At 40.9% G+C, this 72,089-nt stretch overlaps 1 protein-coding gene across 3 annotated transcripts; it reads right to left on the bottom strand.

Moving 5' to 3' along the window:
• Window positions 1-31,522: 31,522 nt before the first annotated feature.
• On the bottom strand, window positions 31,523-34,371 carry LOC131995171 (uncharacterized). Of its 3 annotated transcripts, none has more exons than XM_059363330.1 (3): window positions 33,533-34,371; window positions 31,824-33,433; window positions 31,523-31,747 (listed from the first exon to the last, which is right to left on the bottom strand). In XM_059363330.1, exons 2-3 carry the CDS (start codon window positions 33,385-33,387, stop codon window positions 31,527-31,529), a joined length of 1,785 nt encoding a protein of 594 aa, XP_059219313.1. In that variant the 5' UTR covers window positions 33,388-33,433; window positions 33,533-34,371; the 3' UTR covers window positions 31,523-31,526. The 3 variants fall into 3 exon arrangements, with proteins under 3 accessions (XP_059219313.1, XP_059219314.1, XP_059219312.1); XM_059363331.1 differs by having other exon boundaries at window positions 34,314-34,371; XM_059363329.1 differs by having other exon boundaries at window positions 31,824-34,371.
• Between the last annotated feature and the right edge of the window lie 37,718 nt (window positions 34,372-72,089).

Below are 72,089 nucleotides of genomic sequence, written 5' to 3'. Positions count from 1 at the left end.
TAGAGCACTCTTTTAGTACTTTCTTATGGTTTGAGCTAAAGCTCTGAAATTTGGCATACTGGTTTGGTTTAAGTCCCGGCCGATACGGGATGACTATGAGCACCACACAGGCTGGAACTTTGAGCTCCGACTTGTGTGGTGCCCATCGTTATCACAAGAAGCTTAGCTGAAAGCTACCGGGCGCGTCCACAGGTTGCGGATGGTGGAAAGCTCCGTTTTTATGCGGAGTAGCTGTAAATACGGCCGCGGGCACTCAGCGATTTTCGAGAGGAGAATCTCAGTGAGGAGTCAGGTGGCACTGGCTCTTAATTAAATACTGAGTGCCAATGATACTCGAGATGACAAGGAGAGTTATTGGCGCCTTCAAATAACCAATGGCCAACATCAGCGTCTGTTCCCAGGTTAGGGGCGGCTGGCGGCGAGCGTCGAATCTTGAAGCAATCGGCTTGTCACAACTTTGAGACAGTCAGTAACTTTATCTACCTCGGCACCGCCGTAACCGAAACGAATGACACCAGTTTAGAGATTAAGCGAAGAATAATACTGGTAAACAGATGCTACCAGTATTATTCTTGGCACGATAGTTTCTCTTATGTCTTTTAATATTACTGGTGAATTACATAGAAATTGGTTCAGATTTAGATAGCTCCCATATATATTTTCGTTCCATTTGGATTAATACTGCAATAATGTGGTGATTTGTGAACCGATCTTTAAGAAATTTGGCAAGAAGTTTTCTCTTACGACTTTTCGGATCACTGGTGAATTTCATGTCAATCGATTTAAGATATAGCTCCCATGAATATATATATCTCCATGACCATTTTATTGCATTATTGCTCCAAATTGGACGAATATATATATCGGAGCTATATCCAAATCTGAACCGATTTTTATGAAATTCACATGTAATGTCGGGAGTCATTAGAAAATCGTTCCTGCCAAAAGAAAATCGGTTTACAAATTATTGCAGTATTACTGAAAATCGGACGAATATATATATGGGAGCTATATCTAAATCTGAACCGATTTTTTCCAATTTCAATAGGCTTCGTTTCTAGGCCGAGGACATGCCCATACCAAATTTGAAGACGATCGGATGAAAATTGCGACTTGTAGTTTGTACACAAATTAACATGGACAGACAGACGGACATAGCTAAATCGAATCAGGAAGTGATTCCGAGTCGATCGGTATACTTATCAATGGGTCTATCTCTTTTCCTTTTGGGTGTTACAAACTAATTCACTAAGTTATAATACCCTGTACCACAGTAGTGGTCTAGGGTATAATTATCCCAAAATTCTTAGGAGTGAGATTTTTGGAGACCTTTTTAGAGTCTTGTTGCATTTGGTGGTTTCTATATAAACAAAAATAGTCATTAAAGTTCACTTTCTTCGGTAAATGGTCATAAAACATAAGTAAAAATATTGTTTTTTTTTTATAAAAACATATTGGCTTAGGGAATAAAAAGCCCTCGTTTATCCACTCCTAATGCTGCCGACATTTGTAAGGTACTATGCAAAGTAAAAAACTTATCCCCAAAGAGGTGTCGCACTGCGGCACGCCATTCGAACTCGGCTAGAAAAAGGAGGCTCCTTATCATTGAGCGTAAACTCGAATCGGAGAGCTCTCATTGATATGTGAGAAGTTTGTCCCTGTTCCTTAGTGGAATGTTCAGGGGCAAATTTGCAATTTGCATTACTTCTTATTGATGTAGTTCGTTGGGCATTGCATGCATGTAGTGTTATGTTTTGACTTCTAACTATCGTGACAATTATAGCAAAAATCGGTATATAATCTGATATAGCTCTCGTATAAAGCGATCTCCTGTCGCAATTGATCGTCATGGCATTTTAAGTCGATCTTGCCATGTCCGTCCGTCCGTCTGTCCGTCTGTCCATCCGTCTATCCGTCCGTCCGTCCGTCTGTACGTCCGCCTGTCCGTCATTCTGTCTGTCCGTCCGTCCGTCAGTCTGTCCATCCATCTGTCCGTCCGTCTGTCCGTGCGTCTGTCCGTCCGTCTGTCCGTGCGTTTGTCCGTGCGTTTGTCCGTGCGTCTGTCCGTGCGTCTGTCCGTCCATCTGTGCATCCGTCCGTCTGTCCGTCCATCGGTCCGTCTGTCCGTCCGTCTGTCGAAAGCACGCAAACTCCGAAGGAGTAAAACTAGCCGCTTGAAATACTTTTTATTAGTGTAGCGTATTAGTGATGTAGCTCGTTGGGGATTGCATGCATGTACTGTTCTGTTATGATTTCCAACTATCGTGACAATTATGGTACAAATCGGTGTATAATCTGATATAGCTCCCGTATACACCGATTTCCTAACCTATCGTCCGTCCGTCTGTTTAAATCTCGCTAACTTTCGAAACAGGTAAGCTAGGCGCTAGAAATTTTGCACAAATAATTCTGATTAGTGTAGGTCGGTTGGGATTGTAAACGGGCCATATCGGTCCATTAGCTAATATAGCTGCTATGTAAACCGATCTGGGGTCTTGACTTCTTGAGCCTCTAGAGGGCGCAATTCCCATCCGATTCGGTTGAAATTCGGCATGACGTATATCGTTATGACTTTTACCAACTGTACTGTGTTTGGTTCAAATTGATCTATAACCTGATATAGCTGCCACATAAACCGATTTTAGATCTTGACTTTTTGAGCCTCTTTTTTTTGTACATTTACTGTGCCTAAAGTCATGTTGGCCAATAAAGCTTTTGTCCTTGATTCGAATGGAATTTTCACTGAACTTTCAAGAACCGAAGCTTTGAGCCTTATGGCGGACATGGTATTATACTATGCTTCCCAGAATCTTTCATATACGAGTCATAGCATATTCTTTCAGTCGTTGTTGCTCGAATGTAAATTGTCAGTTGCAATGGTACCTGTTTGTCTGTTTTGGAATTTCAGTCAAATTTGCGGCCATGCCGAACCTATCACTTATAGAATTGTCCACATTTAAATGCATTTGTGTTGACTTCACTCCAAAATGTGAAAACACATTTGAGCGTTTGTGCCACAAATGAATTTGTCGCTAGTTCTTCATTGCACGAGCAAGGCACCGACCCCACACAGAAAAGTGGGCAGGCAGGCAGCAAAGCAGAAGGAGTTGATAGTTAGGCTTATGGCTTTTTGCATGGAAAATATTACCAATATTACTAATAATTTGGCTTAAAATTGATGTCATTTAAGTTTGGCTTGTACATTTACTATATCGGTCGCATAAACTCGTCTTGCATTTTGTTGCTCGATTGCTGTCTGTCCGTTGATATGATTGTCCGTCCACATCTTCGTCGATTCATACAACTGAACAATTTTGGAAGAATATGAGCGTGGAGTATTTTAACCAGTTACCATATTTTTGGATATCAGCTTTTTTTGGGGCTTTTCGCTGTCTCATGACATGTGATTAGTCAAGTTAAATTTAAAATCCAGTAACATTAACAAGTGGGTTATGGCGATGGTGGTGTCGGCGATGGATTCCCATATACACTGGGAAAATTCGTTGTTAAAAAGATTTCGACGAGGATTATGAAAAGGCCATTGGATGTTATGACTATTTTCTAGATTTGCCCTTCACCACCGGAGGCTACCGTAGCCCAGAGGTTAGCATGTCCGCCTATGGCGCTGAACGCCTGGGTTCGAATCCTGGCGGGACCATCAGAAAAGAATTTTCATTGGTGGTTTTCCCCTCCTAATGCTGGCAACATTTGTGAGGTACTATGCCATGTAAAACTTCTTCCTAAAGAGGTGTCGCACTGTGGCACGCAGTTCGGACTCGGCTATAAAAAGGAGGCCCCTTATCATTGAGCTTAAACTTGAATCGGACTGCACTCATTTATATGTGAGAAGTTTGAACCTGTTCCTTAGGGGAATGTTCATGGGCAATATTTGCATATTTTCCCTTCACCATAAAATGAGCATAAAGTATGCTGTACAGCATGGGCAGATCACCCTTGATGGCATTTTAAGTTGATCTACCGGTGTCCGACCTTCTGTAGAAATCACTTTAGTTTTTAAAAACTTAAAAGTTCGCACAGATACATGATATAGGGCATAAACGATTGCAAATGGAACAAGTCGAGATTTGGTTATAGCTACCATGTAAAGTGGACACTTTGTTTAACTTCTTGCGCTCCTGATGGTTTACATTATTTAATGATTGAACTGCCAATTGGAATTCTCGAGCACATGACGATGTTTACCCGATGTGCATGAAAATTCATACGTGAAGTACACTTATGCCCTCTTTTTCGATCCGATGTTGTCTACAGGCAATGACCCACTATACAGGAACCCCAGAAAGCCAACTGAAACTGTTGTGCGAACAGCGTTGAAATAAAGCTCCGGACCATAAGCACCTGGCTTACTGATAGAAAGGAGCTTGAATTGGCAGCGAAACTGTTGACAGGAACCATAAACTGTTGACAGGAACCTCTGACATACCCAGGTAAAAGATCGCAACCCGTTTGGTGAAACGAGGACTTGAAACTTAGGCAGACGTGCGAGGAGGCTTTATAATAGGTCAAACAAAACCAAGCAGCGTGCGGACTGGGACCTACACAGGAAGTACCTAAACAATTACAAGAGCGAGATAAAATCGTCTAAAAGGGCCTGCGAATTCGTCCAAATGGGTCTTTTTGCGAGTCGATGGAGGGAGTGAATGAGTCCTTTAGATTTAGCATATTGTGCTCCAAGGATTCCAAAACAATTGGAAGCATTTTAAGAAAAGAATGGGCGGAATCTAACTCTGAGACGCTCGAACTGCTGCCTGCTACACACTTCCATGGATGCTATGATGTGGCTGGTGGGTCAACTAATGCGGATGGTATTTATGTCCCTCTGACACAACGCAGTGCCAAGTCACTGTTCGTGGTTGAGGACATGACAACGGAGAGGGAAAATAGTCTGGACGGTGAATTATTTTGAAACCTACGAGTCAACGGGACCGGATGGTGTACCGCCTGCTATGTTAGAAAGATCAGGAATTAGATCATATGGCAAATATGACTCCTTGAGATGGTTTTTAGGAGCTGCGATTTGCTGGACTGGGTGGCGGAAAGTTAGAGTACTTTTTATCCTAAAATCTGGAAAAGCGAGTCATTCTCTAGCCAAGGATTGTAGGCCAATAAGCCTTTCATCTTCATTTTGAAAACTTTGGAGAGACTAATTAACATTCACTAAGGGTCGTTCGGTTGATAGTGCCCTTCATGAAATTTCCCTCAAAGCAGCCAAGCACTGCTTTAAGTGGAATTTAGGTGAAGACGATTTCACTTTGGCGGCCTTCTCGGACATAGAAAGCTTTTTAAGAACGGTATGTTGGAGTCCATGAAGGCCACCGTAGCGCAGTGGTTAGCATGTCCGCCTATGACGCTGAAAGCCTGGGTCCGAATCCTGGCGCGAACATCAGAAAAAAATTATCAGCTGTGGTTTTCCCTTCCCAATGCTGGCAACATTAGTGGGGTACTGTACCATTTGATATGGCAGCCATGTAAAAACTTTTCTCCAAACGAGGTTCGCACTGCGGCATGCCGTTCGGAATAAATTTTTGTTTATGTAAACAATATGGTTTTTTTTTTTTAATTAGGGTACTAAAATAGAATATGATCTTAAAGAGGACATAACTGAAAGCCCATTTGGCAACGACAAGTGTCACAGACATGAACATAAGAGGCAAAAATAAAGCAATAACTGTCAAAAAATTAATTTTCAGCAGAGCGACTCCAAAAACGGCCCACTTGGTCCGCTCTAATCTCCTCTCTAAATTATAGCTGCACAAACTTGCACCAATTCAATATTTTAGATTATGTAGTAAAAAAATGATTTTCCGAGCCTTTTTGGAAACAATGTTAAAAACCCCTTTAAATTGGGATTTGAGCATACACCTAAGCCAGAAATCGGCTTGTTGTGCTCTCTAAAAACTAAAAAGTAACCTAGAAAAAGAAAATTTTAAGTTAGGAATTCCGTGCTACTTAAAAAAAATCCTTAATTGTTTTCCAAACCACTCCCCTAAGTTGGTTGGTGTCTATTCTAGCCAAAGACCTGTCTTTCTTTGCACTTAAACGCTTCGTCATTGAAACCTAGCTTACATTTCGCCAGAGCTATACCCACAGATTCCAGTTCCCCTGGAATGTGTATGGTAGTTCCTAGTCTCGCGAGCTCGTCTGCTCTACCATTCCCTTGGATATCACTGTGGCCCGGAAGCCACCATTGCACAGAAGTAAGCATGTCGCCTATGACACTGAAAGCCTGGGTTCGAATCCTGGTGAGAATATCAGAACAAATTTACAGCGGTGGTTATGCCCTGCTAATGCTGGGGACATTTGAGAAACTATGCCATCTGAAAAAATGGTTTGGCAGCCATGTATTTTTGCCAATCGTCGTAACGACAATATATCTTAACCATTTCATTTCTTTAATTGCTAGGATCTTCGCTTGATACACACTTACGTGGTCCGGTAACCGGTCTCAGTTCCTCAGAGTACACCTCAAAGCCTACCTGCTCGTCTAGATCGGAACCATCCTCATAGAAATCTATGTAAATGCTATTACAGGGATATTGTAGTTCCAATTGATTCTACAGTACTTTTTTTTTATCAAAAAGCAGCTTAGACAATGTGTAATTCAGACTGCATTGGTAATTGTTTCAAAGATAGCACAGTGAGAAGTGAAAGCTCCCTTAGCCTCAGCAGTAGTCTCAGCAATTTATCTAAATAAAATAAAGCTAGTCGCTTGAAATTTTGCACAAACACTTTTTATTAGCGTTGATATTGTAAATGGGCCAAATCGGTCCATGTTTTGATATAGCTGCCATATAAACCGATCTTGGGTCTTGACTTCCTGAGCCTCTAGAGGGCGCAATTCTCGTCCGATTTTATTGAAATTTTGAACGTAGTGTTTTGGTAGCACTTCCAACAACTACGCTAAGTATGGTTTTATTCGGTTCATGTTTTGATATAGCTGCCATATAAACCGATCTTGGGTCTTGACTTCCTGAACCTCTAGAGGGCGCAATTCTCATCCGATTTTATTGAAATTTTGCACGTAGTGTTTTGGTATCACTTTCAACAACTACGCTAAGTATGGTATACGTCGGTCCATGTTTTGATACAGCTGCCATATAAACCGATCTTGGGTCTTGATTTCCGGAGCCTCTATAGGGAGCAATTCTCATCCGATTTAACTGAAATTTTGCACGTAGTGTTTTGGTAGCACTTCCAACAACTACGCTAGGTATGGTTTACATCGATCCATGTTTTGATATAGCTGCCATATAAACCGATCTTGGGTCTTGACTTCTTGAGCCTCTAGAGGGCGCAATTCTCATCCGATTTGGTTGAAATGTTGCATGAGGTGTTTTGTTATGACTTCCAATAACTGTGCTGAGTATGGCGTAAATCGGTATAGAAATTGATATAGCTGCCATATAAACCGATCTGGGATCTTGATTCTTGAACCTCTAGAGGGCGCAATTCTCATCCGATTTGGCTGCAATTTTGTACAACGGCTTCTCTCATGACCTTTAACATACGTGTCTAATATGGTCTGCATCGATCAATAGCTAAATACAGCTCCCATATAAACCGATCTCCCGATTTTGCTTCTTGCGCCCCTACAAGGCGCAATTCTTATCCGAATGACCTGAAATATTACACAATGACTTCTACAATGTTCAGCATTCATTTATGGTCCGAATCGGACTATAACTTGAATAGCTCCAATAGCATAATAGCTCTAATTCAATATTCTATGTTTGTCTAAAAAGAGATACCGCGCATAGAACTTGACAAATGCGATCAATGGTGGAGGGTATATAATATTTGGCCCGGCCGAACTTAGCACGCTCTTACTTTTTAATATTTAGAGTATATGAATGTCGTGCGTCATACAATTGTATTCAACCTTTCTATGAATCTCTTCATAATATCCTTACAGTTCAAATAATTTAAAGAAGTTTCTATTTTCTCATTTCTCTAAGTGTGCTTATTTTTCTTTGCTACTTGTTTATATCTCTCGTGCGCGCATGGAAATCATTAATTATGGTTTTTCATTGCAACAGCGACCAAATACGGAATCGATGGTTTTAATCCTGATTTACGACCATCACACATATGTCCAAAAAACTTCATAATTTTTGGATAATTACCAGAAAATACAAAGAGGTCTGGGAATATTCAATTTTTTTTTTCAAACTTCCTATCCTGATGAAGAAATATCATGGCTACATTCCTTCTTATTATACAATTCCAACACTTTCCACCTCTTCAGCTAGCCTTATTTCCATATGACCGACATTTGTGGCTTCAAGTTGCAAAAGGGATGTTTTTGGCCCCTCTGCCCAGCCAAAAAAGGGGGCCAACGGTATTCCATGTAGGTGATGTCAGCAAATATGGAAATGCCACAAAGACAATGGACCATCATCAGGCTTGTTCAGGCGGACAGCATTTCTTTCCATTTAGAATCCACGGCTCAAAATCATGGGCCACCATCGAACATCATGACCAGCCAAAGTACAAGACATCAAGCCCAAAAACAGCAACAACTGCAGTTGTGACCATCCAGGCAACTAATAGAGTCAACAACATATATTTTTGGCCAGCACTCTATGTGCTGGCTCAAAACAATCAATATTTGCTGGGATGTGTTTGCCTGTGTGTGAGTGTGTGTATTGAAGAGTTCCTAGTTTTCCATGCACCACTCATGATCGCCGAAGATCGCCAGCATCAACAACCTAAACATGTCCATGATGGCCAGTTCCAATTTGTGGGGCCGTGTGTGTCCTCCATGTTTTTTTTGTTCTTCATCGTTTCTTTTTTGCAGTTGTTGTTGTTCTCTTTGGTCTATTGTTGTTTGGCTGTTTTGGTCATTCCAGCACGACAATAATGTTGATGCTGCTGGCATGGAAGTGGTGGCGGTGTTGGAGGTAGTGGCTCAGCAGTAAACTACAAATTGAGTGATTGGATAGGTAAGATCCGAAAAATCGATAAAATGAATATGGCAGTGCTTCCACCAACACCACAGTCACTTTTTGCAATACATCGTTGGGTATTGCTTGGTTAGGTGGACCGATGTACGAGGAGCGCAGAGGGAGGTTCCAATATTAATAAAGTAATTTGAAGCCTAAATAAATTGGTGAAACAATTACCGGGATTCCAGCAAGGATTGAAACAAAATTTGTTTCATTAAATAACAGTGGGGTTTAGAACTTACCCGACGAACTATCGACCACATCGCTAAAGTTTGGCGGACTGAAAATCCCCCTGCTACGATCATAACAGGATGGGGAGGCATCGCAATGGGACCCTACAAGCACTGTGTGGGTGAGTCATCCAGTTGGACTGGGCTCAAGCTGTACTCCAGCGGGGAAGGAGGGAACTCAAAAAGTACTTCGACAGCAGCAGCTAGAGAAGCATCTTAGGAGGAATTGTCCACACCGCAAGTGTCCAGTGTCCTGGGGAAGAGTGTTTTCACTGCTTTCTTACCTGCCCCTGGATGCGTATGGAAGCTCATCATGACAAGATCTATCAAATCTTGTGAGGAAGAACTCCTGGCGGAATCAGAAAACGAGGCTGACATAATAGAGGTGGAAGTTCTGAATCCTGACTATAGGCCTAGGCCGCTTGGACGGCACTCCTGTTGGCAGTTGGATTTGACGTGGTTCTTATCCAGGAATCATGGGTGTGTAGAGGCATGGTTCATGGACTAAAAATTCCGGGATTTAAACTACTCAAGGCTACGGAAAATGGGTGACAAAGAGCGTGTATTCTTGCAAAGAGCAGTCTAAATGTTTTTCTACTTCCGTCGCTAAGCACTGAAGATTCAGTAGTAGCCACCCTTAAAATAAACAAGTAAAAGCGTGCTAAATTCGGCCGGGCCGAATCTTATATACCCTCCACCATGGAGTGCATTTGTCAGTTCTTTTCCCGGCATCTCTTCTTAGGCAAAAAATGATATAAGAAAAGAAAGAAAGAAAAATCTGCTATTAGAGCTCAAGATATGATCCGGTTTAGACCACAATTAAATTATATGTTGGAAAGTAAAATAGAGAGATCGATTTATATGGGAGCTGTATCGGGCTATAAACCGATTCAGACCATAATAAACACGTATGTTGATGGTCATGAGAGGATCCGTCGTACAAAATTTCAGGCAAATCGGATAAGAATTGCGCTCTCTAGAGGCCCAAGAAGTCAAGACCCAAGATCGGTTTATATGGCAGATACATCAGGTTATGAACCGATTTGACTCATACTTGGCACAGTTATTGGATATCATAACAATACACGTGGTGCAAAACTTCATTTTAATCGGATAAGAATTGCGCACTCTAGAGCCTCAAGAAGTCAAGACCCAAGATCGGTTTATATGACAGCTATACCAGGTAATGGCTTGAATTAAACCATACTTAGCACAGTTGTTAGAAGTGATACTAAAACACTATGTGCAAAATTTCAGTCTAGTCGGATGAGAATTGCGCCCTCTAGAGGCTCAAGAAGTCAGGACCCAATATCGGTTTATATGGCAGCTATATCAGGTTATAGACCGATTTGAACCACACTTGGCACAGTTATTGGATATCATAACAAAACACGTAGTGCAAAATTTCATTCCAATCGGATAAGAATTGCGCACTCTAGAGGCTCAAGAAGTCAAGACCCAAGATCGGTTTATATTGAAGCTATATCAGGCTATGGACCGATGTAAACCATACTTAGCACAGTTATTGGATATCGCAGCAAAACACGTCGTGCAAAATTTCATTCAAATCGGATAAGAATTGCGCACTCTAGAGGCTCAAGAAGTCAAGACCCAAGATCGGTTTATATGGCAGGTATATCAGGTTATGGACCGATGTGAACCATACTTAGCACAGTCGTTGGATATCATAACAAAACACATCGTGCAAAATTTCATTCCAATCGGATAAGAATTGCGCACTCTAGAGGCTCAGGAAGTCAAGACCCAAGATCGGTTTATATGGCAGCTATATCAGGTTATGGACCGATTTGAACCATACTTGGCACAGTTGTTGAATATAACAACAAAACACGTCGTGCAAAATTTCGTCCCAATCGGATAAGAATTGCGCACTCTAGAGGCTCAAGAAGTCAAGACCCAAGATCGGTTTATATGGCAGCTATATCAAAACATGGACCGATATGGCCCATTTACAATACCAACCGACCTACACTAATAAGAAGTATTTGTGCAAAATTTCAAGCGGCTAGCTTTACTCCTTCGGAAGTTAGCGTGCTTTCGACAGACAGACGGACGGACGGACGGACGGACGGACGGACAGACGGACGGACATGGCTAGATCGACATAAAATGTCACGACGATCAAGACTATATATACTTTATGGGGTCTCAGACGAATATTTCGAGTAGTTACAAACAGAATGACGAAATTAGTATACCCCCCATCTTATGGTGGAGGGTATAATAAAAATGGTTGAAGGCTCTTCTGCAGGGAAGAAGAGCCTCATCGTAAGAAGTGATGCTAATGCACATCACCAGATATGAGGAAGTTCGGATGTCAACGAAAGGGGTGAACTGCTTATCGAATATATGCCATATAAACCGATCTTGGGTCTTGACTTCTTGAGCCTCTTGAAGGCGCAATTCTCGTCTGATTTGACTGAAATTTTGCCCGTGGTGCTCTGGTAACACTTCCAGCAACTGCGCTGACTGTGGTTTAAATCCGTCCATGTTTTGATATAGTTGCCATATAAACCGATCTTGGGTCTTGACTTCTTGAGCCTCTAGAGGGCGCATTTCTCATCCGAATTTGCTGAAATTTCGCATAGGGTGTTTTTGTTATGTTTTCTGGGATCGTGACTTCTTGAGCCTCTAGAGGGCGCAATTCTCATCCGATTTTTGCTGAAATAAGGCATGAGGTGTTTTGTTACGACTCCCAAAAACTGGCGCAAATCGGTACATAACCGGATATAACTGCCATATAAACATATCTGGGATCTTGACTTATTGAGCCTCTAGAGGGCTTCTTGAGCCTCTAGAGGGCTTTTTGAGCCTCTAAAGGGCTTCTTGAGCCTCTAGAGGGCTTTTTGAGCCTCTAGGGGGCTTCTTGAGCCTCTCGAGGGCGCAATTCTCATCCGATTTGGCTGAAATTTTGCATAAGATGTTTTGTTATGACTTCGAATAATTGTGCAAATCGGTACATAGCCTGATATAGCTGCTATATAAACCGATCTTGGGTGTTGACTTCTTGAGTCTCAAGAGGGCCCAATTCTCATCCGATTTTGCAGAAATTTTGTACAACGACTTCTCTCATGACCTTCAACATGCGTGTCTAATATGGTCTGAATCGATCAATAACGTGATTCAGCTCCCATATAAATCTATCTCCCGATTTTGCTGCTTGAGCGCAATTCTTATCCGACCAAGTTGGGTGCCAGATAGTCGGCTTTCCTCTGTAGTAACGCCGGAAATATTCCATCATGTCTGGGTGACATAAATAGTTCGATGTGCCTCAAAGCTTCCTTCACCATAAATTCTGTAATGATAAATCTTCGATCAACCACATTATTCAAAGAAACCGTTGTCTCCGTTTTCCCGTCGTATCCTGTGGAAAATGCGTTTTCATCAAAGTCCTCTATTGTATCTGCGATTACTGCCATGATGTCTACTAAAGTTCAGTTTGGACATAAGTTTTTGAGAGAAACATTTTAATTTTTTTCGTCCTTGACGCCTGTTGGCAGAAAGCGTCTAGGAAGCACGTTTTGCCGCTCTGCTAATCTTCATTTAGGATTTTTCTTGGGCGGATTTCCTTTATCGAAGTGAACAATTATCTTGAAAAGTCTCTACTATTGCAGTCGCAATTCTGTTGGCACAGCCTTCAATGACTTCTATGCTTGGACAATCTAAATTATCTTGCCCAAGTATTCTTATGAGTAGTCTTTTGAATTTTGTCCAGTTATTGGACTCGGCGCTGGCCGTGCTATTCTAAACCTATTGAAGGGATGGTCAGAGAAGGAGTGCTCCATGGAGACCCTTCGACCCTGAACTTCATCGATCAGATTTTCCGAACATATTGTCACATCTAAAACCTCCCTGGAGGTTAGCATATCCGCCTTTGACGCTAAACACCTGGATTCGAATCTTGGCGAGACCATCAGAAAAAATTTACATTGGTGGTTTTCCCCTCCTACTACTATGCCTCGTAGAAACTTCTCTACAAAGAGGTGTCGCATTGCGGCACGCAGTTCAGATTCGGCTATAAAAAGGAGGCCCCTTACCATTGAGCTTTGACTTAAATCGGACTGCAGTGATTGATATATGAGAAGTTTGCCCCTGTTCCTTAGTGGAATGTTCATGGACAAAGCATGTAAAACCTCCACACTAATCCTATTAACAATATTGGTATTATCAATATTAAATGTTATTAGGTCATTAGTATTCAAGAATTATGCCGGGCTTGGCCCCAGCGTTGACCATTTCCTTGACGAACTTTTATAACCACCCTCGTATAGCTTGACGGCTGATCATCATATCAATCATACAATTCAAAACAAACAAAAGTGATATACATCCCGAAAGCTAGACATACACTGTGGACCATTTTTCAACAGCGGAAAAGAATTTAGTTGAAGGGCATAATTTTATTCTACATACCAAACTTCTGTCAAACCAACAAAATTTAAAGCTTCCAGGAACCGAACAAGGATGATCGAGAGACTGATTTGGATCGTATTTGGCAGAGTTGTTAGAAGTCATAATAAAACACTACATATGCTCAATTTCTGCCAATCGGACAAAAATTCCGGTTTGTAAGGTCACAAGAAGTCAAATCGGGGGATCGGTTTATAAGGGAGCTATATCAGGTTATAGACCGACTCGGATCGTACTTGGCACAGTTGTTCGAATTTGCGGCTTGTAAGGTCACAAGAAGTCAAATCGGAAGATCGGTTTATATGGGAGCTATATCAGGTTATCACCGATTTGGACCGTACTTGGCACAGTTGTTGGACGTCATAGCAGAACACCACACGCATAATTTCAGCCAAATCGGGCATAAGTTGCGGCTTGTCTGGTCTCAAGAAGTCAACTCGGGAGATCGGTTTATATTGAGGCTATATCAGGTTCAGAATCGATTTGGACCGTACTTGGCACAGTGGTTGGAAGTCATAATAAAACAATATGTGCAAACTTTCAGCCAAATCGGACTTAATCGACTTGTAAGAGCTCAAGAAGTCAAATCGGGAGATCGGTTTATATAAGGGGCAATATCAGGTTATTGACAGACTTGGACTGTACTTGCAACAGTTGTTGGACGTCATAGCAGAACACCACGCGCAAAATTTCAGCAAAATCGGACAAAAATTGCCGCTTCCAGGGGCTCAAGAAATCATATCAGGAGATCGTTTTATATGGGAGCTATATCTAACTCTGAACCGATAGATCTACATCAATATTAAGTATCTATGCAAATTCAAGCGGGTAGCAAAATTTCAAGCGGTAGACAGACGGACGGACATGGCTAGATCGACTCAGAGCGTCGAGACGATCAAGAATGTATATATTTTATGGGGTCTTAGACGAATATTTCGAGGTGTTACTAACGGAATGACTAGATTAGTATACCACATCCTATAGTGTTGGGTACAAAAAATACTAAACTGACTATTAGGTTTCAAACATCCCAAAATTAACACGAAAAAAGGCGTTAAGTTCGGCCGAACTTTGGATACCCACCACCTCGGTTATATATGTAAACCAACTTTCCTCATTATCCGGAGAAATAGCAAAATTTATGCCCCATAGCAGCTATATCGAAATATGGTCAGATTTGCACCAAATTCGACACGGACATTGAGTGGTTTAATAAGTGCAAGTCATTCTTCATATTTTGTAGAACAAATATTAGGTCTTTTTGGTAGCTATATGCAAATATAGACCGATCTGAAGCATATACAACACGGATGTTGAAAAGCCTAACGTAAGTCACTGTGTCAAATTTCAGAGAGACCGGATTATAAATGGGCCTTTAATGGGGCCAAGACTTTAAATCGAGAAATCAGTCTATATGGCAGCTATATCCAAATCTGGACCAATCTGGGCTAAATTGTGGAAAGATGTAGAAGAGCCTTACACAACTCACTGTCATTAATTTCGGCAAAATCGGACAATAAATGCTCCTTTTATGAGCCCAAAACCGTAATTCGAGATATCGGTCTATATGGCAGCTATATCCAAATCTGGCCCAAATTGAAGAAGGATGTCGAAGGACCTTACACTCACTGTCCTAAAATTCAGCGAAATTGGACAAAAAATGGGTCAAAGACCTTAAACCGAGAGATCGGTCTATATGGCAGCTATATCAACATCTGAACCTATCTGGTCCAAATTGAAGAAAGATGTCGAAGGGCCTAGCACAACTCACTGTCCTAAAATTCAGCGAAATTGGGCAAAAAATGCGCCTTTTATGGGTCCCTGACCTCAAATCGGCAAATCAGTCTATATAGGAGCTATATCTAAATCTAGACCGACCTGGTCCAAGTTGCAGAAAGATGTCGGAAAGCCTAACACAACTCACTGTGCCAAATTTCGTCGAATCGGACAATAAAAGCGCCTTTTATGGGCTCAAAATCTTAATTCGAGATATCGGTTTATATGGCAGCTGTATCCAAATCTGGACCGATCGGGGCCAATATATCAGCTATATGGGGGCTATATCAAGATATAGGCCGATATTGCCCATCCTCAAACCTATAGACAAAAAAAGAATCTGTGGAAAGTTTTAGTTCAATTTCTCTATTTTCAAAGACTGTAGCGTGATTTCAACAGACAGACGGACATATTTAGATCGTCTTAGATTTTTACGACTATCAAGAATATATACACTATATAGGGATGGAAGAGGATATTTTGATGTGTTGTAAACGGAATGACAAAATGAATATGACCCCATCTTTCGGTGGTGGGTATAAAAACGGTGACCTCGCCAACAACTTTGTATTTATTTCTAGACTGGAGAATTTTATCTTTCCTTTAATATACACATAAAAACGTATTAATCGCAATGGTAACCGTAATACTCCAAGATGATCTAAATTCGTCGAGTTGCATGCTACTGACAACCCAGCCGCACTCGTCTTGAAATAACCCCTATATAAACTAAACATCCGATTTAATTTCCTGGGGTCTCAGAAGTCTCCTCTTTGATTCAATTTAAATGGAATCTAAAATGAGGAGTTATGTCTACTACCACCATTGCGCAAAGGATTTTGTGTTCCCCTATGAAACTGAATACCTGGGTTCAAATCCTGATAGAGCCAAAAAAAAATATTTCAGCAGTGGTAATTTTCTCACTTGTGTGGTAAATTCGATCTATTTTTATGCCCACCACCGTAGAAAAGGGGGTATATTCATTTAGTCATTCCGTTTACAATACATCGAAATATAAATTTCCGACCCTACTTAAGTATATATATTTCGGATCGTCGTAAAATTCTAAGACGATTTAACGATGTCCGTGTGTCTGTCCGTCCATCTATTGTATTCACTCTAGAGTCTTCAAAAATTGAGATATTGAGCTGAAATTTGGCACAGATACGTCTTTTTGATGCACGCTGGTTAAGTTCTTGAGCGGGCCAAATCGGACCATATTTGGATATTGCTGCTATATAGACCAATTTTCCGACAAAGGGTCCAATGCTCATAAAAACTTTATTTTTCATCCGATTTTGCTGAAATTTGAAACAGTGAGTAGTTTAAGGCTTCCCGACTGACGTAAATATGGTTCAGATTGGACTATATTTAGATACACCCACCATATAGACCGATCTCCCGATAAAGGGTCTGAAGACCATAAAAGCTTTATTTATTACCCGATTACGCTGAAATTTGCAACAGTGGGTTATTTTCAGCCGCCTGACACCCGACCTAAATATGGTCCAGATCGGTCTATATTTAGATATAGCTACCATATAGACCGATCTGCCGATAAGGGGACTAAAGCACATAAAAGCTTTATTTATAACTCGATTTCACTCAAATTAGAAACAGTGAGTATTTCTGAGCCTCACGGTATTCGACCTTAATATGGCTCAAATCGGTTTATAATTGGATATATCTGCCAAAAAGACCAATATTTTGATCTACAAAATTGAATAGCAACATATATATTAGGCCACCCAATATCTGTGCCGAATTTGGGTGCTTGAGTTATCCAATTTTCACGGGATTGTGACAAAATGGGGTATACATATATACCCAAGGTGGTGAGAATCCAAAGTTCGGCTCGGCCGTACTTAATGCCTTTTTACATATTAACGTTGTTTTTTGATTTTTTTGATACCCTTTATACCCTCCATTATAGTTACAAACGGAATGACTAGATTAGTATACCATCTAGTCATTCCGTTTGTAACACCTCGAAATATTCGTCTAAGACCGCATAAAGTATACATATTTTTGATCGTCTTGACTCTCCGAGTCGATTAAGCCATGTCCGTTCGTTCGTCTGTCGAAATCACGATAGCGATCGAACGCGTGAAGCTAGCGTAAAATTTCGTACAGAGACTTGATGTTGGTCGTTGGGGATTACAAATAGACCATATTGGTTCAGATTTAGTTATAGCTCCCATATAAACCGATCTCCTAATTAGACTTCTTGAGCCCCTGGAAGTCTCTATTTTCATTCGATGGAGCTGAAATTTTGCACGTAGTGTTCTGTTATGACTTCGAACAACTGTGCTAAGTACGGTCCAAATCGGTCTATAACCTGATATAGCTCCCATACTTCCTGATCTCCAGATTTGACTTTTTGAACCCCTGGAAGCCGTAATTTTTTCCGATTTGGCTGAAATTTTGCGTGTGGTGTTCTGCTATGACGTCCAACAACTGTTGCAAGTACGGTTCAAATCGGCCAATAACCTGATATAGCTCCCATATAAACCGATCTCCCGATTTTACTTCTTGAGCCCTTACAAGTCTTAATTTTTGCCCACTTTGGCTGAAATTGTGCATGCGGTGTTCTGTTACGACTTCCAACAACTGTTGCAAGTACGGCCTTAATCGGTCTACACCATGATATAGCTCCCATATAAACCGATCTCCCGACTTGACTTCTTGAGCCACTGGAAGCCTCAATTTTTGTCCGATTTGGGTGAAATTTTACATGTGGTGTTCTGTTACGACTTCCAATGACAAATATGGTCTAACTCAGTCTATAACCTGATATATAGTTGTCCAAAAAGTAATTGCGGATTTTTTTAAAAGAAGAAAGTAAATGCATTTTAAATAAAACTTAGAATGAACTTTAATCAAATATACTTTTTTTACATTTTTTTTCTAAAGCAAGCCAAAAGTAACAGCTGATAACTGACAGAAGAAAGAATGCAATTACAGAGTCACAAGCTGTGAAAAAATTTGTCAACGCCGACTTTATGAAAAATCCGCAATTACTTTTTGGGCAACCCAATAGCTCCCATGCAAAGCGGTCTCTCGATCATCCTTGTTCGGTTCCTAGAAGTTTTAATTTTTGCTGGTTTGACAGATGTTTGGTATATACAATAGAATAAAATGTTGCCCTTTAACTAAATTAATTTTGTATAAATTTTTGCAGAATCCATAGTGGTGGGTTCCCAAGATCCGGCTCGGCCGAACTTAGCACGCTTTTACTTGTTAACTTTTTTGAAATTGTTTCCGCTGTCATATCATTTGACATGATGCAATTTAAAAATGTTCTACTGTGTTCAGATGGCTGCTGCTCCCCGCTGGTGATCTTTCTTTTGGTTTTATGGAACAATTATTGTTAACTATGACTGCTTTTGTCGTCACATGTTGATGGGGCTCCTTTTTTCCAAGTCAGCGCAAAACAAACAGAAATAAATCTCTCCAAGACCAGGATAGAGACAAAAAGCGCGAAACAAACGAAATCAATTTTATATTTCTTTTGTTATTGTTGTTGTTGGTGGTGGCGATATTTTGCTTTAGAAAGAAACTATGGCATTTCATAAGCTGTGAATGTACAAATTCCATTTGACCATAATGGCCATAAACCGAACCGAAGAAGTTGCGCTTTGTGTTCCATCCGGCATGAAGATGTATGAGATGTGTTAGCCTACAACGACTATTTTCATTTGAACTGATTTCGAATGGTGGCGAGAGGGAGATGCAGTGCACCACAATAGATGGTATGGATGCATGAATCGATCATTGAATGTGGCTGCATGGTGCATGTGGTACCAAAAGTGCTGCTGGTGGCGCCTTTAGTTGGTCGTTCGTCATTCCAATGGCCACTAAGAGTTGGAGTAGGACAGCTTTGCAGTGTGGTTTGTAAAAAGATGGATTTTCAACGCTGTTGCTGAATTTTTTGAATACATTTTCTATGGACGAGTGAATAATATTTTTTTTTTTTTTGCAATGAAAAACTAAAAACTGCTGCATCTCTGTGGTTTTGGTAGTTTTTCTTCTAAAAATCGTCCGTTTTTATATTTATTAGTGGTGAGGATTTTCTTATTCGTCTTCTTCGTTTGCTGGGTTTTGTTTTGATTTAACAGATGATTGTGTGACAGCGATGGCGACAACATAATGTTGGCGCTGGGTGATGCGACACGACGCTGAGGAAGATGATGTCGATGTGATGGTCATGTCATTGTTACCATTGTTCGCTTTCGAATATTTGCTCCTGTTGCAATTGCCTGCTGCCGCTGATGCTGCTATTGGCTGGTCCATAATAAATGCAGTTGTTTCATATGTTTTGACACTGTTATCTATTGCACTGACATGCTAACCTCATTTTTCCTTCCTCGAATCAATGGTGAATTTTTAATTCGTTACTGATTTGAAAAACATTGACAATTTTTAAATAGAAATTTCCCAAGAATTTCCTATTTTCACAACCCAATTGATTGCATAATGCAATTGCCAAGAGTTTCGCATACATTACCGGTACAACCGGGTCAATGGAAACAAGTAAGAGCGGCCGGACCGAAGCTTATATACCCCCACCAAGGATCGCATCTATCGAGTTCTTTTTGGGCAAACAAAGCATATTGAATAAGAACTGTTATGCTATTGGGGCTATATCAAGTTATAGTCCGATTCGGACTATAAATGAATGCTGAACATTGTAGAAGTCATTGTGTAATATTTCAGTTCATTCGGATAAGAACTGTGCCTTGTAGGGGCCCAAGAAGAAAAATCGGGAGATAGGTTTATATGGGAGCTGTATCAAGCTATTGATCGATTCAGACCATATTAGATACGTATGTTGAAGGTCATGCTAGAAGCCGTTGTACAAAATTTCTTCCAAATCAGATGCGAATTGCGCCCTCTAGAGGCTCAAGAAGTCAATACCCTAGATCGGTTTATATGGCAGCTATACCAGGTTATGAACCGATTTGCGCCATACGAAGCGCAGTTATTGGAAGTTATAACAAAACACCTCATGCAAAATTTCAGTCAAATCGGATGAGAATTGCGCGCTCTATTGGCTCAAGAAATCAAGATCCAAGATCGGTTTATATGACAGCTATACCAGTTTATGAACTGATTTGTATCATACGCAGCACAGTTATTGGAAGTCATAACAAACCACCTCATGCAAGATTTCAGCCAAATCGGATGAGAATTGCGCGCTCTATTGGCTCAAGAAATCATGATCCAAGATCGGTTTATATGACAGCTATACCAGATTATGAACTGATTTGAAACATACTTAGCGCAGTTGTTGCAAGTTTGGCCCATTTACAATCCCAACCGACCTACACCAATAAGAAGTATTTGTGCAAAATTTCAAGCGGCTAGCTATACTCCTTCGAAAGTTAGTGTGCTTTCGACAGATAGACGGACGGAAGACCAAACGGATGGACATGGCTAGATCGACATAAAATGTCACGACGATCAAGAATATATTGGGTTGCCCAAAAAGTCGGTAATATAGTAGTAATATAGTCGGCGTTGACAAATTTTTTCAACGGCTTGTGACTCTGTAATTGCATTCTTTCTTCTGTCAGTTATCAGCTGTTACTTTTAGCTTGCTTTAGAAAAAAAGTGCGCGTAATTTTGTTTACATTTGTTTGTTTGGCGTCAATTTTAATATGGGTACCACATGTATTGAAAGAAATTCATTTAACAAACCGAATCAACGCTTGTGATATGCACCTTGAACGCAATGAATTCGATCCGTTTTTAAAACGAATCTTAACTGGAGATGAAAAATGGATTGTTTACAACAACGTTAGTCGAAAACGATCATGGTCCAAGCATGGTGAACCAGCTCAAACCACTTCAAAGGCTGATATCCACCAAAAGAAGGTTATGCTGTCTGCATGGTGGGATTGGAAGGGTGTGGTATATTTTGAGCTACTTCCAAGGAAGGAAGGAACAATTGGACAAATTGAATACAGCCATCAAGGAGAAGCGACCAGAATTGGTCAATCGTAAAGGTGTCATATTCCACCAGGACAACGCTAGACCGCACACATCTTTGGTCACTCGCCAAAAACTGAGTGAGCTTGGCTGGGAACTTTTGATGCATCCACCATATAGCCCTGACCTTGCACTATCAGACTACCATTTATTTCGATCTTTGCAGAACTCCTTAAATGGTAAAACTTTCGGCAATGATGAGGCTATAAAATCGCACTTGGTTCAGTTTTTTGCAGATAAAGGCCAGAAGTTCTATGAGCGTGGAATACTAAATTTGCCAGGAAGATGGCAAAAGGTTATCGAACAAAATGACAATTATATATTTGATTAAAGTTCATTCTAAGTTTTATTAAAAATGCATTTACTTTCTTTTAAAAAATCCGCAATTACTTTTTAGGCAACCCAATATATACTTTATGGGGTCTCAGACAAATATTTCGAGTAGTTACAAACAGAATGACGAAATAAGTATACCCCCATCCTATGATGGAGGGTATAAAAATCTAGATAGACCCCAGGCGACATACACTATTAAAAAGTACATTTTAAACGGTTAGGTTAGGTTAGGTTTAAGTGGCAGTATGCCATCAGACTCACTAAGACGTTTTCGTTCATTGTTATACCACAGGAACAAAATAAGGAAGATGCCTTCTAGTTCCTACCGTTGAACCATCCAGATCGCTTTAAAAAGCCCAATAAATTGCGAATGTTCACATCCGCTAAATCAGACAGTTTCTCAATGAAATGAGAACCTAAAGTGGAACTCCTTCTGGCTGCTAGTGCGGGACACACACTCACAGAAGGTGTTCTATAGTCTCTTCTTTTTCGATGTCCTCACAGCTTCTGCAATAGTCGTTGCTGGCAACCTTCAGTCTGTCACCATGTTTTCCGATTAGACAGTCTGTTCTAGCCAATGACAGCTAAGCAGTAGACCTCTTCAAGTCTAGATTAGGCAACATAGTTTTGGACTACTTACAGCCCCCTCTTTGTGACCATTTTTCATTCGGTGTCGTTCGGGCCTTTTCCTGAAAACTTAGCTTACATGTCGCTAGAGGCATACCCACAGATTCCTCACTGCTTTCTTTTCCGATTAGACAGTCTATTCTAGCCAATGACAGCAAGACAGTAGACCTCTTCAAGTCTAGATTAGGCCACATAGTTTTGAAATACTCACAGCCTCTTCTTTGTGACCATCTATCATTCGTTGTCCTTCGGATCTGGTCCTGAAAATTTAGCTTACATGTCGCTAGAGGCATACCCACAGATTCCAGTATCCTTGGAATGTATAGGGTAGTTCCTAGTTTCTCAAGCTCGTCCGCTTTACAATTCCGTGGAATATTACTGTGGCCCGGCAGCCAATACAGGTGAATTTTGAACTGTTCAGCCATCTCGTTGAGAGATCTGCGACAGTCGAGGGCGGTTTTTGTGTTCAGAAATACGTTCTCTAGGGATTTAATGGCTGCCTGACTCTCTGCGAAGATATTTATGCAAATCGTCGTAATGACATCATATCTAAGCCATTCCACCACTTCCTTAATTGCAAGGATCTCCGCTTGGTACACACTGCAGTGGTCGGGTAACCTTTTCGATATGACCAGTTCTAGATCTTTAGAGTACACCCCAAGGCCTACCTAGTCATTTAGTTTAGAACCAGCCGTAAAGAAGTCTATATAACTTCTGTTACCAGGGATATCGTAGTTCCAATCGGTTCTATCATGAATAGTGGTACAGTACTTTTTTATCAAAAAGCGGCTCAGGTAGGGTGTAATCCACACTGCCTGGAACTTCGAATAGTGTATCAAGGATAACACAGTGTCCGTAGCTGCCACATGACCAATGAGAAAGCTCTCTTAACCTCACGGCAGTGGTCGCAGCAAATTGTTTAGCCACAATGTCCAGAGGCATAAGATGTAGCATTAAATTCAGTGCATCATATGGTGTCCTCCTCAGTGCGGCTGTGATGCACAAACAAGTCATCCTTTGGATCCGGTTATATATAGAACAGTAGGTGGACTTTTGAAGCTGTGTCCTTCGATGGTGGGGGTTTTTGAAAACATTTTTTTATTCGTTACTCTTCATGGCCACCCATTCCGTTTCAAGAGCACCAAAATTAAATTGATGTAGAGTTTATTACATTTAGTGTAACTTCAGGATTATTTACAAGAATTATTTATTCCTAATTGCATATTCCTTTGATATTAGAAGATTTCCATCATCTCCCACTACTTACTAATTTCTTGGGAATGTCGTCTGGCACTTCCGCAAATTCTTGATTGGGAAGAGCCGTATTTTCCCAAGCTACTTCCACATACACATGTACACCGATATATTCGTGGGATACTAAACTAAAGTCTGACTCACCCGCCAACCAACCGTCTTGTCATTCATTCTACCATTCGTTTTTTTTTTGTTTGTTTATGCGGATATTTAAAATATTGTTTAAGATCTCCTTAAGCCTTGTTTAGTTTTATGTGTTTGTCTGGCGCTGATATTTTTGTTGTGTTTTAAGGTTTCTCAATCTAATCATGCGTTAAATTGGCAATTGTATTCTTTCAGCCTGTTGGGTGATTTTTTATTGCTGTTAAAAACTCTCTGACAAGCTATCCCCATGCGTTTGTGCCTCCTCCATGCGAATGCTACGCAGTCTGTTCACATATATGACTGAATAGTAGGGAACCGCCTGTCGGTCTGTCTGTCTGTCTGAGAGTTCGAACATCTATCCATCGGTAGAAACACATGCCACATTTGTCGTCGGGCTTTGGGAATTGTATGATTTATACGCTGTGATTTTGGAACGTTGATTATTGCCGTACGTATGTTTCTCTAAACAAATCTGGCTTGTAATAATTAATAATGGCTGAGCTGCGATGATGTTGATGGTTGGCCATTGCTGTCGCCATCGCCATGGCCGGGATGATAGCAAAGTGCATTTTCTTGTTTTCTCTACAAAAAAAAATAACACTTCTGTCTACATCATTTGACCATAATTCAAAATTAAATATTAAAACTGACTACAAATGCCGGAACGACTGAGTGAGTAAGTGAGAACATTGTTAGATTTGTAAAATTGTAAATCTGTTATGAATTTTTCATATATTATACAGCTTAGGATGAAAAATAATTTTTTTGTCGGTGATAAGCGGTAGAGTGAAGCGTGCTCTTTTTTATACAAACCAGCATTGGATGGAGAAATAGTATTCTCCTCATTATTGTAACTGGAGGCCATCGCAGCGCAGAGGTTAGCATTTGACCCTGAACACCCGGGTTCTTATCCTTGAAAATGTTTAGCGTTGGTTATATCCACCTAATGCTGGGGACTTTTGTGAGGCACTATACCATGTTAAAACTATTCTCTAAAGAGGGCACGCCATTCTGACTAGAGCTGGCAAAATATCGATGGCACTATCGATACCATCGATATTTTAGTTTTTGGCTTAATAAGTAGGGGCTTAAGAAGCAAAATCGGGAGATCGGTTTATATAGGGCTGTATCACGGTACGGATCATTAGGACCATTGCGGGTCAGGGGAGAAGTCGTTGTACAAAATTTCTGCCAAATCTGATGAGAATTGCGCCCTCTAGCGACTCAAGATCCCAGATCGGTTTACATGGCAGCTATATAAGGTTATGTACCGATTTGCGCCATAATAAGCACAGTTGTTGGAAGGCATAACAAAACACTTTATGCAAAATTTCTGCCCGATCTGATGAGAATCGCGCCCTCTAGCGGCTCAAGAAGTCAAAATCCCAGAACGGTTTACATGGCAGCTATATCAGGTTATATGCCGATTTGCGCCATACTAAGCAAAGTTGTAAAAAGACATAACAAAACACCTCATGCAAAATCTCAGCCAAATCGGATGAGAATTGCGCCCTCTAGCGGCTCAAGAAGTCAAGATCCAAGATCGGTTTATATGGCTGCTATACTAGTTTATGAACCGATTTAAATCATACCAAGCACAGTTGTTGAACGTGATATCAAAACACCACGTGGAATATTTCAGTAAAATCGGATGAGAATTACGCCCTCTCGATGTTCTGACACGATCTAGCCATGTCCGTCCGTCTGTCGAAATCATGATAGCGGTCGAACGCGTAAAGCTAGCCGCGTGAAATTTTGCACAGATACTTAATATCGATGTAGGTCGTTAGGGATTGCAAATAGGCAATATCGGTGTCCGTCCGTCTGTCGAAATCATGATTGCCTAAGAGGCTTAAGGGGCTCAAAAAGTCAAATCGGGAGATCGGTTTATATGGGAGCTGTATCAAGCTATGGATCGATTCAGACCAATGCAGTTATGGGAGAAGTTGTTGTACAATTTCTGCCCGATCTGATGAGAATTGCGCCCTCTAGTGACTCAAGAAGTCAAGATCCAAGATCGGTTTATATGACTGCTATATCAGGTTATGTACAAATTTGCGCCATACTAAGCACAGTTGTTGGAAGACATAACAAAACACTTCATGCAAAATTTCAGCCAAATCGGATTAGAATTGCGCCCTCTAGCGACTTAAGAAGTCAAGATCCCAGAACGGTTTACATGGCAGCTATATCAGGTTATATGCCGATTTGCGCCATACTAAGCAAAGTTGTTAAAAGACATAACAAAACATTTCATGCAAAATATAAGCCAAATCGGATGAGAATTGCGACCTCTAGCGGCTCATGAAGTCAAGATCCCAGATAGGTTTACATGGCAGCTATATCAGGTTATATGCCGATTTGCGCCATACTAAGCACAGTTTTGGAAGACATAACAAAACACTTCATGCTAAATTTCAGCCAAATCGGATGAGTATTGCGCCCTCTAGCGGCTCAAGATCGGTTTATATGGCTGCTATACTAGTTTATGAACCGATTTAAATCATACTAAGCACAGTTGTTGAAAGTGATATCAAAACATCACGTGGAAAATTTCAGTCAAATCGGATGAGAATTACGCCCTCTCGATGTTCTGACACGATCTAGCCATGTCCGTCCGTCTGTCGAAATCATGATAGCGGTCGAACGCGTAAAGCTAGCCGCGTGAAATTTTGCACAGATACTTAATATCGATGTAGGTCATTAGGGATTGCAAATGGGCAGACGATTCGGCGGGGAAGGCCAGAGGACTGCCGTCAATAAACTTGGTTAACCCGAAGCCTTTCGGTCGACGCAGTCCGAGTAAAGCGAGTGGGCGAAGAATGCGCATGCAACATTGTGGAACAGCGAAACGGTCGTTAGCACAGCGAATCCTATCCTATGGGGGATCCAGATCGTAAGAAGACGTGGCTATTACTGAAAGGAAGTAAGAAGGAGGTCAGTATAGCTATTGATATGATAACGGGACACATAGGACTACGAGCTTACTTATGTAAAATCGTTGCGACAAGTGATATCATGTGTAAGGCATGCGGGGAAGATAATGAGACGTTGGAGCATTTCCTTTGTCATTGCCCGGCTTTCGCGTCTAACAGATACCGGCACTTAGGTGGACACTCAATACCAGAATGAACCAACTTAGAAGAGTGGTATTGAAAGCAATTAAGGATTTTGTAAGTAGCATGGAATTTCTAACTTAAAATTCCCTTTTTAGAGGTTACTTTATAGTTTTTAGAGCGCACAACAAGCCGATTACTGGCTTAGGTGTATGTCCATAGTGCCATGGGGCGGATTAATATCTGCACCCATTTTTCAACCTAACTTAACCCTAAACTTATGGGGTCTTGGACAAATACTTCGAGGTGTTAGAAACGGAATGACTAGATTAGTATATCCCTATCCTATGGTGGTGGGTTTTATTATGACTTCCAACAACTGTGCTGAGTATGGTTCAAATCGGTCCACAACCTGATATAGCTGACATAAAAACCGATCTGGGGTCTTGACTTCTTGAGCCTCTACAGGGAGCAATTCCTTTCCGATTTTGCATGAGGTATTTTGTTATGACTTTCAACAACTGTGCCAGGAAAAGTTCAAATCTGTCCATAATCTGATATAGCTGCCATATAAACCGATCTGGGGTCTTGACTTCTTGAGCCTCTAGAGGACGCAATTTTTATCCGATTTGGCTGAAATTTTGCATTAGGTGTTTTTTTATGACTTTCAACAACTGTGCTGAGTATGGTTCAAGTCGGTCCATAACCTGATATAGCTGCCATATAAACCGATCTGGGGTCTTGACTTCTTGAGCCGCTAGAGGGCGCAATTTAGCTGAAATTTTGTATAACGGCTTCTCTTGTGACCTTTAACATACGTGTTTATTATGGTCTGAATCGGTCTATAGCCCGATACAGCTCCCATATAAATCGATCTCTCTATTTTCTTGAGCCCCCAAAGGGCGCAATTCTTATTCGAATTGGCTGACATTTTACACAGGTCTCCAACATATAATTTAATTGTGGTCCAAACCGGACCATATCTTGATATCGCACTAAAAGCAGAGCAAATATTTTCTTATATCCTGTTTTGCCTAAGAAGAGATGCCGGGAAAAGAACTCGACAAATGCGATCCATAATGGAAGGTATATAAGATTCGGCCCGGCCGAACTTTTACTTGTTGTCTATTACCTTCGATGTACCTTCGGCTTGATGTTTGGTATGGCTTTCATTAAAACCGATTAAAAATTGTCTCGTACTTAGTTTTTGGTGTCTTTTGAGAAGAAAATCCTACGCGCTCATTACTGTTTCTAGCTTTTAAACGCAGTATTGAATTTTCTTATACTCCCACTTTCAAAGAGATTTCACACGGTGTACGCATGGAAATCATTATCTAATTTGACAACTAAAATTTACTGAATTGACTCAACAAAAAAGCGATTAATAACGAAAATAAAATGCAAAAAAACTAATAATAATTTTTTTTTGTTTTGGTCATAAATACAAAAAACTCCATTATAAGCCGTGGAGAAGCAATAACGGCAGCAGAAGCCTCGATCGATGATGGAGAAACATCATCGAATTGCAATGAGCAACACCCGAGACAAACACCTCCATTTTGAGGGAGCTCCTCTACATGGTTGAAAAAAAAAATCAATACCTGAAGATTCAGACGATTGTGATGATCGGTCGTTGGATGCTAGCAAAACGGCAGCAAAACAACATCTGTTTGCTAGTTGTTGCTGGGCATGAAGGCAATCAGGCAGCAGTTGCAGCCTTTGAAGATCGAATGCCAATAGTTTGACTAACTTGGTTGACTTGGCAGCCTCATCATCATGGGTTTGGATTAGTTACCCAGCACCGACACCGACACCGACAACGACATCCAGACAAACCATTTCAAGCCATTAGCAACACCATAGAACGAAGGCGTTGAAAATTGTCAAAGGCAAAAAGGCGTAACATGGCAATCTATGAAACAAAAAACATAATATTCAGTCATTCAACAACACTTTTAACTTAAGTCATAAAAATATTTCTTCTTCTTCTCAATCTTCCCATTGCATCTTTTAATTTTTCGGTGAGTTGGTGTGTTGCGATAGGCATGCGCATGCGCATGGGTTCAACTGCAACCAACTGCATTGGCATCACCATCAGCTATAGTAGCAGCGCCCAACATTACTATGAATTCCAAACCATACCAAAACTAAAAAAATAAAACACCAACCTCGCTCATGAGGTTTGTTTCTTGGATACCAGACTCATGAAATGAATCCCTCTTTGGCCGACCAAATCTTTAAACTCTGTAGAGGAAGAATTGAGCATACAGAATAAATAACACACCCAGAAAGTTTCCAACACGGAAACTTTTTTCTGGCATTCAATTTTAGAAATTCGCCAGAAAAGTTAAACTGAAGTTGGAAAAACCATACACAGTTTTATTTATTTTTGTAATACATATAATCTCTACAATAACACCCTATGAAATATTTACATATATTCTTAATTACCTTGAAATTCTATTCGATTGGGCGATGATCAAGGAATTCATAACAAAATTCAATTCCAGCTAAGTCGGCGAGGAAAAAGATCCTCTTGAAGCTTAAGTAGTCAAATCAAAAAATCGCTTTACCTATATATGGACCGATTTGGCTCAATTTGCAACCCCAAACGACCTATATTAACAAAAACAAGTAAAAAGGAGTTAAGTTCGGCCGGGCCGAATTTTTGATATCTACCACCTTGGGTCCACTGTCTCAATTGTCCAAAATTTCGGTGACATCGGATAATAAATGTGCCTTTTATGGGCTCAAAACCTTCAATCGAGAGATCAGTCTATATGGCAGCTATATCCAAATTTGGACCGATCTGAGCCAAATTGAAGAAGGATGTCAAAGGGTCTAACTTAACTCACTGTCCCATATTTCAGCAAAATCGAACAATAAATGAACCTCTTATGGACCCAAAAAAACGAGAGATCGGTCTATATGACAAATATATCCAAATCTGGACCGATCAGGGCCAAATTGAAGAGGGATGTCGAAGGCCCTAGCACACCTCACTGTCCTAAATTTTAGCGACATCGGACAGTAAATGCGCCTTTGATGGACCCAAAACCTTAAATCAAGAGATCGGTCAATATGGCAGCTATATCCAAATCTAGGCCGTTCTGAGCCAAATTGAAGAAGGATGTCGAAGGGCCTAACACAACTCGCTGTCCCCTATTTCGGCAACATGGAACAATAAATGAACCTCTTGTGGGCCCAAAACTTTGAACCGAGAAATCGGTCTATATGACAAATATAGATCGGTCTATATGGCAGCTATCTAAGTAAGGCCTGTTATTGACCATACTCGGTTCGGATATCGGGTGGCCCAATCCAACTAACTGTTCCAAATTTCAGCGAAATCGGATGTTAAATGTATCTTTTACGGGTTTAAGACCCGCCCAATGCCATTATGGACTTACCCCTAAGCCAGAAATTGGAGTGAAATAAGTTAATAACTGAAAAAGTTATGGGCTTAATACCCTTAAACGGTATATCGGTCTATATGGCAGCTATATATAGGTTAAGTTAGGTTGAATATGTTGCCCACCATAGAAGAGTTCACACGGAGGCCAGTTTGGCCCAATGTGATACCCTAGTATGGAAGAGAAGAGAAACAATGACCATAACACCATATATAGAGGTTATGCACGAATAACAGAAACAGAATGAATGGAAAAACAGAGCGAGTGGTGGAAAAGCCTATTCCTCACGCAAGTAGGTATGTACCTTCGCCGGATTTTATTGCACCCTCCCTAGGAACCATCCCTTTTTGTTTACAAATCTCAGGAGACATCCCAGAGGTACGTTCGCAAGATCACCCTGATCGAAGAAGAACCGCCTCCCCAAAAAAGATAGCTTGCGTCCCTATAGACCCGGTCATGAGCTGAGCAAGAGCTCGATAGTCTCATCCTCATCAAGACAACTCTTTAAGAAATGATTGTGCGGTATGTTCATGAGCGGCGCAATACTGTTATGACCCCTATCAATGAGCTCAGCGTCCTATTATCGAAAGTCAGTAACTCCTTCGTCTTTCTCCTGTTGATAACAGGCCAGAGCGCGTTAGCGGTCCGGCAGAACACCCTACCTTGGGGCGTTCCTCTTGTCACCTTCGCCTTCGTTTCACATTATCTTCTAGGTTCGAATTGATAATCCTGCCACAAAGCATATTATTAGCCCACTGGGAGATAATAGGGTAGATCCCCGTGCGGTCCAGTGCGGCGACTATTAATTCCATGTCCTTGTTATTGAAAGGCCCCTTAATATCCAAAAAGGCTGCCATAGTGTAATCCTTCTGCCGGAGGGACGTCTTGACATCCCGTACCACTTCGTGTAGGGCCGCACATTGGTTCAAGTTCATTGAACGAGCGGCTAAAAATAGAAGAAGTTGTCGAAGGACAATGAAACTTGGCACATAGGCATTTTTTGTTTGAATCAAGAAAAAATGGAAAAATCAAAATGATCCGCCCACTTTTACGCCCACCTCCCATACAAAGTAAAAATTAAATTTTGACCTACGGCATTGTTTTTTGGCACATAGCATTTTTAAACACTCAGAATCATTTGTGTGAAATTTGAAAAATATCCGCCCACTTTTAATTTTTAATGCATCAATTCAATTTTCACAAAAAGTAATTATTATAATTGTAGAATGGGCTCCTGAAAATATATACCTGATCCGCCCACTTTTACGGCCACCTCCCATAGAAAAAACATGAATAAATAAATTAAGCATAGTCTTTTAATAATTTTTTAACATCATTATCGTACTCCAATTTTTTGATTTGCAGCTTTGAGCGAAATCTATTTATAAATGGGTCTGAAGACAATAAAAGGTTATGCATTACATCTTCATTAGTGGCTACACGTCCAATTCTTCGCGAATGATGTAATCTATAGGCTCTATAATCTTTATTCCTCGCTTCCTGAGCTTCTTCGGACAGCATACCTGATACAAACAATCAATTAAAATGTAAAAAATGAAAATTAAATCATTGAATAAGGGCCTTTAAATAGAGACATACCTATTGGCAGAATAGCTTCTGCTATAATTTTGCTACCATGCACCAGAATCTTATGCACAGTTACAGGCATGTAGTACCAGCCATAGAGATCAACAAACAACTTGGCAGTATCCATGCAATATATATGAAATTTGCTAGTGTCGACTGCTGCATTACAATTTATTGCGGCCAAAATAATTTTAAATCTATGTATTAACTCTTCTTTTATTCCAATTACGTCTGCAGTTTTGGCTGGATTTTCGAAAAACCTTCTTGCCGTATTGCCATCGTTTGTTGTGCCCATACCTTGCTTCACCGCGTCCACATTTATGCCCAGTGTCAACTTTAATCTCTTCCCAATTTCAGCTTTATTTGCCGCCATTTCAATTTTTGTGTAACTATCTGTTCTCCATTTTTTGAAACTTAGACGGTAAGAAATGTGCAGAATGCACTCCATAAATTTGATTCTCGCATGCAAGGGAGAAATACCAAACGCAACTGCTTCTTCCGAACATTTCCTCAAAATCACCGCATCTAAATTATTCATTTCTGTGGGCTTTGCTCCACATATGAAGCAAACCGCCATAGATGAACTTCCAGAAATCGTAGTAGCTACTTTCCCATCAATCATTGTTAATTTCAGTGTGTGAGAAATATTGAAGTTTCTGCTATGCAATTCAACGACAGTATTTCTTAAATTTTTTATTTCGTCATTAACACGACTGACCTCTGAATTTATAACTTCAGCTGTTTCTTGTATAAATTCAAATTTTAACGGTCGGCAAAATCTAGTTGATGATGGCTCTGTATTTCTCCAGCACATTGTTGACATATTATTACGCTCTGTGAGGGTCAATGGAACAAGTGACGTTAAGAACATATATTTATCGGAGTCATTTGGATCTGTGAATTTTTGATGGTATTCACTGTGTCCCGAACTTCCGTCACAGCCCCATTTTGAGAACATTTGCAGTTCGTTGGGGAGTTCTGTCACCTCATTCTCGGTTTTTGTCATCAAAATCCTGGTTACTGTATGATCTAATAACTGTTGTAGAGAAACTTTGCTACAACTTTCTTGCACCTGAACATTTGCAGGATAGCATTTTTTTTTTGCTTCCAGTACCTGATGGTAGGATGGGTAAATGTCGAATCCAATTTCTCTAGCTGAACTGCGCAAAACCTCATATTGATGCTTTGACAACGAAGCATCAAGTATCAGCCCAAGTGCCTTCTCCGGGGTGAACGCCTTAATGGATTTGTCTAAACACTCACTTTTTTTTGCGGCAGACGATATCAACACCATTGAGGTGTTTTCACAAAAATCTTGTACCTTTGTCCTCTTTGTTCGCGGTTGGCAATCCTCGAAGGCTTTTGCTGGACGTCCACGTTTAACCATATTTGAACAGCTTGGTGCTTCATTGTTTGCGGTATATTTGCACACTTTGTAGACATTTTTCAGCCAATTTTCATTAAGATCAAGAAATCTGGTTTTTATGCGTCTTGCTTTTTGCCATCTATCTTTGAACTTTGTAAAAAAGTTTTTTTTCAAAAATCCAGTAAAGACTTCAACATCCTCAGCAGTCATTCCTTCATTGCTATTTGCAATGACTTCGACAGTAACATCAATATCACTGTTGTTATCAATTAATATTTCGCAAATATTTAAATAAGAAATTGTTACATTTTCCATAATTAATAAAATTAAATCTTGATATCACTTAAAAACACACCTCTTATCACTGCACTTGCCAATGTAATGTCAATTAGCATATCAATAATATTAGAAATGTATACCCAAAAGCAGAAATTTAAATCAGAAACTGTATATTGTTGTTGGTACTTAATGTATTACTTATTAAGCTCTAACGGAAAAGATTTTGTGCAATAAAGAGAGCAAGACATAATGTGTAGTTGTTATTGCATGCAACAACATAATAAATGAATGATAACACAGCACCTAATAGTCTATCGCTTGATCTTCTATTGTTGTTAACAGTAAAGAATTATGGCAACAACAACAACAAGCATGAACGAAAATTCACGTTTTCTTACTTTATCACTTTATAGTTTTTACTGTTTCTTTTGGAAAGGAGCAGGTATGAGCAGCTGAATTTTTTTTTAGCTTTTAGCTGAGACTTCAAGCTGTAATTTGACGTCTTTCGTTAAACAGCGCTCCACAGCGCTAAAAACATGCAGTCCACTGAAGTTGATGAACATTGAAATTTTGATGTTGTTTATATTTTGTTCTACGAAATTTTTTATGTGGCACTTTTTCCAACTTTTTTTAATGCAAATCTCATCTATGACAATTGCCATTTACGAAAATATACAACAAAGTCAAATGATAAGTTTACTGTGATTGTACCAAAAGATTGAATATACAGTAAATTTGCATGCCATTTTAAACAAGCGAACATATATGAACTTGGAGCGTGTCTGTCCAAAGAAATACTAAATATATCAGCCTAATATTACGGAATCATAATATTCAACTATCTGACAACAAAATACCAAAAAATTATCCAAATCGGCGAACATGAAAAAAATGAATTTCGGCCACTCTTGAACCAATGTGGGCCGTCTCCACCGACCTGCCTTGGAGGTATAGGTGTTGTTCCCCACTTTAGTTCTCCGACGTCAGTTCCCTTACCTTCAGGTCTATCGGAGGGACGTCTCGTACTACTTCGTGAAGGGCAGTCTCCACCGACCTCCCTTGGAGGTATACGTGTTGTGCCCCACTTTAGTTCTCCGACGTCAGTTCTCTCACCTTCGGTTCCATCAGTCTTTCCAGTGTTTTGCAGTAAAAACGATGACAGACTAATGGGCCTGTAATCCCTCGGCGTGCTGTGGTTTATTTTTCCCGCATTGGGGATAAAGACATCCCTGTCCTTCCTCCATGCCCTTGGTATGTAGGACCATGCCTGCCACACTGAGTCCCATCTCGCCAACGATCCTGCTCTGACCATTAGAGCTGGCAAACTATCGATAATCGCAACATTCGATATTTTCGATAGTCTTGTAATAAATATCGATAGTATCGATATTATCGTTATTTTCCCATCACCTATATTTCAAACGGGAATGAGAAATAAAAATTAGGAGGTCGATTCATATAGAGGCAATATCAATGCACAGACCAAATAAAACTAAGGTTAATTAAGTCAGTTGGAATTTATGAGAGAAATCATTGTACAAAATGTTAGCTTAATCGGATGAAAATTGCGTCTTCTATAGGCGCAACGTATACATACATGGATACATTCAGTGTCGGATGCTTATTTTTGTTTAGTTTTGTAAAAAAAATATATCCATCGGAAAAATATCATTTGATATTCTGTCAAAATATTAAATATCGATAGTGCCATCGATATTTTGCCAGCACTAATGATCATCACCTCTACTATGTTCAGTATTACGACAAATGACAAGTAGCCAAGACCGGTGGCTAGTTCGCCCGGCTCCGACGAACACCTCCTGGCGCATTCGCGCGTCCCTTCATTCCCCGGAAACCCTTCATGTCCGAGGACTTATATCATGAACCTGCACATCATGAACCTGCAGCTTATCAGGGACTCCGCACAATCCGCCATACACCTCGACCTCACCGTTCTCAAACCCAACGCCTTGAGCACCACCATACTGTCCACATATGTCCTGAGTCTTGAGGTCGGTAAATTGATCGGCGGCACATCAGGAACCGGCAGCCTATCCAGGGACTCCGCACAATCCGCCGCACACCTCGATCTCACCGTTCTTAAACCCAACGCCATGAGCGCCACCATACTGTCCACATAAGTTCTTAGACTTGAAGGCGGTGAGTTGATCGGCGGCACATCATGAACCTGCAGCCTATTCAGGGGCCCCGCACAATCCGCTACACACCTCGCCTCACCGTTCTCGGACCCAAGGGCTTGAGCGCCACCATACTGTTCACATAAATCCTGAGTTTGAGGGTGGTAAATCCTGAGTTTACTAGCATTTCTCTTGCGGCTACTGTAATGGCACAGAGGTCTGTAAGTGAAAGACCGTACACTCGTCCGGTAGTCTCAGGGACATAACGATGTCGGAGTTGAACCCCAACCCTGCATGACTCCTTTTGGGAGCCATCACTGAAGATGTAGGTCTCATCACCCTCAAACACAGCATTCGCTCTCCATTCATCCATCCTATACCCCTTGCCTCTCCGTTCTCGTCCACATAAATCCTGAGTTTGAGAGCGGTGGATCCCTTACCAGAATTTCTCTTGCGGCTACTGTAATGACACAGACCTCTAACTGAAAGACCGTACACTCGTCCGGTAGTCTCAGGGACATACAGATGTGGAGTGTCAGAGTGGACCCCCAACCCAGTCCATGGCACCATTTGTGAGCAATCAGCGAAGATATTGGTCTCGTAACCCTTAAACACAGCATTCGCCCTCCATTCACCCCTCCCGGGAAAAAAAATCCTAAATGTCCTAATCCCAATTGGTACTGACACCGGTACCAATTGGTCGGAGATCCTCCTCAGTCTACTCATCAAAAACATCCTGAATGGAACCGTGGCCGCAACGTATCCTGAATGTCCTACTACCAACTGGTACCCGTGCCAGGTAGTCAGAGATCCTCCTCAGTCTACTCTTCTCATCAATAACATCCTGAATGGAACTGTGGCCGCATCTTTCTTCCATCTACATGGCATGCTCCCTCAGTCTAAGCGCGATCTTGACGTCGCAGTTCCGATTATAGGCCATAATGAGCTGCATATCGCCTCCAGAGCTGCCTGCGGTGCGGATCTCAGTGTCACTGTAACTCCCACACAGTCCAATTTCTAGACCTTCTCCAACTCCCTCGTACGAGCCCTCTTATCCACGGCCCTCCACCATACAAGTGCTCCATAGGTCAATTACTGGTCTCACAAGGGCCGTAAACATCCAATAAATCATCTTGGGGTTTACCCCCCACTTCCTACCGAACTGCAGTTGCAAAAAGCGCACAGTGCCTTACGGCTCCTTTCCTCCGTATTCCTCTTCTAGATAGCTTCGAATCGAAGACTATGCCCACGTACTTCGCCTCCTTCGAGAGCAGCATGGTGATTCCGTCCAAGAACGGAATTCTAAACTCCTGTATCTTGTATGTGCGAGTGAAGAGCACCAGCTCTGTCTTACTAGGGTTGGTCCTCAACCCATTTCTGGTAGCCCATCCCGACAACCTTCTCAGGGACCCTTTCATAATTCGCTAATCGTTGACAGAAACTTACCTCGGAACAGCAGCACGGCGTCGCTCGCATAATCGATTATCTTCACGCCATCTCCGCCGAGATCCAACAGGATTTCATTCATCACGAGGTTCCACAGCATCGAAGAGAACCCTCACCCTTGGTCGTCCCTCTTGTCATCTTCTCCTTCGCTTGAATTTGAAACTGCATTGTTCCGATACTTAACTTCTCTTCCGTCACTTCTTTAGTTGCCTGGACTTAAGCTTGATACCTAAAGCAGTAATCGGTTAATATTGAGATATTAATAATGAGCATTTACCCAAACATTCCATTAAAGAACGGCGAGGAGACTTCTGGAATATTAAAGAGTGGTGTTCGGTTCAAGTTATCGCTCATTGTATTGGGTTGCCCAAAAAGTAATTGCGGAGTATATTTGATTAAAGTTCATTCTAAGTTTTATTAAAAATGCATTTACTTTCTTTTAAAAAATCCGCAATTACTTTTTGGACAACCCAATATTTTACCCTTACAATGTTGCAAATATGTTATTTTCTCCGTGTACTCACTCACTCAGTCATACATTAATGTTGACATTTGGAAAATTAGACAAAATTGTTTTCAAGCTATTGTTGCTGCTGCTGCTGCATTTGGGCCGTGCTGCTGTCTGCTGTTGGCGTTGTTGTCGAAGCTGTTTGCCGTTTGAGACACAAACTCACACAGCGATTGGTAGGCGATCGATTTTTGTGGCATAGGGCTTTTTGGAAAAGTTGATTGGGACAAGTGTTTTTCACTTTTTAGCCTTGCTCATAAAAACCTGCAGGGGGAGTGATGTTGGCTCACTGGCCTGGCTAAGACAATCTTTGAAATCTTGCATCTTGGGGTGTATTACCAACTTTTTTTTCTGTATTTACTTTGTGGCCTTATTAATGAGTTTTTCACGTAATGGTTATTTATTTTGGTGATGGTTTTAACAAATTTTGCGCTTTACAAATTATTTTGCCACCTTAATTTGATCTCTCCATTAAATGAGATAAATAGTTAACCTTTTTTGTCGACTTGTCTTTGCCAAGTAATTCATCGTCTGAGATTCATTCATTGTGGCTTTATGGTGTTGGTATCATGGCAAATGAATCCAAATCCAAATGAAGCCAAATTGAAACGTGATTGCCGTCAATGTGATTGGGGTGTTAATGATTTGCTTGATTTTGTTGACATGAACAGACTAATTGTCATGGAATTTTTCGCATATGGCATTAACCAGCTGGTGGAAAGGCGAGCAAATAAATTTATTTAAACATATGTCTACTTTGATTTATTTTTTCTTTTAAGGGAAAATTTCATATCATTGGGAAATGAACAAATAAAAAGGCTCTAAGTTCGGCCGTGCCCACAACCATGGATGTATTTGATATCCCATTATATCGGTATTAATATCCCAAAAGGTGGATCATATTAAATTCTGTTACCGATAAACCTTGTGCAAGTCACAGTTTGAAATTTCCAGAAAATCGGTTAATAAATGAGGCTTATATGGGCTTAACATCCTAAAACGGCAGATGGGACTATGTGGCAGCCATATCGAAATAAGGTCTGATGTAGACCGTACTCGGTTCGCATATTGGGTGGCCTATATGGCACCGGCCACCATAGCGCAGAGGTTAGCATGTCCGCCTATGACGCTGAACGCCTCGATTCGAGTCCTGGCGAGACCAACAGAAAAAATATTCAGCGGTGGTTTTCTAGCAGCATTTGTGAGGTACTATGCCATGTAAAACTTCTCTCCAAAGAGGTCGCACTGCGGCACGCCGTTCGGACTCGGCTATAAAAATGAGGTATGAACAACGGTAACGGACGATAAACTTACCAATAACAACCAGAGCGGTAAGGTCATGTGGAGGCCACCGCAGCGCAGAGGTTAGCATGTCCGCCTATGACGCTGAACGCCTGGATTCGAGTCCTGGCGAGACCAACAGAAAAAATATTCAGCGGTGGTTTTCTAGCAGCATTTGTGAGGTACTATGTTATGTAAAACTTATCTTCAAAGAGGTCGCTCGCGGCACGCCGTTCGGACTCGGCTATAAAAAGGAGGTATGAACAACGGCAACGGACGGTAAACTTACTAATAACAACCAGAACGGTAAGGTCATGTGGAGGCCACCGTAGCGCAGAGGTTAGCATGTCCGCCTATGACGCTGTACGCCTTGATTCGAATCCTGGCGAGACCATCAGAACAAAATTTTCAGCAGTGGTTTTCCCCTCCTAATCCTGGCAACATTTGTGAGGTACTATGCCATGTAAAACTTCTTTTCAAGGAGGTGTCGAACTGCAGCACGCCGTTTGAACTCGGATATAAAAAGGAAGCCCCTTATCATTGGGCTTAAACTTGAATCGGACTGCACTTATTGATATGTGAGAAGTTTGCTCCCGTTCCTTAGTGGAATGTTCATGGGCAAAATCTGCATTTCCATATGGCAACTATTTTGGAGGTTGACCGAGGGCTTAGGTTTGGTTAGGTAAGAGTGGTAGTCCTTTACAGACTCACTTAGACTATTTTAAGTCCATTGTGATACCACAGTAGCGACAGAACAAGGCTTCTCGCGGGAATCGAACCCACGACCCCTGTACTGGTAATCCAAGAACGCTACCAACTCGGCTACCGGGGCGCCCTGACAGAGGGCTTATTATTACAGAATTTATGGTAAAGGAAGCCTTGAGGAAGAAGAATAGGAATATTTCCGGCATTACTATAAAAAGAGGCCGACTATCTGGCGCCCCATCTGGCCACTATTCTCACAGCGTACCTAGCACGTGCATATTCTCCGAAAGCCTGACAGGTGGCAAGGGTGGTATTTATACCCAAGTTCGGCAAAGCAAATTATGGGACACCAAAGGCCCAAGGACTTATAAGCAGAAAAGACGTACTGCTCAAAATCATGCAACGTATGGTGGATACCATGATGAACAGTAGGACATCCAGCGAAATGTGAAGTGAAGGTCGGTGGAGACTGCCCTGCACGAGGTTGTGCATAATATATTGGGTTGCCCAAAAAGTAATTGCGAATTTTTAAAAGAAAGTAAATGCATTTTTAATAAAATTTAGAATGAACTTCAATCAAATATACTTTTTTTACACTTTTTTTCTAAAGCAAGCTAAAAGTAACAGCTGATAACTGACAGAAGAAAAAATGCAATTACAGAGTCACAAGCTGTGAAAAAATTTGTCAACGCCGACTATATGAAAAATCCGCAATTACTTTTTGGGCATCCCAATATAAAAGAATCCTTCGATGACAAGACGTACACAATGGCGGTATGCATTGACATCGAGGGGGCGTTTAACAATGTGGGGACCGACACATTGATCTAATCCGTAGATCAGTACCTGATGTACCCGGTCCTTTGAGACTCGATAAACCATATGCTAAGGAACAGGTGGCTAAATTGTGGATCCCATGACATAAATATAAGAGAGAAAGTGGTACGAGGCCACGGGGGGCAATTTATCACCACTCCTATTGGTGACCACCATAAATAACCTATAATGGACGCTGACTGAGGAGGGATTTAAATCCATCTGTTATGCAGACGATGTTAAAATACTTCTAAGGGTTAGGGGTCCGAATTAGCTGTTTAGAAGGGCCGAAGGGGTCTTGCAGATGGCATACCCATTGGTAACCCAGAGAAACTGAAATCTGCCTGTTTACGAGAAAGACGAAGGTCAGCTTATTTGACGCACCACACTTAGGAGTGACCTTGGACAGGAAACGGAATTAGAAGTTTCACATTCGAGAGCATACCGAAAAGGCTCACAGATGTTGGACACTATGTAGAAAGTCTGCAGGCTCGAAATAGGGCCTGAATCCCACTTTAGTCCACTGGCTCTACAGGAGCGTAATTAGACCGATACTTATTTATGCCTCAGTAGTTTTCTGGACTGCAATGGAGAAAAAGTGCAACAAAAGGATAATACAACAGGTTCAGAGAACCTGTTGTCTTGGCACAGGCGGAGCGATGAGAACCACGCCTAGATATTTGACCCATAGACTTAGAGACTAGGTGTAAGGCAGCCGCCAAATCGGATGACAATTGCGCCCTCTAGAGGCTCAAGAAATCAAGATCTCAGATAGGTTTATATGACAGGTGATGTTCCGATTTGCGCCATACATAACGCAGTTATTGGAAGTCATAACAAAACACATCATGCAAAATTTCAGCCAAATCGGATGACAATTGCGCCCTCTAGAGGCTCAAGAAATCAAGATCCCAGATCGGTTTATATCGCAGCTATATTCGGTTATGTACCGATTTGCGCCATACTTAGCATAGTTGTTGGAAGTGATACCAAAACAGCACGTGCAAAATTTCAGTCAAGTCGGACGAGAATTGCGCCCTCTAGAGGCTCAAGAAGTCAAGACCCAAGGTCGGTTTATATGGCAGCTATATCAAAACATGGACCGAATTGGCCCATTTACAATCCCAACTCACCTACACTAATAAAAAGTATTTGTGCACAATTTCAAGCGCCTAGCTTTACTCCTTCGAAAGTTAGCGTGATTTCGACAGACAGCCGGACGGACAGACAGACGGACGGACATGGCTAGATCGCCTTAAAAGGACATGACGATCAAGAATATACAATTTAAACTTTATGGGGTCTCAAAAAATATGCGATTTCAGGGTGTTACAAACAGAATGACAAAATTAGTATGCCGCCATCCTATGGTGGAGGGTATAAAAATTTCTTGAGGTGGTTTGGTGTTATCGAAAGGACATCGAGTGTGAACAACTTACGGACGGTAAACTTACTAACAGGGCAATAATAACCAGAGCGGTAAGGTCATGTGGAGGCAACCGCAGCGCAGAGGTTAGCCTTGGGTTCGAATACTGGCGAGACCTTTAGAAAAAAATGTCAGCGGTGGTTTTCCCCTTCTAATGCTGGCAACATTTGTGAGGTACTATGCCATGTAAAACTTCTCTCCAAAGAGGAGTCGCACTGCGACACGCCGTTCGGACTCGGAGGAGGCCTCTTATCACTGAGCTTAAACTTGAATTAGGACTGCACTCGTTGATATGTGAGAAGTTTGCCCCTGTTCCTTAGTGGAATGTTCATGGGCAAAATTTGTATTTGCATTTTACGGTAAGGTCATGAACAGTCTTGTAGTGTAAGAAGAAGATTAACGCCTTCTCTAAGGATGGTACAATCCGCATAGTTTGGGTGCCGAGGCATGCGACATGCCGGGTCCTAGCGGAGTAAGGGGGAATGAAAAGGGGCAGACGATTTGGCAGTGAAGGCCAGAGGACTGCCGCCACTAAACTTGTGATAGTTTTAAAGATATTTTTCGGCAATTGGAGTATTTACAATAAGGTTCGCTTGAAACCTTGAAACACTTCTTTAAATTTTCTAGCTACTTGTGTATGAAGTTAAGCTGTTTGTATAATGCCTTAAAACCATGACTCGCTTAAGTAGCGAAGTCGTTCCACACATTTTCAAGCTACATATGTTCAGGAAGGATCTGTGGAGCATGATTTGAGGTTCGCCATATTCTAATAGTTTGGGTTTAGCCATGCTTTAGCCAAATCGTCCCCAATCACACTTCATTCAGCCAATCAATTCGTCTCTTATGTTTCATAGCCAGTACTTGAACAATCTTCATCACTTCATTGTCTGTGGGATGGTTATGAACCTTAATAATAGTTTCGATAAAATTTTTGTTTGCCAAAAGTAAATTGAAGATAAACTGGCGAGAGCCTTAACAATGACGATTTCTTGTTTTGTGCTGTACCCACAGCCAACATTGTTGTTCGGTATTGGGTGTTAAGTGCAACCAAACCTTTTTCTGCAATTCTTGTTTTTTGCTAATTATATTTGTGGCATACTTCATTGTGGCACTTTGCATTTCAGCCGCCTGTAAAATCTACTGCTAGTGACTGTCTCAGCAAAGCATGACACACTCAGAGTTGACTGAACAAACAGCAAACAAATTTGATTTGGCATCTTTTTTTTCATCTGAGGACTTGGCCCAAGTTGAGAATACAACAAACCCAGAAAAAAAAAGAACTACCATCATCAAGTGATATTTACATAACCTCAATTTGAAACGACCAAATAGTCGTTTTTTAAACACACCAATTTGTTAAAGTCACTATACAAAAAGTCAACGTAAAAAAAGTCAACGTCGTAAAAAAACGAGAATCTTGTTAAAATCTACAATTACATGGCCAATGCATCATTAGTCAAATTCAAACGATTGGAACTAGCTGTCGAGGTCTATGATGATGTTTCAAACCACGGAGGGCCTAATCTTCTCTATGTGAGAAAACAATTTAAATAAGCAAATTAGGTTTTTTGTGTCGTTTGCTTGGCTTTCATCATAAATAAGAAATACAACAACATCCAAAACTGCATACAACCCATACCCAGACAACCTGCTAATCTCACTTTTTTGCCTTAGCCCATTTCGATGAAAGTTTCACGAGTAAATAGATGGTTGATTCATTTTTAACATCATCTTCATCTTTGTGTGACCTTTACCTGTGGTGGCGGTGTTGCCATGGCAAATGCTCCTCCCAGTTTCACCCGTTCACAGAAATAACCCACAGCTTGTAAATGGTTGTCGATATTATCGATGGGTATCTCTGCACATGTGTTAACTAGTTAACTATCGAGATGCGAGGGAAGGTACACAAGGTGGAAATGTTTTTCAGTAAAGGTCAATTAAGTCTCTTAAGAAGTATGTACATTAGGGTGGGGCGATTTGAACATCTTAAGGGGCCCTTTGTGTTTCTTATTCTTGGGATTGTACTGTCTACGGTATAATTGAAGCCTCCAGATTTGGACTTGCAGTTTCTTCTCATCCTTTTGTCACGTTTTTATACCCTCCACCATAGGATAGAGGTATACTGATTTCGTCATTTCTTTTGTAACGCATCGAAATATTGATCTGAGACCCAACAAAGTATACATATTTTTGTTGGTCTTGACATTCTTAGTCGATTTATCCGTCCGTCCGTCTATCCGTCTGTCTGTCTGTCTGTAGAAAGCCCGAAATTAGCGGTGAGGCCACTGTAGCGCAGAGGATAGCATGTTTGCTTATGACGCTGAACGCCTGGGTTCGAATCCTGGAGAGACCATCCGAAACAAGTAAAAAGGCGTTAAGTTCGGCCGGGCCGAACTTTGGATACCCACCACCTCGGGTATATATGTAAACCAGCTTTCATCAAAATCCGCTGAAAATTGCATACCTTATGTCTTATGATTATAAATGCCAATTTTTTGGGGCCAAGACTTTAAATCGAGATATCGGTCTTTGTGTCAGCTATATGCAAATCTTTATCGTTCTAGACCAAATTGCAGAAATATGTGGAGGGGCTTAACTCTTTGTCCCCAATTTCGGCAACATCGGACAATAAATGCGCCTTTTATGGGCCCACAACATTAAATCGAGAGATCGGTCTATATGGCAGCTATATCCAAATGTGGACCGATCTGAGTGAAATTATAGAAGGATGTCGAAGGGCCTAACACAACTCACTGTCCCAAATTGTGGCGACATCGGAAAATAAATACGCCTTTTATGGCCCCGAAACCTAAAACCAAGAGATCGGTCGATATGGCAGCTATATCCAAATCTGGACCGATCTGTGCCATAATGCAGAAGTGTGTCAAGGGACTTAACCTTACTCACTGTTCCAAATTTCGGCGACATCGGACAATAAATACGCCTTTTATGGGCCTAAGACCCTAAATCCGAGATCAGTCTATAAGGCAGCTATATCCAAATCTGAACCGATCTGAGCCAAATTGACGAAGGATATCGAAGGGCCTAGGACAACTCACTGTCCTAAATTTCAGCAAAATTGAATAATAAATATGGCTTTTATGGGCCCACAACATTAAATCGAGAGATCGATCTATATGGGCGGATCTGGGCGGGTCAGGGCTAAAGACCCTCAATCGGCGGATCGGTCTATATGGCAGCTATATTCAAATCTGAACCGATCTGAGCCAAATTGAAGAAGCGTGACGAAGGGCCTAACACAACTCACTGTCCCAAATTTCAGCAATATCAGATAACAAATGTGGCTTTTACGGGCCAAAGACCCTAAATCGGTGGATCGGTCTATATGGGGGCTATATCAAGATATAGTCCGATATAGCCCATCTTCGAAGTTATCCTGCTTATAGACAAAAAAAGAATCTGTGCGAAATTTCAGCTCAATATTTATTCTATTTTTGAAGACTGTTGCATGATTTCAATAGACAGACGGACGGACATGTCTAGATCTATATAGGGTCGGAAATGCATATTTCGATGTGTTGCAAACAGAATGACAAAATGAATATACCCCCATCCTTCGGTGGTGGGTATAAAAAATTTTAACGGTGGTTTTCCCCTCCTTATGCTGGCAACATTTGTGAGGTACTATGCCATGTAAAACTTGTCTCCAAAGAGGTGTCGCACTAAGGCACGCCGTTCGGACTCGGCTATAAAACGGAGGCCCCTTATCATTGAGCTTAAACTTGAATCGCACTGCACTCATTGATATGTGAAAAGTTTGCACCTGTTCCTTAATGGAATGTTCATGGGCAAGTTTTGCAATTTGCAATGCTAGGTGGTTGAAATTTCGCATAAATATTTCCTATTAGTGCAGGTCGGTTGGGATTGTAAATGAGCCAAACCGGTCTATATTGTGGTATAGCTGTCATATAAACCGATATCAGATCTTAACTTCTTGAAATTCTGCTTGAAGTTTATCGATTTAGCCATCAATAACTCTGCCAAGTGTGGTCCAAATCGGATCTTAACCTGATATAGGTGCCATATAAACCGATTGCAGATCTTGACTTATTGAGCCGCTAGAGGGCGCAATTAAAATCTGATTTGGTTGAAATTTGGAACAAAGTTTGACCATCAACAACGGTGTCAAGTATGGTTCAAATCGGCTTTTATCCTGATATAGCTCCCATATAAACCGATCTCGGATCTTGTCTTCCTAAGCCGGTAGAGGGCGGAATTATTATCCGATTTGGCTGAAATTTAGCATGAAGTGTTTTGATTTTATCATTAACTACTATGTCAAGTATGGTACAAATCGGTTTATAGCCTGATATAGCTCCCATATAAACCGATCTCGGATCCTACTGAGTCAACAAGTTGTACAATAGTTGAAGGCGTATAGTTTGGAGCTGGCAAACCATCGATAATTTTAATATTCGATATTTTTAATAACAAATATCGATAGTATCGATACTGTCCTTAGTTTAATCCAAAATGAAAAGTGCTAGTCTGCCTATTTCACTGAACGCCTGGGTTTTAGCCCAATCTGATGAAAATTGCGCCCTCTATAGGCGCGATGTATCATATAGGAAACATTCAGTGTCCGATCGTTTATTACACCCACCACTGAATCGTCGGATCGTTTGTTATACCCACAACGCATCGAAATATCCATTTCCGACACTATAAAGTATGAATATTCTTGATCGTCTATAATCAGGTTGAGTTCGAAGATGGGCTATATCGGACTATATCTCGATATAGCCTCCATATAGACCGATCCGCCGATTTAGGATCTTATTTTGATTTAGCTGCCATATAGACCGATCCTCCGATTTAGGGTCTTAGACCCAAAAAAACCACATTTATTATCCGATTTTGCTGAAATTTGGGAAAGTGGGTTGTGTTAGGCCCTTTGACGTCCTTCGTTAATTTGGCCCGGATGGGTCCAGATTTGGTTATAGCTGCCATATAGACCGATCCTCCGATTTAGGGTCTTAGGCTCATAAAAGCCACATTTAGTTTTTGATTTTGATGAAATTTGAGACAATGAGTTGTGTTGGGCCCTTCGACATCCATTTTCAATTTGGCCCAGATCGGTCCAGATTTGAATATAGCTGCCATATAGACCGATCTCTCGTTTCAAGGTTTTGGGCCCATAAAGGGATCATTCATTGTCCGATTTCGCCGAAATTTGGGACAGTGAGTTGTCTAAGGCCCTTCGACAACTTTCTTCAATTTGCTCCCGATCAGATCAGATTTGGATATAGCTGTCATATTGACCGATAAATCGATTTAAGGTTTTGGGCCCATAAAAGGCGCATTCATTGTCCGATGTTGCCAACATTTGGGACAGAGAGTTGTGTTAGGCCCTTCAAAATATTTCTGTAATATGGCTCAGATCGGTCCAGATTTGGATATGGATGCCATATAGACCGATCTCTCGATTTAAGGTTTAGGGCCCATAAGAGGCGCATTTATTGTCCGATGTCTTCGAAATTTGGGACAGTGAGTTGTGTTAGGACTTTCTACATCCTTCCTCAATGTGGCCCAGATCGGTCCAGATTTGAATATAGCTGCCATATAGACCGATCTCTAGACTTAAAGTTTGGGGCCAATAAAGGGCGCATTTATTGTCCGATGTCGCCAAAATTTGGGACAGTGAGTTTTGTTCGACCCTTTGTCATTCTTTATCAATTTGGCTCGGATCGATCTAGATTTGGATCTCTCGATTTAAGTTCTTGGTCCCATAAAAGGCGTATTTATTTTCCGATTTCGCTGAAATTTGGGACAGTGAGTTGTGTTAGGCTCTTCGACATCCATGTTGTATATGGTTCAGATCGGTTTATTGTTAGTACTTCGGCCAAATCGCAACATGTTTCGATATAACTGCTATGGGACTTAAGGTATGTAATTTTCACCGGATTTTGATGAAAGGTGGCTTACATATATAATCGAGGTGGTGGATATCCAAAGTCCGACCCGGCCGAACTTAATGCCTTTTTACTTGTTATCCAAGCGCCAGTTCTCCTGTTGCTACGGGTATTACAATGGACGAAACACCTGAGTTAGTCGGATATAGGACCTTACCTGACCTTGTAAGTTTTTACTATCGTTGTCACATTTGAATAAAACGAAATTATAACATTTGAGTTTTTTAGGAAGTATCTCCAATTCTTAATGGATTGTTAATGGGAAAATATTTGTATGTATGCATGTATGGCAACTGATTGCAATGTCATTACTCATATGGTTGCCGTACTTCAATACCAAAAAAATTAAGATGGCTTTAGCCAAGAATTGGTTTTTTGTTTCTTTTTTTCTCAAAATGTCAACAACTTTTTTGTGTTGCAGTTAGCGGAAATTGTGCTTAAAGTTAAAGAGTTAATTATGTGTTGGCACCAACCTTAAGGGCCGGCGATAGGTAATCTACCCAATCCATTGTCAGACCTTAGTCTAATGACTATTTGCTCATATAATCACATGAATTATCGCTTAAACACAAAAAGACATAAAGCCCCGAATGAGAGAACTTTCTTTTGATGTTGACTCACTGAGTCGTCAAATGTCTAGCATATCAAAGAAAATAGAAGAGGAACGGAGCTGTTGAAATCGAAGCAAATATTTGACATTCATTACCAGTCAAGTGAAAAGATATACAAAAGTTACCGAAAAACAATCACACAAACCTCTGACGCACACCAAAATGCTTAGAAATTCTTCAGTTTGGTCTTCTGCTGTAATGATTGCCGTGGAAAAACACCCAAAAACCTAGAAATAAAGCTAAACAAACATTGGGCGCAGGCGCAAACGTAACTGTAGCCATGTAGCCCTGGCAGTTGCTGCTCACATCAGAACGGATTGAAATCCATCAAACTGAGCTATGGACTGACTGTCTAAGTAACCAACTATTCATCAGATCGTCGTCCATCTAGGTGTTTGTCTGTCCGTTGGTCTGCCCAATCATTCAATCCTCTAAGCATGAGAATTGTTTATGACTACGAGCGTTTGAGTATTAACCAAATTTGTTTTTTACACACGAAAAAAAAAACAAAAAAATATTTCAGAAATTTCAGTTTTATAAGCGGTTATAAAAACAATTCACATTTTGTTGTTGCTGCTATTGGTATTGGTTGCTGTTATTGTTTATGGTTAAACACCATCACCAACAATTCCATCGATACCGCAACTCAAACGCAAAGTTAAAGTGATTGTTGTTGATTTTAAATCAATTTACGTTTTTGTTTTACCCCTCCGCCGTACAGCCGCCGGGAGGGAAAGAGGACGTAGTCAATTGAGGGACTTGTTGCATGGCATTTGTTTAAATAGCGTTAATATACAATTTATCTGTTTGCTTTTGATCGGTTTAGTAATATAAACGGATACTAACAATACCCCATATGAAAAAGTTCCAAGTGGTATTTGTTTCTTCTTTTTTTTAACTTTTTATTAATGAGAACCAATCCAGACACATGACTTCAAACGAGCACCCCTTTCCAAATGTTTAAATGTTTATGACCGGGAATTTCACAAAAAAAAAACGGACCACGACAAAAGTCACACCAACCCATCATCAACAAGGTGTTAATAAATGTTGACGAAAGCTAATAATATTGACAAGTTTCGTTTATTTTTCCCTCGCTTTAAATTGGTCAATCTAATGAAGTCTTAAAAAGCAAAAGTAAAACAAAAACAAGTAAAAAGGCGTTAAGTTCAGCCGGGCCGAACTTTGGATACCCCCATTTCGGGTATATATGTAAAACACCTTTCATCAAAATCCTGTGGAAAAAATGTCGAAGAGCCTAACACAACTCACTGTCCCAAATTTGGGCGAAATCGGACAATAAATGCGCCTCTTATGGGCCCAAAACCTTAAGTAGAGAGATTGGTCTATATGTCAGCTATACTCAAATCTGGACCGATCTGGGACAAATTGAAGAAGGACGTGGAAGAGCCTAACACAACTCTCTGTCCCAAATTTCGGCGATATCGGACAATAAATGCGCCTTTATGGCCCCAAATCGATATGGCAGCTATATCCAAATCTTTACCGATCTGTGCCATATTGCAGAAGTTTGTCAGGGGGCTTAACCTTACTCACTGTCCTAAATTTCGGCTACATTTGTCAAAAAATGGGACTTTTATGGGCCCGAAACCTTAAATCGAGAGATCGGTCTATATGGCAGCTATATCCAAATCTGAACCGATCAAGGGTAAATTAAAAAAAGATATGGAAGGGTCTAAGACAACACACTGACCCAAAATTTCAGCAAAATCGGATAATAAACGTCGCTTTTATGGGCCTATGACCCTAAATCGGAGGATCGGTCTATATGGCAGCTATATCCAAATCTAGACCCATCTGAACCAAATTGATTAGGGATGTCGAAGGGCCTAACATAACTCACTGTCCCAAATCTCTGCAAAATTGGATAATAAATGTGACTTTTATAGGCCTAAGACCCTAAATCGGAGGATCGGTCTATAAGGCAGTCATATCCAAATCTGGACCGATCTAGGCCAAATTATCGAAGGATGTTGAAGGGCCTAACACAACTCACAGTCCCAAATTTCAGCAAAATCAGGTTATAAATGAGGATTTTATGGGCCTAAGATCCTAAATCGGCGGATCGGTCTATATGGGGGCTATATCAAGATATAGTCCAATATAGCCCATCTTCGAACTTAACCTGCTTATGTACAAAAAAAGGATCTGTGCAAAATTTCATCTCAATATCTCTATTTTTAAAGACTGTGATTTCAACAGACAGACGGGCGGCCAGAGGAACGGACTGACGAACGGACATGGCTAGATCGTGTTTCAGAGTACAACCTAAAGCTCACCTGGTCGTCTATTTGAAATCATCCGTGCTGAAGTCTATGTAACTTCTATTACCAGGGAAATCGTAATTCCAATCGCTTCTATCAGGATAAGTGGTACGGTACTCTTTATCAAAAAGTGGCTCAGGCAGGGTGTAATCCCCACAGCCTGGAACATCGGACATTATATCAAGAATAACCCAGTATCCGTAGCCGCCGCACGACCAGTGTTAAAGCTCCTTTAGCCTCACGGCAGTGGTCGCAGCAATTTGCCTTGGCATAATATCCAGAGGCATTATGCGTAGAATAAAATTCAGTGCATCAGATGGTGTCGTCCTCAGTGCGGCTGTGAAGCACAAACAAGCCATCCTTTGGATCCGGTTGAGTATTGAACAGTAGGAGGACTTTTGAAGCGCCGTCCACCAGACCACAACACCATAAAGCATTATAAGTCTGACAACTGTTATATATACCCAAGGCTGGACGCGCGGTCTAAACCCCAACTTTTGCCAATGGCTCTCTTGCAGGTGTATAGGGCAAGAGTTACGCTTAGACCACTTTCGGTAGCCCACATCACTGTTGTACATAGAGCCTAACCGCCATTGCCACATCATCGGCATACACGACCACTTTTAAACCTTTTTCTTCCAGACACAATAATATATTGTTAATGACTATATTCCAAAGTAGAAGAGACAGTACACCTCCTTGAGGTGATCCTCTGCTGACCCATCTTTTTAGATCCACAGATCCCATGCTGCTGACCGGACAGACGATCTCTTGGCATCTTTGCCCTAAAGGATGACAGACTAATAGCACGAAAATATTTGGGCTTCGTGAGATGTATCACCGGTAGGTTGATGTATCAACCCAACCGGTGATACATCATCAGCGCCTGGCTACTTAAAGGAGTCGAAACTTTTTATCCCCCGAAGGATTTTCGTCTCAGACACAATTTCTCCAATAACCTCCGACGAATGCATACCAGTAACAGCCTCTTCTAGAGCCACATTCTTCGTTGAAGAGTTTTACCAGGAAATATGTGTCAACGAGAAGTTCACTAGACATTTTCTATCCATTCTCTGACTTCTGAATATATTGTATATTCAATATATTCATAAACCACCGTAATAGCATAGGACCATCCTTAGCCTAGAGGCCTCAGATATGTCCTCCACGGAAATGAGAATTCCACCCAGGATATGTTCTGAGCCTTTATCAGCTCGCCCTTGTATCTTCCCAGCTCCGCCTTATAGATGTCCCAATCCGTTGATGCCATTGTGGCTTTCGCTTTGTTGAAGAATTTTCTGCTGTCCTTCCTTAGACCAAGTAGCTCTGGAGTCAACAAAGGCGGTTGATGTTTGCCCCTTGGCTTCAAACCAGGACATGCTTATGCAAGCGAATCATTCAGGTTCTTCGTGATCCACTTGACCACTATGTCTATATCTTTCCACTTCCTTTTCTGGTAAAGAAGAGATAGGCTTGCAGAATGTGCCGAAATCTATCCCAATCTGCCTTTCTTCTGTTTAGCCGAGGAACCACTTCTGCAATATTTTCCCCAAGGCTCAAACTAATATTCCGATGATCAGAGAAGCTGTGGTCATCCAACACTTCCCAGTTGCATTTCCTTCCACTTCCGATACAAGGGTAACATCTAGTACCTCCTGCAAGGTAAATCGCCAGATTGCAACTTATAATATATTCGAAAAGCAGCTCACCTCTTACCTTTATATCCGATCTTCCCCATATCTGGTGAGGTGCATTAGCATCGTTTCCTACAATGAGGCTCTTTTTCCATGCAAAAGCGGCTTCAACCAACAACTGAACGCTTGAAGGCGTCATCTCTGAATCGTGTGCCATATATAGAGAAGCCAGCCAGTGATGAGACTTATTTCAAGGCTGGCTATTAATGAATCTTCAGTGCTTAGCGACGGAAGAAGAAAAACATTTACACTACTCTTTGCAAGGACGCAGGCTCTGCGTCTCCCATTCCCCGTACCCTTGAGTAGTTTAAATCCCGGAATGTTTAGTCCACAAACCATTCCTCTACACATCCATGGTTCCTGAAGAATACCACGTCAAATCCCACAGTCATCAGGAGGACCTTTAGTGCTGCCGAAGAGGAGATTTGACTGCAGGAACCGGACCATAGTCAGGATTCAGAACTTCCACCAATGTAGCGTTAGCCTCGTCGTCTGATTCCGCCAGAAATTCATCCTCACAAGCTTTGTCACATCTTGGTAGGTGAGAAAACAGTGGAACTACTTTTCCTCAGGACACTATACACTTGAGGTGTGGACGATTCCTCCGTTGATGTTTCACTAGCTGCTGCTGTCGAAGTACTTTTTGAGTTCCGTGCTTCGCGGCTGGCGCACACCTTGAGCCCAGTCCAACCGGATGACCCACCTATACATGGCTTATCGGGTCCCGTATCGATGCCTTCCCCTCCTGTCTTGATTGTGGCAGGGGAATTTTTTCCTGCAATCCGCCAGACCTTAGCGACGTAGTCGATAGTTCAGCAACAACTGCTGAGACGTCTCCTCATTCCCCAACCCCATCACTTCTATAGACCATCAGTTTGAACTTGTTGAATCCGTAGGACACAACTTTTTTAGACTTGTTGAGGCCGGAGTTTTGTACGAATACTGGATGTCTCCGTTCACCATCAACCTCATCCAATCTATCAATCTTCCAGTCCTTGGTATCCAAGCATGCGCCATTGGTCGAGAAGGAATATCTTCGTTCTTGACTATACCTAGTGCTGCACATGGACAGATCTCACCAATCATTTTTAGCGCACAACGAAACCTTTCAATTGAGCGTTGATCCCCGAAGGCAATTAGTCTGTATCGGCCCCGATACCAGCCTGCATCTCACAAACTGGAAGAGTCCCAGGTAAATCAGCAAGAACATCGGAATATACTGCGTTAGATTAGCCCAACTTCGTCTTAACATTGGTTAACATTGAGACCCCTAGGTTCAGCACAGTCGAATATCATTTGCAAGACCCTTTCTACCCATCTGCATAACTGATTCGGATCCTTACCTCTTAGAAGTATAATAACAACGTCTGCGTAGCAGACTTATTGTCTCTGGAAGAAAATGGTGTAAAAGTGGTCGCGTATGCTGATGACGTGGCAATTGCGGTTAGGGGAAAGTTTCCTAGCACTCTAAGAGATATACTTCAGGAAGCTCTACGTGCAACAGCGAAGTGGTCTAGGTTTAATCCGTGCAAGACAGACGTAGTTCTTGTCAGCAGGAGATACAAGTTGCCTATAGTGGAACCTCTTTCCTTGGGAGGAGAGAATGTTCTATTTACAGAAAACGCAAAATACCTGGATTTTTTGCTGGACAGGAAATTGAAATCAAACATTTTGGAAAGGACAAGAACGGCAACTCTTTCCCTTTACCCCTGCAGGATAGCCACTGGCAAAAATTGTGGGTTTAGACCGCGTGTCATGCTGTATGGTGTTGTGGTCTGGTGGACGGCGCTTCAAAAGTCCACCTACTGTTCAATACCTAACCGGATTCAAAGGATAGCTTGTTTGTGCATCTCAGCAGCACTGAGGACTACACCATCTGATGCACTGAATGTAATGCAACATCTAATGTGACTGGACCTGGTGCTTAGCCAAATTGCAGCGATCACTACCGTGAGGTTAAGGGAGCTTTCTTATTGGTCATGTGGCGGCTAAGGACACTGTGTTATCGATTGCAAATTTGCCCACTGGACTTTCCATTAAGGAACAGGGGCAAACTTCTCACATACACTGTGTTATCCTTGATACAATATCCAATGTCCCGGGCAGTGTGGATTACACCCTACTGGAGCCGCTTTTTGATAATCATTACTGTACCACTATTGCTGATAGAACCGATTGGACCTGCGATATCCCTGGTAACAGAAGTTACATAGACTTGTATACGAATGGTTTCAATCTAAACGACCAGGTGGTACTTGGGGTGTACTCTAAAGATCTAGAACTGGTCATATCGAAAAGGTTACCCGACCTCTGAAAGTGTGTTTCAAGCGGAGATCCTTGCATTTAAGGATGTGGTGGAATGGGTAAGATATAAGTCATTCTGACTATTGCGATAAATATTGGGTTGCCCAAAAAGTAATTGCGGATTTTTTAAAAGGAAGTAAATGCATTATTAATAAAACTTAGAATGAACTTTAATCAAATATACTTTTTTAAATATTTTTTCTAAAGCAAGCTAAAAGTAACAGCTGATAACTGACAGAAGAAAGAATGCAATTACAGAGTCACAAGCTGTGAAAAAATTTGTCAACGCCGACTATATGAAAAATCCGCAATTACTTTTTGGGCAACCCAATATCTTCTCAGATAGCCAGGCAGCCATTAAATTCCTGAAGAACGTATTTCTGAACACAAAAAGCGCCCTCGACTGTCACAGATGTCTCAACGAGATGGCTAAACAGCTCAAAATTCACATATTCTGGGTGCCGGGCCACAAAGATTTGTAAAGCGGACGAGCTTGCGAGACTAGGAACTACACTAGACATTCCAAGGATACTGGAATGTGTGGGTATGTCTCTAGCGACATGTAAGTTAAGTTTCCAGGATAAGGCCCTGGTAGATGGTCACAAATAGTGGGCTGTGAGCATTCCAAAACTATTTGGCCTAATCTAGACTTGAAGAGGTCTACTGCTTTGCTCTCATTGGCTTGAACAGGGACCCAGTCATTGTGTCCGTCATGACAGGTCACTGTCTAATCGGAAAACATGCTGACAGACTGAAGGTTGCCAGCAACGACTTTTGCAGAAGCTGTGAGGACCTCGAAGAAGAAGAGACTATCGACATGATATGACAGGTCACTGTCTAACATGCTGACAGACTGAAGGTTGCCAGCAATGACTTTTGCAGAAGCTGTGAGGACATCGAAGAAGAAGAGACTATTGATAACCTTCTGTGTGTCAGAAGGCAGTCTGATTAAGCGGATGTGACAGGTTCTCATCACATCCAGATCGCTTTTAAAATGATCTGAATGGTTGAACGGTAGGAACTAGAAGGCATATTCCTTCTTCTGTCCCTGTGGTATCACAATGGACGAAAACCTCTAAATGAGTCTGATGGCAGACTGCCACTTAAACCTAACCTAACCTATTTATAATTTGTTCACCCTTGAGAAGAGTCACTGTTTACAATTTATCAGATAAAGGAGGATTCCAGACTGGTTAAGATTTTCTTATATCACAACCCATTAATGTTCGATATATCTGACATTTATGATTTGCCTTAATTTCTCCTGAAAAAAGGCAGGAAATTAAAATATGTCATTCTAAAGGGTGATTTTTTTGAGGTTAGGATTTTCATGCATTAGTATTTGACAGATCACGTGGGATTTCAGACATGGTGTCAAAGAGAAAGATGCTCAGTATGCTTTGACATTTTATCATGAATAGACTTACTAACGAGCAACGCTTGCAAATCATTGAATTTTATTACCAAAATCAGTGTTCGGTTCGAAATGTGTTCAAATTTTGACAAATTTTGTTCAGCGATGAGGCTCATTTCTGGTTGAATGGCTACGTAAATAAGCAAAATTGCCGCATTTGGAGTGAAGAGCAACCAGAAGCCGTTCAAGAACTGCCCATGCATCCCGAAAAATGCACTGTTTGGTGTGGTTTGTACGCTGGTGGAATCATTGGACCGTATTTTTTCAAAGATGCTGTTGGACGCAACGTTACGGTGAATGAACACATTTCGAACCGAACACTGATTTTGGTAATAAAATTCAATGATTTGCAAGCGTTGCTCATTAGTAAGTCTATTCATGATGAAATGTCAAAGCATACTGAGCATCTTTCTCTTTGACACCATGTCTGAAATCCAACGTGATCTGTCAAATACTAATGCATGAAAATCCTAACCTCAAAAAAATCACCCTTTATAATCCACCAATCAACTATCACTTTCATTTTATTTAACGTCTTCAATATAAATACACAAATGGCAGAATCAATTTCCTTTAAATTATTAAAATTGTAGCCACCATTTCAACACAGCACACAAAATCAATCAAACACTCAAAGACCTGCAACACTTTTTGCCAAACACAACAACAGATCGCAAATTTGGACCCAACCCATTTGCAGCAGCGGCCACAGCAGAGTTACAAAATATGTGACAACCACCTAAGAAGAGCAACAAAAGTTTTGCGAGGTAAGGCCAACAAAATTGAATTAAAATTGTTGCTTGTTTTCCGAGGTTTTCCTTTCCTTTGTAGCAAACAGAGAGCAGCAGAAACTCGACTAGGTTTTATAGAGCTTTTGCGCTGATTTCATGCAATATTTGTTGGTCTATGACGCATTGTCTGACTGACTGTCTTCCAGATTTGACTGACTTTGTATGTCTGCCATAGCACAGGCTAGACCGAGTGACAGTTTTTAGTTTTGGAGGAATGCCGGCTTCGGAGGAGAAGTTTAAGGTAAACTCAAAAATACATGACATCAATCCACTGTTGTCGTTCCTGTGCCACAAGCTATTGTTGGATGCTGCCATCCGATTTAAGGTGGATCCATAGGTTATGCATCTTTTCCATTTAGTGTTGTTGGTATTGGTTTAAAGCCGCTTTCCTGCTGCGGATTGTTGTTGTTGACAATTGGGTTGTTAGTGCTGCATCTTCCTCTGTTGCATGTGTCGACAGTTTCGGAGAGATCCGACTGGTTTTATTCATTTGTGTTATTAAAACTAAAGCAAAGCTTTTTTGTGAAAGGCGAGCACAATTTCGGAAAGAAACCCCTATAAAGCCCAGGTTCGAATCCTAAAACCGATTGGTAAAAGATCCATAGTGGTTGGTTATTTACACTTCTGTTCGACAATTATGCTGGATTGTTATGTTGGAATCATATTTTTAATTGAACAACCACCCACTGTGTGTAAAAGATGCCTTGATGACAGCTTACATGCCCGTCAAAACTGTTAATCATACCCATCATCATCACCATCTTCACCATTGTCCTTCTCAAAATTCACATGCTCGATGCTCTGGGGCTGGGAGGGGCTTTTAAAACAAAAAAGAAAAAAAGGTTAACATAGCTTTGCATTTAAGTAGAAAACTCTACTTCCACTTTGCATTCGCTTTCCTATTTGTAAAGATAAATTGCAGCATGTACTCTAACATATTTGAAAAATGCTAAGGTGTGCCTCTCTACCCAGCGAGATTGGTGGAATGCGTGTTAACAGCCATTTCGTTTTACCCCGACATCCGGAAACTTTTAGCTTCAACCACTTTGCCACTTCTTTGATTTTGTAAAATTTTTACATATACCTTGATGTTGAAAACGAATAAGGTAATGTGAGAAAAGACCTTGTGAAGAATCAATACATTTGCCTACTTATCTTGCTGTAAATAAAGCACATGAATGAAGTTAATTGGACTAATTAATAGTAAAGTCTACAAACATTAAAGAAAATGGTAAACTGCAAGTTTCAATAACGAAAATTTCTAATAAATATCCTATTAAAGAGACTTTTCTTACATACATGGGTACGATAGTGTAGCCTGAACGAAGCATAGTAGTCCTCGATAGAAACCCATCGGTCAAAAGATAATTCCATAGCAAAATTTCCTATGCATTGATGCAGGGATTAATTTAAGTTTCTTATACCCTCCACCATAGGATGGGGGTGTACAAATTTCGTCGTTCTGTTTGTAACATCTTGAAGTATGCCTCTGAGACCTCATAAAGTATATATATTCTTGATCGTCATGACATTTTAAATCGATCTAGCCCTGTCCGTCCATCCGTCTGTCTGTCAAATGCACGCTAACTTTGGAAGGAGTAAAACTAGGTATAGGTGCCATATAAACCGATCTGGGGTCTCGACATCTTGAGCCACTAGAGGGCGCAATTCTCATCCGATTCGACTGAAACTTTGCACTTCCAACATTTGTGCTAAGTATGGTTCAAATCGGTCCATGTTTTGATATAGCCGCCATATAATCTGATCTTGGGTCTTGACTTTTTTTAACCCTCTAGAGGGCGCAATTCTCGTCCGATTGGACTGAAATTTTTTGTTATGACTTTCAACAACTGTGTTAAGAATAGTTCAAATCGGTCCATAACATAATATAGCAGCCATATAATCCGATCTGGGGTCTTGACTTCTTGAGCCTCTACAGGGAGCAATTCCTATCCGATTTGGCTGAAATATTGCAAGACGTGTTTTGTTATGACTTCCAACAACTGTATTACGAATGGTTCAAATCGGTCCATAACCTGATATAACTGCTATATAAACCGATCTGGGGTCTTGACTTCTTGAGCCACTAGAGGGCACAATTATTATCCGATTCAGCTGAAATTTTGCATGAGGTATTTTGTTATAGCTTTCAACAACTGTGCTAAGAATAGTTCAAATTGGTCCATAACCTGATATAACTGCCATATAAACCTATCTGGGATCTTGACTTCTTGAGCTTCTAAAGGCCACAAGTATTATTCGATTTGGCTGAAATGTTGTACAACGGCTTCTCTCATGACCTTTAGCATACGTGTCGAATATGGCATGAATTGGTTTATAGCCTAATACAGCTTCCCTATAAACCGATCTCCCTATTTTACTTCTTCAGCCCCTAAAGTGTTCAATTCTTACTAGATTTGGCTGAAATTTTACACAACGACTTCTACTACGGTCTCCAATATTCAGTTCAATTATGTGTTTGTTTGCCAAGAAAGAGATACCGTGGCAAGAGCCCGACAAATGCGATCCATGGTGGAGGGTATATAAGATTCGGCCCGGCCGAACTTAGCACGCTCTTACTTGTTATGTTTCTGCTTGATACACACTATAGTAGTCAGGAACCCTTCTCAATATTCACAACGGTGGTTGCAGTAATTTGTCTAGCCCCAATGTCCAATGGCATTAGTAGTAGCATTAAGTTCAGTGTATTGCATTGTGTCGAGCTCAGTGCGGCTGTGATGCACAAAGACGCCAGATCCAGTTGAGTATTAAACAGTAAGTGGACTTTTGGAGCGCCGTCAACCAGACTACAATACCTTATAGCATTATAGGTCTGAGAACTGCAGTATACACCCAATACATGACACGCGCGTTAAACTCCCAACTTTTGCCAATGGCTTGACTACTTTCGGTAGACCCCTTCGCTGTTGCACGTAGATCTTCCTGAAGTATATCTCTAAGAGTGCTGGAAAACTTTCCCCTAACCGCAATAGCCGCGTCAACAGCATACACGACAACTTGTGCACTTTTTTTCTTTCGCAATATTCCAAAGTAGAGGGGACAGAGTGACTCTAAGAGTGCTGGAAAACTTTACCCTAATCGCAATAGCCGCGTCAACAGCATACACGACAACTTGTAGCTTGTACACCTTTTTTCTTTCGCAGTATTCCAAAGTAGAGGAGACAGAACATCTTTGTAGATCTTCAGATCCCAAGTCTGCCGTAATGCATATATTAGTAAATAAGTTATTAATAAATATTCTTACGGTAGTATTTATGCCAAGAAACTCCAGTTACATCATGATTGACGTCAGTTTTACATCATTGAAAGCACCCATTTCAAAGTCAAGAAATGATACTAAATGATAAGAGTGAGAAACTCTCTATACTAGATCGTGAAGGGCTCCAACTAGATCGTGAAGGGCTGTTTCAGTGGAGTTGCCCTTTCTATCGAGGTTTTCAATAAGAGCGCTACATAAGTGGTTGTCCTCCTAGTCCATATCATCCAATTGGGGACAAAAATATTCTCTTATCATTGAACGGTAGCGACACCAATTCACAGTAAGGTGCCGGTCTTGATCATCATGGAAGAAGTGCGGCCCAATAACGCCTCCGCCCATAAACCGCAACAAACCGTAATTTTTTCGGAAAGCTATATGACCAATATCGCATATTTTGCATATTGACGAAGCGGAAAAAATATGGCGTCGTTTGCTGTCCCTATCGGTCTTATTTTGTAGTGTCCCTGAAAAAAACCAGTATATGCATGCTGCTGACGAGACATGCGATTTCCAGGGATCTTTGCCTTAAGATATGTGTATCAACCTCTCTAGCATAAAGGATGACAGACTACTAGGGCGATGAATATTCGCCTACGCGTGGTAAGATTTTCCACGGAAGGGATGGAAATGAGGTTTGTGTCTCTCCATCTCACAGCTATATACTTCATGCCGATACACGCAGAGTATATCTCCCTTAGCCCAGGAGTCAGTCTATCGGCCAAAGCCTGCAATTCAACCGGTGATACATCATCAGAACCTGGCGACTTAAAGGAGTCGAAACTTCTTATCGCCCAAATGATTATTGGCTCAGACACAATTTCCCTAAAGGCCTCCGATGAGTGCATATTAATGACAACCTCTTCTAGCGCCATATTGTCCATTGGAGATTTTCCCGGTAAATGTGTATCAACGAGTAGTGCTTGTATTTTCACACTAGAAGTTCTTTTGACATTGTTGCATCAAGTCTTTCCAATGACTAATTTGTTCAACCAGTCATTTTACACATATTATGCTGACGACATCTACGAACATTGTTCCATTATATGCTAATCTCTCTTTTGTTAATTTTTAATGGATTTTCCCAAAAACCCAATTCCAAAAAAATAAACGAGACACTACATCCTCTTCATTTGATTGCTAAATTGTATAAATGAATCAGTTGGAGATTGCTATAAATAATTTAGCACAATAAACAAACTCAGATTTATTTAATGGAAATGCGCAATTATTGTTATTAGTAATGACATTTTTTTATTGCCAATGGGTATTAGCAAATGCATATCTTTTAACTGTATTTTTCTCCATCTATTTTTAAAAATAGTTTTTTTTCTATGAAATGAAGAATGCATGAACTGCTGTATTGATACTCGCAGTAACAAAATGTAATGAAACATCGAATGCAATACGTGTGCATGCTCATTAATATTCATTGGAAACTGAGTTCATAAAGCATAGCACAGCAAACATTTTAGCTAAAGAGTTAAAATAGGCGGAGTTTCCATGCTGCTTCTCCCATCAGACGCCTCCCCAATTGGTGGATAGGGGAAAGCTCATCAGTTATCACGGGTACCGCAGAAATAAAATGTGCGGGGCGATCCAAAAAGTTAGCTCAAGCAGGGGGTGCCCCGCTTGCATGGATACGAAAACGATGGGTTCGTGCAATGGGATCGACAGCAGATGAGTCAAAAGAAATGGCCAACGGTGAAGCTCGCAGAATAGTTAGCATCAAAAAAGCCCCCTAGGCCGGACAGCCCCAGCACTTGGTACCGATGCTATGGCCCAATCCGCCAACTATCTAAAAATCACGATTACAGAAACATCAACAAGAAATTATGGAACTAACAACCCCTCGATGACGACCTATGGATACAGAACGCGGTTTATGATTGAAATATAGCTAATCAGAACTCTATTAGAATCATTTAGACTTTACCAAGTCCAGAACGTAATGTCAAACTACAACCTAGGCATCCTCGATTTTGGTGAAGTACGGTGGCCAAAATCCGGAACTATGGATTTTCAAGGTGGATACCACTTAATTTTTTCAGGCAATGAAACCCACCGAATAAATGGGGTCGGTCTTTCACTGTCGCCGTAAGCAAAGCGAGCTCTTCTATGATACTATTGTATATTATATCTGAACGCATCATGACGACAAGATTAAATTCTAAATTCCTCAAAAGATCACTTGTACAATGCTCTGCATCAAACAAACCCGATGACTATACAAAGGATCAATTGTATTCTCAACTCGACTCAGTGACACGCTCTCTAGCAAAAAGAGACATTAAACTTGTTATGGGAGATTTTAATGCCAAGGTGGGCAATAACAACTTTAATCTATAATCTATCATGGGAATGCAAGGACTTGGCGATACCAGGAATGAAAATGGCGACAAATTGGTTGATTTCTGTGCAAGAAACCTTCTCTTTATTGAAGGCACAAAATTTCTCTATAAAAATATACAGAAATATACTTGGGAATCACCCGATGGAAACACCCGTAATCAAATCGACCACGAACTTATTAGCAAACTCTTTCTGGGTACGCTGATGGATGTGAAAACAAGACGAGGAGCCAACATCGATAGTGACCATATGTTCCTAGTGGCCACTCTACGCCTACGCCCAGCCATCATAAAAGGACTTTCTTAACAAGTAAAAGCGTGCTAAGTTCGGCCGGGCCGAATCTTATACACCCTTCATCATGGATCGCATTTGTCGAGTTCTTTTCCCGGTATCTCTTTTAGGGCAAATAAAGGATAAAAGAAAAGATTTGCTATGCTGATTAAATTGAAGGTTAGAGACCATAGTAGAAGTTATTATGAAAAATTTTCGCCAATCGAATAAGAATTGCACCCTTTGGGGGCACAAGAAGTAAAATAGGGAGTTCGGTTTATAGGGGAGCTGTATCAGACCATATTTGACACGCATGTTGAAGGTCATGAGTGAAGCCTTTGTACAAATCGGATAATAATTGCGCCCTCTAGAGGCTCAAGAAGTCATGACCCCAGATGGGTTTATATAACAGCTATATCAGGCTATGGACCGATTTGAACTATATTAGACACAGTTGTTGGAAGTCATAACGAAACACATTATGCAAAATTTCTGCCGAATAGAATAGGAATTGGGCCCTCTAGAGGCTCAAGAAATCAAGATCCCAGATCGGTTTATATGGCAGCTATATCAGGTTATAGACCGATTTGAACCATATTAGGCACAGTTGTTGAAAGTCATAACAAAACACGTCGTGCAAATTTTCAGCCACATAAAATAAGAGGCTTAAGAAGTCAAGATCTCAGATCGGTTTATATGGCAGCTATATCAGGTTATGGATCGATTTGAACCATATTAGACACAGTCGTTGGAAATCATAACAAAACACGATGTGCAAATTTAATGCCAAATTGAATAAGAATTGCGCCCTCAAGAAGCTCAAGAAGTCAAGATCCGAGATCGGTTTATATGGCAGCTATATCAAAACATGGACCGATAGGCTCATTTACAATCCCAACTGATCTAGACTAATAGGAAGTATTTGTGCAGAATTTCAAGCGGCTAGCTTTACTCCTTCGAAAGTTAGCGTGCTTTCAACAGACAGACGCACGGACGGACAGACGGACGGGCAAGGCTGGATCGACTTAAAATGTCATAACGATCAAGAATATATACACTTCATATGGTCTTAGACGAATATTTCGAGGAGTTACAAACAGAATGATGAAATTAGTATAAAAAGCACAAAGTTCAACCTCTTAAACCTAAAATATCCCAAAACAGCGCGCGAATACAAGGCAACATTAACTGGAAACCTTCAAAATAACACCCGTAAATGAGCCAACATAACAGCAGCATGTACGGCGACGGCCACCTCTATCATAGACATTGCTCCACGACCCCCAAAAACCATGGATAAGCCACGAAACTATAAAGGAAATGTCTACGCAACGCTCTGCTACGGGCAATATCAAGTGTAACAGAAAACTGCAACCAAGATTGAATATCGTACCTCCACCTGGCTGGTCAAACGCCTAGTTCGTCGAGATAAGTGAATATATTTTAATATGCTGGCAGAGCATGCCGAAAATGCAGCTAACATTGGAAACATGCGTCGTAATGAGGACGGATCGGAATTAACAACACCCGAATAGCAATTAGAGCGATGGCGCGAATTTTTCTGCTCCGAAGGACCAGCAACTGAGGTCGTAAGCTCCGACCCTTTTAATTCCCCTGTGCGCCGAAACCCACACATGGATATATTGGGTTGCCCAAAAAGTAATTGCGGATTTTTCATATTGTCGGCGTTGACAAATTTTTTCACAGCTTGTGACTCTGTAATAGCATTCTTTCTTCTGTCAGTAATCAGCTGTTACTTTTAGCTTGCTTTAGAAAAAAAGTGTAAAAAACGTATATTTGATTAAGGTTCATTCTAAGTTTTATTAAAAATGCATTTACTTTCTTTTAAAAAATCCGCAATTACTTTTTGGGCAACCCAATATCTACAGCTCCACCCACCTGCGAAGAAATTGAGACCGTTCGGGTCTCACTCAAAAATGGCAAATTAGCCGACCTTTATAACATACCAGCTGAACTGTTGCGGTATGGGGAAAACCCCGTAGCTCAAGCAATCACCCCTATAATCAGAGAGGCCTGGGATACAAACACAGTCCCCACGGAATGGAAGAATGGGATAATGGTCACAATCCCAAAGAAGGGTGACCTCACCCAGTGTAACAAATGGAGGGGGATTACATTGCTTAACACAATAAATAAAGTGATGGCAAGTTTTCTGCAGCGTATTTCGCCTGCACTTAACAGCGGAAGGAACAGGCAGTTTTTCGACCAGGACGTTCTTGTGCCGACCTCATTAACTCCTTGCGTATTACCATTGAACAGTTTGCAGAACACACATTTATACCTTTTAATCATCGACTTCGAGCGTGCTTTCGACATAGCTTAGCGAATTTCAATGTGAAGCGAGCTGTTGAATAAGGGCATCCCTGAAAGGATCGTGACGCTGGTTAGAGAGTTGTATAGGAATGCAGAAATTTCAGTCCGTTTCAATGGAAAAAGAAGAGCGACTATCATCAGCAGTCCTTTTGGGATTGATAAGGAGTGAAGAACGGGTGCATCTAATCGCCGACATATTTTTATACCCATCACCGAAGATTGGGGGTATATTCATTTTGTCATTCCGCTTGCAATGCATCAAAATATCCATTTCCGACCCTATAAATTATATATTTTCTTGATCTTGTCTGTCTGCGCTTTCTTTTTTCGGTCTTAAAATCTTATTGAGATTCTATTGCTGGATAATTTCCGGCTTTAGACCCTATGTTTAATTCTTTCTATTCAAAGAATAGTAAAGCAAAAAACACTTAAAAATCAGCAAAAGTGTGTTTTGTTGCTAGAAGCATTTAACTGGTTAAGCGTATCGCAATATCGCCAAAGAAATATCATCAGCAGCAAATGGATCATGTAAAGCACACATCTGCATTTGAACAGGGCTCTTTAAGACGACTTGATTCACAAGCGCAATAGAGCAATAGAAAGCATTAAACACTGGTCTAAAGCCGGACAATATCCTGCAATGGGATCTCAAAATTATTTATCTTCGTAACAATCTAAGACGTTCTAGCCATTTCCGTCCGTCTGTCTGTTGAAATCATGCTACAGTCTTCCAAAATAGAGAAATTGAACTGAACTTTGCACAGATCCTTTTTTTTCTTCAAAGGCAGGTTATGTTTGAAGATGGGCTATATCGGACTATATCTAGCTATGGCCCCCATATAGACCGATCCGCCAATTTAAGGGCTAAGGCCCATAAAAGGCGCCTTTATTGCCCTATTGTGTTAAAACTTTATGCAGTGAGTTGTGTTAAGCCCTTTGACATCCAGATTTGAATATAGCTGCCATATAGATCAATCTCTCGATTTAAGGTCTTGGGCCCATGAAAGACGCATTTATTGTCCAATTTCGCCGAAATATGGGACAGTGACTTTTGTTAGGCTTTTCAACACCCGTGTGGTAAATGGTTCAGATTGGTCTATATTTGGTTATAGCTACTAAAAAGACGAATGTTTTGTTCTACAAAATTTAACAATGACTTGTACTTATTAGACCATTCAATGTTCATGCCGAATTTGGTCCAATTGGACCATATTTCCATAAAGCTGCTATGAGGGCATAAATTATGCATTTTTCAGTAGATTGTAACGAAAGGTGGTTTGCATATATACCCGAGGTGGTGCATATAAAGTACAACCCGGCCGATTACAATTGCTTTAAATAAAAGTGGTTTGCTGGTCTTTCAGCAATCACTGTAAGCTTTTAATAGCTTTTTTGTTCTCCCGCAACCTTGTTGCATACGGTTCATGTCCGATGATGCATTTTATAGACAAACATTAAATTAGAAATAAAAGCAACAACAACTCAGCTATAAAAAATTACATACTGAACAGTACAGACGACATGTTTAAACAAATAAAAGCGAAACGATGGATTCAAATGACTTCCATTATTGTATCTACTGTTGGAACTATGTTTCATTGGTCAGACACGATAGCACAGTGTTTTGGAGCTATGAGAATATACAATTATACATCTTCTTCTTTTATACATAAAATTGAGTTTGTTCCGTATAGACTCCAAAACGGATGAACCGATTGCCTTGAAATTTTCACAGATTGCGTACGTTGGCCTGGAAGGAAACATAGGCTATATCATTTTTTTGATATCCGAAGGGGGGATCATACCCCATACCTGAATTTTCAAAAACGCCAGATCTCGGAGATGCATGCACTTATTTAAGCGAAATTTTGTATGCCACCTTATGGTGCCCCAAAAACACGTAATTGGTATACATTTTGGGTCCAAATACCTGGGGGGACGCCCCATCCTAAAACCCACCCAGACGGACATGTTTACCGATTAGGACAATATGGGTATCAAACGGAAGGTATTTTGGGGTGGAATACGAATTTGGTATACAAATGTCGTCCAGAGTGTTCGGGGGGTCCCCCACCCCCAAAAAACCTCCCAACTCTTTTACCGCTCTGGGCATCAAATTAAAGGTATTTAAAAGTAGAGTACAAATCTGACAAAAAAATGTACACCTTGGTGTCTGAGGGGGCTTCCCACCCACTAAAATCCCCCCCGCAGGTATTTGAAAGTAGAGTAAGAATCTCCTCATATCTTAGAAGCTTAGTTGCGAACTACCGGGCGCGTCCACATGTTGCGGATAGTGGAATGCTACATACGGAGCAGCTGCAAGGGCAGTCAAGGACAATCAGCAATATCGAGCGGAGAGGCCGGGCAGCACCGGCTCCTGCACAAATACTGAGTGCCTAAGATGCTTGATATGATAAAGCGAGTTATTGGTGCCTTTGGTAAGTTGACTACGAATGTGGTTACATATTTGGGATAATGTCTGCCGACCCACCCACTAAATACCCTTCGATAGGTCATGAAGTTCGAGCTGTATAATATGTGAATTAAAAGAAAGCTCTATATCAGTAGAATACGAAACTTATGTTGATAGAAGGATTCAAGTATGTGGGTCAGTGGAAGTGACCCTCTCCTCCCAATAAGAACAGCACCAAAGTGTCACGTAGGACGACCGAGAATATATTGTACTCAAATGAAAGTATGTGTCAGAGTGCAATCCCCCTATCCTGCCCATAAAAAGGAAATAAAAGTAATATGTGAAGGCCGATCAGGATAGAATTGAACAGCAAAAAAAGTTTTTTGGTAGTATAATAAACTTTTTACCCTCAAATTGGGATAGACAAAGGAGGACCTGAGGATCTTAAATAATTTGGTATCCCATGTGGTAGATTTGAAAAATGATTTTGAATGTAGATAACCTAAACACCTTCAAAATGCTTGACATTATAGGGCCAAACAAAATCGTTCTCTATCACGATGCTAATATTACTTCAGGGTCCGCCCCTTAAACTCCTTCTTTCAAACCGGCCATATGTGCCTACTATGGCAATTGATAGTAGAAAACGAATTTAATATAAAATTTTTAACTCCCCCTAAACCAATGGCAATTGGAGCTCAAATAAAAGAAATATGAGAATAGAGCACGATGCTGATATTTTTCAAGTCTAAGTGCGTGGATGGCCGCTCCACCCTACATACCCCTCAAACTGAACATATTTTTCGATTATGGCAAAAAGGGGCTCAAATCTGGTATCTGTTTTATGGCCAAGTGTTTCAGGAAAGACTCATCTGATAAACTTCCCTTGAACCAAACATATATGCCGACTATAGCAATATGTAGCTCAAATGTGGTTTTTGGGAATAGAGTACCCATCTATTATCCCATTTAGGGGATTATTATCCCTTACACTATTTTCAATAACGCCAGATCTCGGAGATGGGTGAGGCGATTTATGCGAAATTTAGTTCGTTTATAATAACTCAAAAACAGAAATTTGATATACTTATTTAAGGTGGGATGTCTAGGGCGGCGAACCCAGCTCCAAAGCCCGCCAAATGAAAAAATATAAACCAATAATGACAATATTTGGCCCTAATGATAGGTATTTGAGACTAGAGAACGAATCTGATACATGGGGTCAACCTCACCCCCATACCGAACATATTCATCGAACATAGCAATATAAGTGTTATTTTGAGCCTCCCGATATCTGACCCAAATATGGTTCAGATCCGACTATATTTAGATATAGCTGCCATATAGACCGATCTCCAGATAAAAGGTCTGACCCCCTAAAAAGGTTTATTTTTTAACCGATTTGGCTGAAATTTGAAACAGTGGGTAGTTTTACGCCTCCCAACATAGGACCCAAATATGATTCAGATCGGACTATATTCAGATATAGCTTCCATACAGAGCGATCTGCAGATAAAGGGTCTGAAGCCCATAAAAGCTCTATTTATTACCCTCCCGACATCCGTCCCAAATATGGTTTGTCTCCCGACGTCCGTCTCAAATATGGTTTGTATTAGACAATATTTAGATGTAGAGGTGGCTGATGAAAGCCGCTACCAAAAAAAAATGTAATAACTTTTTTTCTATTTAATAATAATAATTTAATAATTAATTTATTTAATTAATTAATTAATTTAATTAATAATAATTTAATAATTAATTTAATAATTTAATTTAACATGAATAAAAGAAAAATGTATTCCATACACCGAAAAAAAAATGTAGCAATATTCATCAGCCACCCTGTAGCTTCCATACAGAGCTATCTGCCGATAAAGGGTCTTTATTTTTTATCCGATTTCGTTGAAATTTGAAATACAAGTTCAACGGTGACTTATATTTATTAGACCACTCAATGTCCGTGCCGAATTTGGGTGCATAACTTATCCAATTTTCACCAGATTGTGGCGAAGGGGGGGTTTAAATATACACCCGAGGTGGTGGGTGTCCAAAGGTCGGCTTCGCCCAACTTTTGCCCGTCCTTACTTGTTTCAAGCTATTTTATTGTTTTTTTATGAATGGTCTCTAAACCACTGTTACTCATTTTATACATCGCAAAATTTCCCATTTGTGCTAACCATTACCTTACCAAATGGTTATGATCTGCCATTACAGTGTGAAATAGTAAAAGTGTCTGCGGCGTTATTTATGAGAACGAAACCTATTCGTAAGCCCGTGGTAAAATTTCCAGTAAATGGCCACCTCCTCAACAAAACACTGAGTTTAAATAGAAAATGCTTTTTGGTAATCAGTTAATAATGCCCCGACATTCATAATCTCAACTAGGGAGATAAGAGATGAATCCGTCCAAGTTGACGCTATCGGGCACTGGCTTTTGATGCCAACATTGATGGAAGGTGGCGCTTTAATAATGTTATTGTTGATGTTATTGCAATTGTTTTGTAATTACAAAGTTTGCATAAAGTGCTGGGATTGGTTGGCGGATGTCGCATGCGATGACCATGATTTCAGAAAAATTCATAGTCCAACACTTGACTCAATACCAACAGATGAAATTGCAAATGCATGCAACCATCATAATCGCATACAACTACAACATCGCGTTACTCAATAGAATTTTCAAACACACTACTTGTTAGAATTTTTAGCAAAATGTGAAAAACTGCAACTTTGTAGCTTGAACCCTATATAAACTTATAAGGTGGTGATTTTTATTTTATTGTTGGTATACCAGATAACCCATTGTTTTTTTTTAGCTTCAAATAAAATGGGGTTTCTGGTTAATAATGTTTGGCGAAGTGTGTGGCGAAGTGTGTGGCGTAAGTGTTTGAAAGCTCTGAACGGGCTTCTAGCTCATGATGTGTATGTCAGGATCAGATCCTCCAAGGCTGGTCTTTTGTCGAACAACTGAGCATAGTCGAGGAGATGTCCAGTTATAGTAAGGTGGGAGCCTGTGGGTGATTGTCAAAATGCTAGGACACTTTGGCCAGCTGTTGACCGAAAGAGGTCGAGGGGGTTACTGGCCCTCGACAAGGGGTCACTGAGTACGATTGGAGGTGCCATAACCGGACACTGTGCGATAGGCCATATGGCTGCGCGCTTGGGAGTCCCGCACAACGACTACTGTGTCTTTATATGGGGGAAGAGGAGTCTACAGGCGCAAACGCTTTCTATCCGAAGGAGATGGGTTTCCTGCGATCTCGGCGAACTAGTAAATGTGTCTCTTGGAAATCTCTTCAGATACATGGATATAACGGATTTGATTCGACGTGGGACGCGATGAGATCTTCAGGACGCTTTCATGCATTCGTAGTAGCTGTATTTTAGTCGGGGACATTCAGCGGTATCGGGCGGGGGAGTTTCATTGAATGGCCGATCAGCAACGGTTCTTGCATCAATACTGAGTGCCTATGAAGCTCGATATGACAAGGCGAGCTATTGGCGCCATCATGGCCATCATATTCCGGCGGCGATCGGTCCTTATGACCAGAACGAGCTTGCTCGCCCATAGAAGCTAGAAGAGGATCGCCTCCTCCACTTATGAACATGTGGCTACAATAACAACAACCACTGCTCGGTTCTGGGCGAGTAAATAATTGAGTGATTGCGAGCTTATGTTCCAGAGAAGCACTCGCGTGGGGGCGTGATAGACAGATGATTGCTCCCCATTCTATTCCTATGTGATCTGTAATTTTCATATCTCTTCTCCGATCTCGGCGAACTTGTAGATGTGTGTCTGGGGAGTATCCTCAGATATGTGGATAAGACGGGTTTGATTCGGCGAGGGTTACGATAAGATCTTTTTAACACGCTTTTATGCATATGCAGACCCGAATAGCCAATGCTGGCACGGGATAACTATGAGGACGGTACATAACCTAATATAGCTGCCATATAAACCGATCTGGGATCTTGACTTCTTTAGGCCTCTAGAGTGTGCAATTCTCATCCGATTTGGCAGAAAATTTGTACAACGGCTTCTCTCATGACCTTCAACATACGTGTCTAATATGGTCTGAATCGATCAATAGCTTGATACAGCTTTGAGCCATATAAACCGATCTTGGGTCTTGACTTCTTGAGCTTTTATAAGGCGCAATTCTTATCCGATTTGGCTGTAATTTTGCACGTGGTGTTATGGTATCACTTCCAACATTTGTGCGAAGTATGGCGCAAGTCGGTACATAACCTAATATAGCTGTCATATAAACCGATCTGGGATCTTGACTTCTTGAGCCTCGAGAGGGCGCAATTCTCATCCGATTTGGCAGAAATTTTGTACAACGGCTTCTCTCATGACCTTCAACATACGTGTCTAATATGGTCTGACTCGATCAATAGCTTAAACAGCTCCCATATAAACCTATCTTCCGATTTTGCTTCTTGAGCCCCTACAATGACTTCTACAATGTTCAGCATACATTTATTGTCCGAATCGGACTATAACTTGATATAGCTCCAATAGCATAACAGTTCTTATTCAATATTATTTGTTTGCCTAAAAAGAGATACCGCGCACAGAACTCTATAAATGCGACCCATGATGGAGGATATATAAGATTCGGCCTGGCCGAA

Source organism: Stomoxys calcitrans, chromosome 2 (genome assembly GCF_963082655.1).
Source record: "Stomoxys calcitrans chromosome 2, idStoCalc2.1, whole genome shotgun sequence".
NCBI lineage: Eukaryota > Metazoa > Arthropoda > Insecta > Diptera > Muscidae > Stomoxys > Stomoxys calcitrans.
The sequence above is the reverse complement of the archived record's forward strand: the minus strand, read 5'-3'. Positions and strand labels throughout refer to the sequence as shown.

Excerpts from the sequence above, each read along its gene's own strand:
- LOC131995171 (XM_059363329.1), bottom strand. The coding sequence starts at position 33,492 with ATGGAAAATGTAACAATTTCTTATTTAAATATTTGCGAAATATTAATT. Across the intron at positions 31,748-31,823 it reads AGAAGCTATTCTGCCAATAG|GTATGCTGTCCGAAGAAGCT; the intron begins GTATGTCTCTAT and ends TGTTTGTATCAG.